Raw genomic sequence first — 61,150 nt, forward strand, 5'->3', positions numbered from 1 at the left:
CGCAGAATATATGAAGCCGTGGGGAAATTCATTCGGGTCGAATGATGTTTTAGGAGGGCCGATTGTGGGAAATGAACCAGATCTAAATGAACGATGAAACAAAGAGCAAGAGAGTAACGCGCAGTGGCAACGCTTATTAACGAAAAAACAAAAGAGGCAGTTGGAGTAGAATGGTGGAGTAGAGTGGTGTGCAGTCACGAGTTTTTCAATCGCCTATATACTTATGCAACTAGAGCTAAACAATTGTCATCAAACAATTAAATAATAATAAGCAAGAACAATTGTCATTAAAAAATATAAAGTGTACTATAAACAATTGTCATTGAACAATAAAGTAACACTATAAAATAAACTTACTACATAAGCACGAACTATTGTCATTAAACAATATAAAGTGTACTATAAACAATTGTCATTAAACGATAAAGTAACTCTATAAAGTAAACTTACTACATATATATACTTACGTAGTTATTAATTTATTAGTCGAATAAATGATCCGTCAATAACAACGACAAAGATCAACGCTGAAAACTTTAAATTGAAACACGAACAAATTTCGGTTAACGTCTTTATTTCAAGAATGTCAGCTTAAGACTGCTGTACAGAGATTTTATCGGCTCGAAGTGAGTCGCGAGAAACGGGAATGTCTATTCAGTGTATTTGTGGGTGTGGGGTTTGATTTTTCTATATGTGTACAAAAGAAATAAGCAAGAATGTGAATTGGTTTCATGTGTTTGTGCATGTGCAAGATTGTATGTACAATGCTTGTAAGCGTAATATGTGAAGCATATCATGCTACTTCCCTCCCCTTAAAAGGAAGCTTATGCTTGCAATGTGCTTGACAATTATAATCTTGGTAATGCAGTTGGGTTTGTATCTTGTGTTTCTATAATTGTTTTTGTTATTTTTAGTTTTAAATAGATACAAACTATACAAAACGTGAGGCTAATGAGTGATACGATAATAAAGCCTGTAATATTATTATTTGATATTAGTTTTACAATGTCCTTATGTTCTATTGGTTTTATTTTTATTAATTCGATGGGTGTGTACAATAGTGTTAGATTTAATTCGGGACTCAGCTGATTTTCGTTTAACGTTATTTTTCCTATTTTGATTTTACATTGTTTTATTGTTATTATTTTGTTGCCGTTAATTATTACATTTTTATTTATTTCTTGGCAATCTGGTTCTATAATAGTATTTTTTTTTTTTTTTTTTATTCCAAGTAAGGATATTGTTTGGCTCTACATATTTAATTATCTGGTTAACTGTTGTAGGAATGAAATTGCATATTGGTTGAGTGTTTCAAATAAATATTTAAATTCTGTCTATTTGTCTGGTGTAAAGTTATTCTGCCAAGTTCTCTTCGCATTTTATTGTATAAAAGGTCAATTTGAGGAATGTTAGTGTAGTTAGTTATTTTATTGTTGAAATAGTGAGTTAGGTTATCTATATCGGAAAGGTTTACGCGAAGACAATGATGTTCATTTTCTGAAGGGATTTGAATTGTTTTATCGGAAAATAAGAGGTATCCATGGTTAGTATCAATGTTATTTATTTGAAAACGTAAGGAGGAATATTATGATGAACCATGGGCCTGTGGAATGTAAAGTTTATTAATTTTTTTCTGTTTTTTAAATTGGGTCTTGTAGTAATGTGTTTCTCTATTTCTATTGGTGATTTTGTAATGGTCTTCGTCAGTTTGTTTGACGTTCCTTGTTAATTTAAAAGGGTTTTCTAATTTCCCTTTTTGCAACGGTCCCTTCCTATGGTATATCTAGTGTCGACGTTGTATTCTGTTCGGTCTTTGTTTATTTCGTTGATTTTAATTTCTTTGTTGTGTTGTGTATCTAAAATTGGTTGTCCAGCATAAATAAATATGTGGGCAGGAGTTTGTCCAGTAGTATCGTGTTTGGTTTTGTGGTTGTAAATGTAAAGGATCGTTTCTATTTTACTGAGGTTGGCTTCATTGTCATCGGAATTTTTTATAATACGGATTTTTTCATTTATCGTTTTGTGAAGCCTTTCTATATCTGCAACACCTGTTTTTGTAGTGTTAAGTTGTAATTCCACATTTTCGTTTGAGGGCTAAGCTAGAAAATGCGCCATCTCTGTCTGCCTTTAGGATTTTAGGTTTTCCCAACTGATTAAATATGCGCATTAGAGCATTTTTACATTCTAGCCAATCTTTTGTTTTTATCTGCTCGAGGGTGGCAAATTTAGAATAGATGTCGATACAGCTCAAAAAGTGATTTCCTTCAGAGGAGTAGATATCTATTACGAATTTATCGCGGCAATGTTCGGGTTTAGGGGTGACTTTCATTGGCATTTTTGTATTTCGGTGTTCTGTTTTTGCTAAGTTACAAACTTGACATTCGTTAATTATATTTTGAATGAGGAGTTGGCTATTTGGGAAGTAGTATGTTTCGCTGAAAAGTTTTACAGTTTTCTGTATTCCGGGGGGTAAGAGTTTTTCATGTGTGTTTAGAATTAGTTCTTTAAAATTTGCGTACGTGGGAATGTTTTTAGTAAGATGAGGCTTCGGAAAATTTTTGTATGTCTTGGATTCATTGTCTCCTTATATGCTCTTTGAATTACTTCAAAATCTGCATCGCTTGCGATGTAAAGAGCGCTGGTTTTTGAACAGAAATAATCGAGTAGATATCGTTTGGCTATTTCGGGGGTCATTTCTTTATAAGAAAGGTGTATAATTTGTTTTTTGAAGTAAGTTTCTATTTCTGTACTATTGGGACCTTTAGTTAAGATGATTTGCCTTTTATATTGATTAATAGCTTTTTCTGATAGTCCGATCAAATTGTTACTGTCCTCTTCGGCACTATGTTGTGTAGATTCACCAAAAAATGTTTGTTCTATCTTTATTCTAGAAAGTGCGTCTGCTACATAATTTTCTTTTCCTTTTATATATTTTATGTCGAAGTCATATTCTGAAAGTCTAATTTTCCATCTTGTTAATTTTGAATTAGGTTCTTTTAGTATGTATAGCCAGCACAAGGGTTGATGGTCGGAAGCTACTTCGAAATGTTGTCCTAAGAGATAGTGTCGGAAGGTTTTAGTGGCCCAAACTATTGCTAATAATTCTTTTTCTATGGCGCTATAATTAACTTCATGTTCATTTAATGTTCTGCTGATGTAGCTAACAGGGTGTCCGTCTTGTGATAGAACAGCTCCTAAAGCTACATTGCTGGCATCTGTTGTTAATGTAAATTTCCTCTCGAAATTCGGTATTTTTAGGATCGGGTCTTCAGAGATTAATAATTTTAACTTTTGGAATGCTTCTAAGTATTCTGAACTGTTTATATCTATTGTTGCTCCTTTCTTTAGGCACTTGGTCAGTGGTTTGGTAATGTCAGAAAAGTTAGGTATAAATTTCCTATAATACCCTGTGAGTCCTAGGAAGGCTTTAATTTCTTTAGTTTTTCTTGGTAATGGATACTTGACTATAGCTTTTATTTTATCCGGGTTTGGTTTAATCCCGTCTTTAGTGATAACATGTCCTAAAAAAGTTGTCTCTTGTTTTAAGAATTCACATTTGTTTAGTTGTACTTTTAAATTTGCCTGTGATAATTTTTCGAAAACAGCCTGTAAGTCTTGAAGATGTTCTTCTAATGATGTGGAGAAAACTATGATGTCGTCTAGGTATACTAGGCAACATTTATTTAAAAGCGGACGGAGTAAATTATTCATACATCGTTGAAATGTAGCGGCGGCATTTTTAAGCCCAAATGGCATTCGCGTGTACTCGTAGTGTCCATATTTTGTAGAGAAGGCAGTTTTGGCTATTGACTCTGAGTCCATTTCTATTTGATGGAAGCCCTTTGCAAGATCTATTGTTGTGAAATAATTTGACCTCCCTAGTTTTCCTAATATTTCATCTATGTTTGGTATGGGGTATCTGTCGTTTATTGTTATTTCGTTCAATTTCCTATAGTCTATTACGATACGAAGCTTCTGCTGTCCAGAAGCATCTAGCTTTTTAGGTACAACCCAAATGGGGCTACAGTACGGTGAATTACTTTCTCGGATAATACCCTGTTCTAGCATGTCTTGGATCTGTTTTTCTACATCTTTTTCATATGTCTGTTGGAAACTATAAACTTTAGAGTAGACGGGGATATTGTGTGTGGTGTTGATAGCATGTTTTTCTTGGTTTGTGAACGTGAGCGTGTCACCTTCGTGAAATTGAATGTCTTGGTATTTTATCAGTAGGTTAATTAATTTTTGTTTTTCTTCTACGTTAAGGTGTTCTAGTCGGAACAAGTTTTCCTGAAGTGTGGAGGTTTCTAAATAGGTGGGGTCTTGTGGAAATGAAGGGTCCATTTGGATATGATTCCGTTCTGTAATGTTATTACTGTCTTTTATCTTATATATTTTGTTAAATAGGGTAGCAGTTTTCTTTTTATAATCGATTATTGCTTTGGCTTCGGACAACAATTTGCGTCCAATCAGCATGTCATAATGATCCGAGAACGGGTGGATAAAGAAGTCTTGGGCAACAGGGAAGTAGTTATTAGGTGGTATATTCGTAAGTGTGTTAATAATTAATGGGCCATTACTAGTGAGGATTAGCTGATTGGTTTCTTGTATTGGCGTTTGAAAAATATTTCGCGTGAGCATATTTATCGTAGATCCTGTATCGATTAGACATTTCAATTCAGTATTATTATGTTTTATCATTATATATTGGTTTGATCCGGGGCTACTAACCGAAAATTTTCTGCTTGTTCAAGGTCAACTGGTTCGTTGTCATTTGTTGTTGGTATTTCCTCTTCTTTATTTAATTTTCACTTAGTTTAACGTTTATTATTGTAGTTCACTTAGTTGTAGTTACTTTTATTTAGTGTTGCGCACTTAGCTATTTCACATTGTTTTGAGTAACCTTTTGTGGATTTACTACTCAGTGAATTCAAAGGCGTCTTCTTAAAATTTGATATAATTCTAAGTTTTTCCAATTTCACTATCACTCTGTGGTTTCGGATATGTTTTTGGTTCTGAACTGACTGTACCGATTTACCGACGCGAGCTTTTGAAGTTGTAGTTGTAGTTGTAGTTCTTTAGCGGATGATACACAGAGAATTGAATATGTTTAATATCGCATCAATTAGTATCATCCTACCGACTGCGCCACTTACGTAGTTATTAATTTATTAGTCGAATAAATGATCCGTCAATAACAACGACAAAGATCAACGCTGAAAACTTTAAATTGAAACACGAACAAATTTCGGTTAACGTGTTTATTTCAAGAATGTCAGCTTAAGACTACTGTACAGAGATTTTATCGGCTCGAAGTGAGTCGCGAGAAACGGGAATGTCTATTCAGTGTATTTGTGGGTGTGGGGTTTGATTTTTCTATATGTGTACAAAAGAATGATATGTAAGCAAGAATGTGAATTGGTTTCATGTGTTTGTGCATGTGCAAGATTGTATGTACAATGCTTGTAAGCGTAATATGTGAAGCATATTATGCTACTATATATATATGTAACAATAGTTATCGATAGGAGATGATCGATAATCATCGCAAATTGTGGCGTCGTGAGCGCAAATAGATATAAGAAAATAGGACAAGCATAAAGAGAGTCGATGTAGAACAAAGCGAGTTGAGAGTGGTGTAGTTAAAAGATCTTAAAGATCTTAATAAGAAAACTGTTATAATATCAAAATATTACTAAGATAAACATTTGTGCTAAACAATAAATATCCTACATTTGGGGGCTCAACCGATAAAACAATAAAATGTTGACCCATTTGTAAAGTGCAGAATGTTGTAAAGTTGTAAAGTTGGAGATGTATGCGTATATGTATGTATATGGAGATGTATGCGTATATGTATTTATATGGAGATGTAATGCATGCCATGTATATGGGTAAATGGCGGGTAAATATTTAATTAATATTTTACTTGGAATGGCCAGAGGGTATGTGTTGTTTATTGTTGTATTTGAATGTATAGCATGTCGTCTTTATTTTTGGTCTTAAATAAGCTAACAGTGAATATGTATATGTATTACAATGTTGGGGTTCTAAGAAATAAAGAATCTGATGCAGCAGAAAGTATGTTAACAAGTATGTATATGGGATTGTATGCGCTGCGTTGTCTATGTGAAGGGAATGCGGTGTCAGCTTTTTGGCGGATGTCGGCGGCTGACTCGTCGTTGATGTTTATGTTGCGACTTTGTATCGCAACGCTTCCCGGTTCGATGTCTTCACTTGTGAAGGCGTGGTGGTTTAGAAGGAGGGGTGGTGTATTGTACCGATGGGTCGGTAACTCCTCCCCCCCAGTTTGGAGCGACGGCCATAGCGGAGGAATTGGTGGAGCGACGATTGGAAGAATGTGTTTGGACCCGGTATGGAAGATGTGGGTGTCTCTACGAAGTGTCCAGGTGAGTATTACGGCGACTAGGGATACGGTGAAGAGAATGTATAAGGTTGTCGAGTGTCGAAAGTTTCCTGCCGTGACGACCCGTAGCTTGTTGGATGTTGTGAGTGTATCCAGGTGAAGTCTTTCCAAGGTGAGTATGTTAACAGTGGCATTTTTTATTAATTTCCGTATTGGTGGTAGGAAGAAGTCGGGGTGCTCTTCTGTTGATACCGCGGTCGTATCGGTCGTGAGTCCCGTTTCCTTTATGTCGCAGTAGCTGGTCTTATTCTGGATAAGGTGTCCCAGGCAAGTATTATTTTTAAGATTATTGATAGAATCGATTTCACAGACGAATTGTTCTTCTATTACATAGTTGAAAACATACTATTATTTTTGTTATTATATATTAAGTACTTAGGTGCTATTACAAATTGTGTGGAATTTATTGGGAGTGGAATTAATCTTGCCATTTCGTAGTTAGGATTTAGAAAAATAGGAATTTTGACACTGAAAATTATTTTGTCTTGGTAATTGAGTGTGTTCATTTTTAACAGATTATAAATGTGTTGCTCGGATTTTATTGTGTAGTTTTGGGCTTCAAAAATTTGTTTGATTTTGTTTATCGTAGATCCTGTATCGATTAGACATTTCAATTCAGTATTATTATGTTTTATCATTATATATTGGTTTGATCCGGGGCTACTAACCGAAAATTTTCTGCTTGTTCAAGGTCAACTGGTTCGTTGTCATTTGTTGTTGGTATTTCCTCTTCTTTATTTAATTTTCACTTAGTTTAACGTTTATTATTGTAGTTCACTTAGTTGTAGTTACTTTTATTTAGTGTTGCGCACTTAGCTATTTCACATTGTTTTGAGTAACCTTTTGTGGATTTACTACTCAGTGAATTCAAAGGCGTCTTCTTAAAATTTGATATAATTCTAAGTTTTTCCAATTTCACTATCACTCTGTGGTTTCGGATATGTTTTTGGTTCTGAACTGACTGTACCGATTTACCGACGCGAGCTTTTGAAGTTGTAGTTGTAGTTGTAGTTCTTTAGCGGATGATACACAGAGAATTGAATATGTTTAATATCGCATCAATTAGTATCATCCTACCGACTGCGCCACTTACGTAGTTATTAATTTATTAGTCGAATAAATGATCCGTCAATAACAACGACAAAGATCAACGCTGAAAACTTTAAATTGAAACACGAACAAATTTCGGTTAACGTGTTTATTTCAAGAATGTCAGCTTAAGACTACTGTACAGAGATTTTATCGGCTCGAAGTGAGTCGCGAGAAACGGGAATGTCTATTCAGTGTATTTGTGGGTGTGGGGTTTGATTTTTCTATATGTGTACAAAAGAATGATATGTAAGCAAGAATGTGAATTGGTTTCATGTGTTTGTGCATGTGCAAGATTGTATGTACAATGCTTGTAAGCGTAATATGTGAAGCATATTATGCTACTATATATATATGTAACAATAGTTATCGATAGGAGATGATCGATAATCATCGCAAATTGTGGCGTCGTGAGCGCAAATAGATATAAGAAAATAGGACAAGCATAAAGAGAGTCGATGTAGAACAAAGCGAGTTGAGAGTGGTGTAGTTAAAAGATCTTAAAGATCTTAATAAGAAAACTGTTATAATATCAAAATATTACTAAGATAAACATTTGTGCTAAACAATAAATATCCTACATTTGGGGGCTCAACCGATAAAACAATAAAATGTTGACCCATTTGTAAAGTGCAGAATGTTGTAAAGTTGTAAAGTTGGAGATGTATGCGTATATGTATGTATATGGAGATGTATGCGTATATGTATTTATATGGAGATGTAATGCATGCCATGTATATGGGTAAATGGCGGGTAAATATTTAATTAATATTTTACTTGGAATGGCCAGAGGGTATGTGTTGTTTATTGTTGTATTTGAATGTATAGCATGTCGTCTTTATTTTTGGTCTTAAATAAGCTAACAGTGAATATGTATATGTATTACAATGTTGGGGTTCTAAGAAATAAAGAATCTGATGCAGCAGAAAGTATGTTAACAAGTATGTATATGGGATTGTATGCGCTGCGTTGTCTATGTGAAGGGAATGCGGTGTCAGCTTTTTGGCGGATGTCGGCGGCTGACTCGTCGTTGATGTTTATGTTGCGACTTTGTATCGCAACGCTTCCCGGTTCGATGTCTTCACTTGTGAAGGCGTGGTGGTTTAGAAGGAGGGGTGGTGTATTGTACCGATGGGTCGGTAACTCCTCCCCCCCAGTTTGGAGCGACGGCCATAGCGGAGGAATTGGTGGAGCGACGATTGGAAGAATGTGTTTGGACCCGGTATGGAAGATGTGGGTGTCTCTACGAAGTGTCCAGGTGAGTATTACGGCGACTAGGGATACGGTGAAGAGAATGTATAAGGTTGTCGAGTGTCGAAAGTTTCCTGCCGTGACGACCCGTAGCTTGTTGGATGTTGTGAGTGTATCCAGGTGAAGTCTTTCCAAGGTGAGTATGTTAACAGTGGCATTTTTTATTAATTTCCGTATTGGTGGTAGGAAGAAGTCGGGGTGCTCTTCTGTTGATACCGCGGTCGTATCGGTCGTGAGTCCCGTTTCCTTTATGTCGCAGTAGCTGGTCTTATTCTGGATAAGGTGTCCCAGGCAAGTATTATTTTTAAGATTATTGATAGAATCGATTTCACAGACGAATTGTTCTTCTATTACATAGTTGAAAACATACTATTATTTTTGTTATTATATATTAAGTACTTAGGTGCTATTACAAATTGTGTGGAATTTATTGGGAGTGGAATTAATCTTGCCATTTCGTAGTTAGGATTTAGAAAAATAGGAATTTTGACACTGAAAATTATTTTGTCTTGGTAATTGAGTGTGTTCATTTTTAACAGATTATAAATGTGTTGCTCGGATTTTATTGTGTAGTTTTGGGCTTCAAAAATTTGTTTGATTTTGTTTATCGTAGATCCTGTATCGATTAGACATTTCAATTCAGTATTATTATGTTTTATCATTATATATTGGTTTGATCCGGGGCTACTAACCGAAAATTTTCTGCTTGTTCAAGGTCAACTGGTTCGTTGTCATTTGTTGTTGGTATTTCCTCTTCTTTATTTAATTTTCACTTAGTTTAACGTTTATTATTGTAGTTCACTTAGTTGTAGTTACTTTTATTTAGTGTTGCGCACTTAGCTATTTCACATTGTTTTGAGTAACCTTTTGTGGATTTACTACTCAGTGAATTCAAAGGCGTCTTCTTAAAATTTGATATAATTCTAAGTTTTTCCAATTTCACTATCACTCTGTGGTTTCGGATATGTTTTTGGTTCTGAACTGACTGTACCGATTTACCGACGCGAGCTTTTGAAGTTGTAGTTGTAGTTGTAGTTCTTTAGCGGATGATACACAGAGAATTGAATATGTTTAATATCGCATCAATTAGTATCATCCTACCGACTGCGCCACTTACGTAGTTATTAATTTATTAGTCGAATAAATGATCCGTCAATAACAACGACAAAGATCAACGCTGAAAACTTTAAATTGAAACACGAACAAATTTCGGTTAACGTGTTTATTTCAAGAATGTCAGCTTAAGACTACTGTACAGAGATTTTATCGGCTCGAAGTGAGTCGCGAGAAACGGGAATGTCTATTCAGTGTATTTGTGGGTGTGGGGTTTGATTTTTCTATATGTGTACAAAAGAATGATATGTAAGCAAGAATGTGAATTGGTTTCATGTGTTTGTGCATGTGCAAGATTGTATGTACAATGCTTGTAAGCGTAATATGTGAAGCATATTATGCTACTATATATATATGTAACAATAGTTATCGATAGGAGATGATCGATAATCATCGCAAATTGTGGCGTCGTGAGCGCAAATAGATATAAGAAAATAGGACAAGCATAAAGAGAGTCGATGTAGAACAAAGCGAGTTGAGAGTGGTGTAGTTAAAAGATCTTAAAGATCTTAATAAGAAAACTGTTATAATATCAAAATATTACTAAGATAAACATTTGTGCTAAACAATAAATATCCTACATTTGGGGGCTCAACCGATAAAACAATAAAATGTTGACCCATTTGTAAAGTGCAGAATGTTGTAAAGTTGTAAAGTTGGAGATGTATGCGTATATGTATGTATATGGAGATGTATGCGTATATGTATTTATATGGAGATGTAATGCATGCCATGTATATGGGTAAATGGCGGGTAAATATTTAATTAATATTTTACTTGGAATGGCCAGAGGGTATGTGTTGTTTATTGTTGTATTTGAATGTATAGCATGTCGTCTTTATTTTTGGTCTTAAATAAGCTAACAGTGAATATGTATATGTATTACAATGTTGGGGTTCTAAGAAATAAAGAATCTGATGCAGCAGAAAGTATGTTAACAAGTATGTATATGGGATTGTATGCGCTGCGTTGTCTATGTGAAGGGAATGCGGTGTCAGCTTTTTGGCGGATGTCGGCGGCTGACTCGTCGTTGATGTTTATGTTGCGACTTTGTATCGCAACGCTTCCCGGTTCGATGTCTTCACTTGTGAAGGCGTGGTGGTTTAGAAGGAGGGGTGGTGTATTGTACCGATGGGTCGGTAACTCCTCCCCCCCCAGTTTGGAGCGACGGCCATAGCGGAGGAATTGGTGGAGCGACGATTGGAAGAATGTGTTTGGACCCGGTATGGAAGATGTGGGTGTCTCTACGAAGTGTCCAGGTGAGTATTACGGCGACTAGGGATACGGTGAAGAGAATGTATAAGGTTGTCGAGTGTCGAAAGTTTCCTGCCGTGACGACCCGTAGCTTGTTGGATGTTGTGAGTGTATCCAGGTGAAGTCTTTCCAAGGTGAGTATGTTAACAGTGGCATTTTTTATTAATTTCCGTATTGGTGGTAGGAAGAAGTCGGCGTGCTCTTCTGTTGATACCGCGGTCGTATCGGTCGTGAGTCCCGTTTCCTTTATGTCGCAGTAGCTGGTCTTATTCTGGATAAGGTGTCCCAGGCAAGTATTATTTTTAAGATTATTGATAGAATCGATTTCACAGACGAATTGTTCTTCTATTACATAGTTGAAAACATACTATTATTTTTGTTATTATATATTAAGTACTTAGGTGCTATTACAAATTGTGTGGAATTTATTGGGAGTGGAATTAATCTTGCCATTTCGTAGTTAGGATTTAGAAAAATAGGAATTTTGACACTGAAAATTATTTTGTCTTGGTAATTGAGTGTGTTCATTTTTAACAGATTATAAATGTGTTGCTCGGATTTTATTGTGTAGTTTTGGGCTTCAAAAATTTGTTTGATTTTGTTTATCGTAGATCCTGTATCGATTAGACATTTCAATTCAGTATTATTATGTTTTATCATTATATATTGGTTTGATCCGGGGCTACTAACCGAAAATTTTCTGCTTGTTCAAGGTCAACTGGTTCGTTGTCATTTGTTGTTGGTATTTCCTCTTCTTTATTTAATTTTCACTTAGTTTAACGTTTATTATTGTAGTTCACTTAGTTGTAGTTACTTTTATTTAGTGTTGCGCACTTAGCTATTTCACATTGTTTTGAGTAACCTTTTGTGGATTTACTACTCAGTGAATTCAAAGGCGTCTTCTTAAAATTTGATATAATTCTAAGTTTTTCCAATTTCACTATCACTCTGTGGTTTCGGATATGTTTTTGGTTCTGAACTGACTGTACCGATTTACCGACGCGAGCTTTTGAAGTTGTAGTTGTAGTTGTAGTTCTTTAGCGGATGATACACAGAGAATTGAATATGTTTAATATCGCATCAATTAGTATCATCCTACCGACTGCGCCACTTACGTAGTTATTAATTTATTAGTCGAATAAATGATCCGTCAATAACAACGACAAAGATCAACGCTGAAAACTTTAAATTGAAACACGAACAAATTTCGGTTAACGTGTTTATTTCAAGAATGTCAGCTTAAGACTACTGTACAGAGATTTTATCGGCTCGAAGTGAGTCGCGAGAAACGGGAATGTCTATTCAGTGTATTTGTGGGTGTGGGGTTTGATTTTTCTATATGTGTACAAAAGAATGATATGTAAGCAAGAATGTGAATTGGTTTCATGTGTTTGTGCATGTGCAAGATTGTATGTACAATGCTTGTAAGCGTAATATGTGAAGCATATTATGCTACTATATATATATGTAACAATAGTTATCGATAGGAGATGATCGATAATCATCGCAAATTGTGGCGTCGTGAGCGCAAATAGATATAAGAAAATAGGACAAGCATAAAGAGAGTCGATGTAGAACAAAGCGAGTTGAGAGTGGTGTAGTTAAAAGATCTTAAAGATCTTAATAAGAAAACTGTTATAATATCAAAATATTACTAAGATAAACATTTGTGCTAAACAATAAATATCCTACATTTGGGGGCTCAACCGATAAAACAATAAAATGTTGACCCATTTGTAAAGTGCAGAATGTTGTAAAGTTGTAAAGTTGGAGATGTATGCGTATATGTATGTATATGGAGATGTATGCGTATATGTATTTATATGGAGATGTAATGCATGCCATGTATATGGGTAAATGGCGGGTAAATATTTAATTAATATTTTACTTGGAATGGCCAGAGGGTATGTGTTGTTTATTGTTGTATTTGAATGTATAGCATGTCGTCTTTATTTTTGGTCTTAAATAAGCTAACAGTGAATATGTATATGTATTACAATGTTGGGGTTCTAAGAAATAAAGAATCTGATGCAGCAGAAAGTATGTTAACAAGTATGTATATGGGATTGTATGCGCTGCGTTGTCTATGTGAAGGGAATGCGGTGTCAGCTTTTTGGCGGATGTCGGCGGCTGACTCGTCGTTGATGTTTATGTTGCGACTTTGTATCGCAACGCTTCCCGGTTCGATGTCTTCACTTGTGAAGGCGTGGTGGTTTAGAAGGAGGGGTGGTGTATTGTACCGATGGGTCGGTAACTCCTCCCCCCCAGTTTGGAGCGACGGCCATAGCGGAGGAATTGGTGGAGCGACGATTGGAAGAATGTGTTTGGACCCGGTATGGAAGATGTGGGTGTCTCTACGAAGTGTCCAGGTGAGTATTACGGCGACTAGGGATACGGTGAAGAGAATGTATAAGGTTGTCGAGTGTCGAAAGTTTCCTGCCGTGACGACCCGTAGCTTGTTGGATGTTGTGAGTGTATCCAGGTGAAGTCTTTCCAAGGTGAGTATGTTAACAGTGGCATTTTTTATTAATTTCCGTATTGGTGGTAGGAAGAAGTCGGGGTGCTCTTCTGTTGATACCGCGGTCGTATCGGTCGTGAGTCCCGTTTCCTTTATGTCGCAGTAGCTGGTCTTATTCTGGATAAGGTGTCCCAGGCAAGTATTATTTTTAAGATTATTGATAGAATCGATTTCACAGACGAATTGTTCTTCTATTACATAGTTGAAAACATACTATTATTTTTGTTATTATATATTAAGTACTTAGGTGCTATTACAAATTGTGTGGAATTTATTGGGAGTGGAATTAATCTTGCCATTTCGTAGTTAGGATTTAGAAAAATAGGAATTTTGACACTGAAAATTATTTTGTCTTGGTAATTGAGTGTGTTCATTTTTAAAAGATTATAAATGTGTTGCTCGGATTTTATTGTGTAGTTTTGGGCTTCAAAAATTTGTTTGATTTTGTTTATTTCTGTCTTATCTAAAATAAGTTTTGGGATAACATTAATTTTGGCAAGCAGTGTAATTCCTATAATGACGCTTAGGTGACTAAGTAATAAGTCTATATTATAGTTATGCCTATTTATATATTGTAGTTTCTTTAGTTCTTCTTCGTAGTTATAATTTTTTTGTAGATTGTATTTTGAGTGTTTTCGAAGATGTTTTTAATCAAATCTTGTTCATTGTTAATGTGTCTTGTTAAGTTTTTGAACCGTAGTTGAATATCATCATTGAGCGTGTTCTGTATTTCGAAGTTATCTGAGATGGTGGTGACTTGGCTTTTTAGGTGGTTAATTTCTGTTTCTATATTCTTTGCATCATTGGCGTCCATGTTGCCAGTGACGACTTTGACTAAACTACCTTAATAAGAAGAGGTCTTATTGTGGCGTGAAAAGGGTGTTAGTGCGTCTATTTTACTTTGAGTTTGGGCAAGCTTAGCGTTTAGTATTGATATAGAGTCGGTGAGTGTTTCATCGTGTCTTAGGGTATCGATGGTGTGGTATAATTTTTCAATACAGTTGGTGTATTCGGACAGATCGATTATGTGGCTAATTTTCTTATAGTTTCCTATCACGCGTGTTTTCCCTAGCGGCACTCTTGCTAAGAGGTTGGTGCTATTGAAGTTGTGGATGAAGATAGATTGGTATGCCCCATGGCAAGATCTGGAATGCAGGTGGAAAGGCTTAAGTCATTTGGAGGTTTGAATGTTTTCCTAACTTTTGATTTGTGGATTTTTTGATTTTTTGTGGTTACTAAGGTTTTTCCTTTGTCTTTTGCTGTTCTGTGTAAGGAGAACCGTGGTGTTAGTTTATTTGTCCTGTTTTCTTTTCTGAAAATTGTGCTGTTAGGTTGTAGTGTTGTTGGTTCTACTCTGCTTGTGTTTAGCTTTTCTGTTCTTTGTTGGGCGTTTGTGGACAATTTTTCCTTTATTTCGGAGTAGAGTTTATCTTGGAACATATTTAGTTTATTTAAATAGTCATGCTCATTATTGGGTATTATTGTTTTGTCAAATAAATGGGTCCTACCATTAAAAAGTTCAAAAGGGGTGTGTTGGGTCATGCAGCCGCCAAAACTGTGCAGTAGACTAATCCCATACTTGTTAATATTTAAGCCAAATTAGTCAGTGGTAGCAGTTGCGATGCCCATAGTGCAAACCGCTGGTCTCGCACGCATTTATCTGTACGGCGCTCATCCCTTGTTTGTTGTTGTTAGCTACCTACGTTAAGCTTGGGCGCTGCATTTCGGCTGCCTGCCCGCCAGTTGCCAATTCTTCATGTTTCGGAAAAGACCAAACTTACGCATTCAATTATCGCTATCGTAAAAGAATAACAATTCGCAAAATAAAAACTGTCGTAATAAAAACAAACTTTCTTCGGTTTTTTATTATTCGCAACAGCTATTGAAAAAGCTCAATAGCTAAACATTGGTGACCCCGACGTGATAGTGTTAATTTACATGCATTAATTAATGCACTTATCCCGTTTATAAATAAATATAAATATATTAAATCGCAATCGGTTGGACAAGTGAGTGGAGATTTCGGTGATAGTGGCTGTGTTTAAGCGAGCTAGCATTGCATATATACATACATTGCTACATATATCGTTGCGTGCATTGACCCCGCTTGCATTTTCGGCATCTATTTTGTGCTCATCTTCCGCTGAACCGAATCAAAGGAGATTTGTTGGTATGCCCGCTGAAGGTGAAAAAAACAGGGTGAACAGGGTTTTAAAGCGCAAAGCCAATGCGCTGTTCATCAGGTTGCAGAGGCTACAAACGTCGCTGTCTAATGAGACGCTTAGCGGATACGACGAACCCACTCTTACGGTGAGGCTGGAACAGATTGATGATGCCTTCAATGTTCTGCATACAGAACTGGAGGAATTGGATTTCGACGAAATTGGCAGTGAATTGAGCGAGTCTTTTGATGAATTCATCGTTGAATTCAAGGCTAATGTGCGCGCGAAAATAGCCACACGCAATGTGCATTTCGCGCCGCATTCAACGCTTGCGGAAGGTGTTGTGCCCCACCAGTGTAGTGGTCCTCAAACGCAGCCGAGGCCGATGCCGTTGCCGCCTGTGCAGCTGCCAACGTTTGGCGGAGACTACGCAAACTGGGCGGCTTTTTACTCCGTGTTCACGAGCATAATCGACAGCCATCCGGACCTCTCCAACATTGAGAAATTTCAACATCTGCGGTCATGTTTGAGGGATTCAGCGCTGGAACCTATCCGATCATTGGAGATTTCAAACAGCAATTACGAAGCGGCTTTAGGGTTGCTTCAAAAAAGGTTTGATAACCGGCGTCTCGTTTTTCAGGCGCACATCACCGAGATTCTGGGTTTAAGGGTAGTACGGAATGGTTCAGTGGCATCGCTTCGGGAATTGTCGGACAAATTTAACGATCACATTCGTGCGTTGAAGGGTTTGGGCACCACTGAGCAAATCGCTGGCTGCATCATAGTTCAAGTGCTGTTGCAAAAGCTGGATGCGGCGAGCCAAGCTAAGTGGGAGGAGCGCTTGGAGGATCCGGTCTTTGCCAACCTTATTCCGTCGTGGGAATCGATGGCTGCATTCCTGGAACAGCGATGTAGGACTTTGGAGGCCGTGGATTGCGCCATGGCAACCTATGCGCCAGGCGTTCAGGTGGGCAGAAATCGCTCGACGCTAGTTGCTACCACCCAAAATTCTCTTGGTTGCATGCTTTGCCATAGTGCAGAGCATGCCATATATTATTGCCCGCAATTTAGAGACTTAGCGCCAGTAGATCGTCTGCGCGCGGCAAAGAGACTAGCACTTTGCCTAAATTGCCTAAAGGCAGGTCATCAGCTACGGCAATGCAGCTCAAGCCGCTGCCGCACCTGTAGAATCAGGCATCATATTTGCTCCATCCATTGCTCCATAATTGCCCAGGATCTCGGTAGTGACCCTGTGCTGCTAGCCACTGCAACCGTTCTAGTGCAGAATCGGTCGGGACTGTTCGTTCCCTGCAGGGCCTTGTTAGATTCTTGCTCTCAACGGCACTTGATCACCTCTCGGTTTGCAAATCAACTGCAACTTAAGAGGTCGAGGTCGTCCGGCTCCGTCATTGGAATCGGGGATTCCAATTTCGCGACTGATGGATTCTCGGTAGGAATTTCGATTCGGTCTGTCACTTCGGATTTCTCAACGAGCATAATAGCAGTTATCGCTCCCAATATCACGGATCGCCAACCAAGGATTAATGTGGACATTGGGGACTGGAAGATTCCAGAAAACCTGCAGCTCGCCGACCCGGAATTTCATAAAGCTCAGCGTCTTGACCTGTTAATAGGAGCTAGCCTGTTTTATGAGCTGCTGTGCGTAGGTCAGATAAAGTTTTTGCCAGGACTGCCCCTGCTTCAAAAAACTCGTCTGGGCTGGGTCGTGTCTGGAGGCTGCGCGCGCCCTTGCGGTAGCGGCTTAATAGCTTCACGCGTTCCTTCGTCAGCCAGCAAGGGAAACAGCATTGACGTTGATCTTGATTCACTTCTGCAGCGCTCCAAGTTGCGCACCCCAAAGCCTGGCGTAGCCATGGGCAACGTCGATCTTGTTAAGGACGAGAATCTACCCCCAATATTTAAGCCAAATTAGTCAGTGGTAGCAGTTGCGATGCCCATAGTGCAAACCTTGTTTGTTGTTGTTAGCTACCTACGTTAAGCTTGGGCGCTGCATTTCGGCTGCCTGCCCGCCATTTGACAATTCTTCGTGTTTCGGAAAAGACCAAACTTACGCATTCAATTATCGCTATCGTAAAAGAATAACAATTCGCAAAATAAAAACTGTCGTAATAAAAACAAACTTTCTTCGGTTTTTTATTATTCGCAACAGCTATTGAAAAAGCTCAATAGCTAAACATTGGTGACCCCGACGTGATAGTGTTAATTTACATGCATTAATTAATGCACTTATCCCGTTTATAAATAAATATAAATATATTAAATCGCAATCGGTTGGACAAGTGAGTGGAGATTTCGGTGATAGTGGCTATGTTTAAGCGAGCTAGCATTGCATATATACATACATTGCTACATATATCGTTGCGTGCATTGACCCCGCTTGCATTTTCGGCATCTATTTTGTGCTCATCTTCCCGCTGAACCGAATCAAAGGAGATTTGTTGGTATGCCCGCTGAAGCTGAAAAAAACAGGGTGAACAGGGTTTTAAAGCGCAAAGCCAATGCGCTGTTCATCAGGTTGCAGAGGCTACAAACGTCGCTGTCTAATGAGACGCTTAGCGGATACGACGAACCCACTCTTACGGTGAGGCTGGACCAGATTGATGATGCCTTCAATGTTCTGCATACAGAACTGGAGGAATTGGATTTCGACGAAATTGGCAGTGAATTGAGCGAGTCTTTTGATGAATTCATCGTTGAATTCAAGGCTAATGTGCGCGCGAAAATAGCCACACGCAATGTGCATTTCGCGCCGCATTCAACGCTTGCGGAAGGTGTTGTGCCCCACCAGTGTAGTGGTCCTCAAACGCAGCCGAGGCCCATGCCGTTGCCGCCTGTGCAGCTGCCAACGTTTGGCGGAGACTACGCAAACTGGGCGGCTCGACAGCCATCCGGACCTCTCCAACATTGAGAAATTTCAACATCTGCGGTCATGTTTGAGGGATTCAGCGCTGGAACCTATCCGATCATTGGAGATTTCAAACAGCAATTACGAAGCGGCTTTAGAGTTGCTTCAAAAAAGGTTTGATAACCGGCGTCTCGTTTTTCAGGCGCACATCACCGAGATTCTGGGTTTAAGGGTAGTACGGAATGGTTCAGTGGCATCGCTTCGGGAATTGTCGGACAAATTTAACGATCACATTCGTGCGTTGAAGGGTTTGGGCACCACTGAGCAAATCGCTGGCTGCATCATAGTTCAAGTGCTGTTGCAAAAGCTGGATGCGGCGAGCCAAGCTAAGTGGGATGAGCGCTTGGAGGATCCGGTCTTTGCCAACCTTATTCCGTCGTGGGAATCGATGGCTGCATTCCTGGAACAGCGATGTAGGACTTTGGAGGCCGTGGATTGCGCCATGGCAACCTATGCGCCAGGCGTTCAGGTGGGCAGAAATCGCTCGACGCTAGTTGCTACCACCCAAAATTCTCTTGGTTGCATGCTTTGCCATAGTGCAGAGCATGCCATATATTATTGCCCGCAATTTAGAGACTTAGCGCCAGTAGATCGTCTGCGCGAGGCAAAGAGACTAGCACTTTGCCTAAATTGCCTAAAGGCAGGTGATCAGCTACGGCAATGCAGCTCAAGCCGCTGCCGCACCTGTAGAATCAGGCATCATATTTGCTCCATCTAGATAGTCGGCCTTCCTCGCAGCCACGTGTTCCGGTGTCTTCAAGCTCCCACACTGAGCCTTCTGTCCCGCTTTCGACTTCTTCTGTTCTAATTGCCCAGGATCTCGGTAGTGATCCTGTGCTGCTAGCCACTGCAACCGTTCTAGTGCAGAATCGGTCGGGACTGTTCGTTCCCTGCAGGGCCTTGTTAGATTCTTGCTCTCAACGGCACTTGATCACCTCTCGGTTTGCAAATCAACTGCAACTTAAGAGGTCGAGGTCGTCCGGCTCCGTCATTGGAATCGGGGATTCCAATTTCGCGACTGATGGATTCTCGGTAGGAATTTCGATTCGGTCTGTCACTTCGGATTTCTCAACGAGCATAATAGCAGTTATCGCTCCCAATATCACGGATCGCCAACCAAGGATTAATGTGGACATTGGGGACTGGAAGATTCCAGAAAACCTGCAGCTCGCCGACCCGGAATTTCATAAAGCTCAGCGTCTTGACCTGTTAATAGGAGCTAGCCTGTTTTATGAGCTGCTGTGCGTAGGTCAGATAAAGTTTTTGCCAGGACTGCCCCTGCTTCAAAAAACTCGTCTGGGCTGGGTCGTGTCTGGAGGCTACGCGCGCCCTTGCGGTAGCGACTTAATAGCTTCACGCGTTCCTTCGTCAGCCAGCAAGGGAAACAGCATTGATGTTGATCTTGATTCACTTCTGCAGCGCTCCAAGTTGCGCACTCCAAAGCCTGGCGTAGCCATGGGCAACGTCGATCTTGTTAAGGACGAGAATCTACCCCCAATATTTAAGCCAAATTAGTCAGTGGTAGCAGTTGCGATGCCCATAGTGCAAACCTTGTTTGTTGTTGTTAGCTACCTACGTTAAGCTTGGGCGCTGCATTTCGGCTGCCTGCCCGCCATTTGACAATTCTTCGTGTTTCGGAAAAGACCAAACTTACGCATTCAATTATCGCTATCGTAAAAGAATAACAATTCGCAAAATAAAAACTGTCGTAATAAAAACAAACTTTCTTCGGTTTTTTATTATTCGCAACAGCTATTGAAAAAGCTCAATAGCTAAACAGGGTGTGTTTAGTGGTGGAGTGGATTGCGTTATTATAGGTTATTACAGTTTCTGACATTATTTCTTCGTGGTCTGTAGGTAGTTTGTGTTTTTTTGTGTGTCTAGTATTATTCTATAAATCTCTGTCAAAGAGGAGTGTAAACGTTCTACTGGAGAATTACATGAAGATTGCTGGAAGGATGTGACATGGAGAAGTATATTATATTGAGAGCAAAACTTGCGGAATATGTCGTTGCAGAATTCTACTCCTTGGTCGTGTATTAGTTTTTTTGGTAGTCCGAATTGACTGAAAAAGTTTTTGATTGCTTTGGTGCAATTGATACCGTTTCTATTTGGAATGGGGTAGACAGCTGCGAATTTTGAGTATTTGTCTATGATTTTCAGGTTAAAATTATTGTTAATGGTGTAGATGTCTATGTGTATTATATCGAGGGGTTTCGTTGGGGTTTCTGGAATTTCAAATACAATGTTTTGTGGTTGCCTGTCGTATTTGAGTTTTAGACAGGTTTCGCAATTCCTAATTAGTTCAGAGATTTTGCTTTTCATATTGGGGAAGTAGGTTTCTCGTTTGAGGTGAAGGAATGTTTCATCGATGCCTCTGTGATTGTTATTAGTGTGATATTCTTGAATGAATTTGTTTTGTTCGGGGTTTCCTACAATTTCGTGGAGAAGTGATTTGCATCTGATAATTTTAAAGTGTTTTTTGTGTGCAAAGTACGTTAAGAATGCTTTTTCGATTAATGCGGAATTATTATCGTCTGCCAAGAATGCGCAAATCCTGTTAGGTTTTAGGGTTCCTTTCAAGATTTTAGCAATATTATCGAAATCGAAAGAGGGCTGTGAATATTTTTTCCTAAGCTTTTGTTTGAATGGTGTTGTAGTTTGGCAAGACGTATTTGTATCTATTTCTAGTATGAGTTGCGTGTTAAATTCGTTAATAGGTTTTTCGGATGTGGGACAAGGCTTAACAGTCAGTGTTTCGCTGTGGTTTAAATTTGGGTCTGCTCTACTTAGGGCGTCTGCGATTAGATTTTGTGAACCTTTCTTGTGAATTATTTCGAAATTGTATTCCATGAGTTGGAGTCTCCAACGAATTATTTTCGAATTGGGTTCTTTGAAATTCATAAGCCATATTAGTGGCTTGTGATCTGTAACAATAGTAAATTTAACGCCATAAATATATGGTCTGAAGTATTTTACTGCCCATATTATTGCCAACATTTCTTTTTCTATGGTTGAATAGTTGACTTCGGTGTCAGAGAGGGTCCTGCTGGCAAAGCATACAGGTCTATCGTTCTGTAAGGAGCCTTGGGATAGTACGGCTCCTAACGCGAAGTTACTAGCATCCGTAGTAACAATGAATGGTTTTTTGAAGTCTGGGTGTATGAGTATCGGGTCATTGGAAAGAAGAGTTTTGCACTTTTCGAATGCGTCTACAAAATCTTTATCTGTAGTAACTTGTCTTTTTCCTTTCAGCTGTATAGTCATGGGTTTCGTTATTCGAGCGAAGTCTCTTATAAACTTCCTATAATACCCCAGTAAACCGAGAAAAGATTTGATAGCTTTCCTGTTGGTGGGGCAAGGAAATTCTTTGATCGCACTTATCTTGTTTTATTCCGTCTTGTGTGACTATGTGGCCTAGGAATTCTATCTCTTTCCTCAGGAATTCTGATTTCTAGGGTTGTAGTTTAAAGTTTGCCGGTCTAAGTTTTTCGAATACCATTTTTATGTCCACTAGGTGTTTTTGGAAGGAAGGCGAGAAAATTATAATATCGTCGAGATAGACTAAGCAAATGGTGCCGTTAAGGTCGCCGAGGACGCTGTCCATAACCCGTTGAAAGGTAGCCGGTGCGTTTTTTAAGCCGAAGGGCATCCGTATGAATTCGTAATGGCCCCCTTCGACTGTAAAAGCTGTTTTGGCGATATCTTTTGGATCCATCTCAATTTGATGGAAACCGCTAGTTAGGTCGAGCGTTGAGAAATATTTTGCTTTGCCTATGCTATCTAATATGTCGTTTATGTTTGGGATGGGGTATCTGTCCGAAATGGTTTTGTCGTTGAGTTTCCGGTAGTCTATTACAAGCCGCCATTTCCTGTTCCCTGTACCGTCTAGTTTTTTTGGGACCACCCATACCGGGGCGCTCCAAGGGGAGTGGCTAGATCTAATAATTTGTTGATTTAACATGGAATCAATTTGTTTTTTGACTTCTGTTTTATGGTCAAAAGGGTATCTGTAGGATTTTGCGTGGATAGGAGTGTTGTCTATGGTGGGGATGGAGTGTGTGATTTTGTTGGTGAAAGTTAATGGTGTTTCTGGGTTGTAGAATATGTCGCGAAATTGTTTACATAGGGTTATTAAGGCTGCTTTTTCTTCTGGATTGAGATGTTCTGTTGGGATTTGTAATGGGGCTTGGAGGTTATCGTTATTAAGGGGTGTAGCTGATATGTTAAAGAATTCGATATAATCGTTTTTGTTGTAGGGGGTGGTTTCTAGGGGGTATTCTAGGTATAGTAGTTTATCCGAGTTGGATTTGTTAGAGATTTCGACATTGGCAATATTATTGTTTGCTTTATATAGTCCTTCTGACAAGGTTAACTCATTATTCAGCTGTGTAGCGCAACAATAGAATTCGCCATGATTAGTCTTTACCGGTAGTGGTAAGATAACTTTACTGTAGGCGGGGATGTTAAAAATTTTTGAAGCCTGGTTAGTGTACAAGGATATTGGGAGTGTAGACCTTGAGGTTACTAGTTGTAAGTTTACTAGGTCTATTTTTGCTTCTAGGTGTGATAATAGGTCCATTCCTATGAAGCCGTTAAAATGAGAGTGAAATTTGAATTTAAGTAGGGTAATTTGACCTTCGGTTTTGAACTCGGGTGGCATTGGGAATATTGCTTTTTCCTCAATTTTGAAACTATTTAATGCTGTTGTAATTGAAGTGGATGTTGGTAGAGTTGTGCACTCTAGTTGGTTTGCAGATTCTGGGTCGATGAAGGAGTTATTGGATCCTGTATCGATAAGAAATGACAAGGGGAATTTTTGTTGTAGGTTTAGGGTTATGTATGGAAGGGATGTTGCATGTGTGGTGGGGTTTATGTATCCTGTCGGGTTCCTGAGGCGGGTGCCTGAAAATTTAGGTCGGTAGGGCAGTGTTGGGTGAGTTTTTCTTCTTCTATGTTGTGTAGCCCATAATTTGGTGTTTTATTGTCTTTAAACGGGTTACTATTTCTGTTGCCATTGTTTGATTGACGATATTGGGAGTTGGGGTTTGAATGAGTATGAGTGGTTTTGGGAGTAAGATGAATTACGGTTGTTGCGGTTGTTGTCGTCTCTGTGATTGTTGCTGTTATTGTTATTGTAATTGTTAGTTCGTCGTTCGGTATTGTTTGGTGTTGGGGGGTATGGGTAGTGGTAGCAGTGGTAGCAGTTGCGATGCCCATAGTGCAAACCTTGTTTGTTGTTGTTAGCTACCTACGTTAAGCTTGGGCGCTGCATTTCGGCTGCCTGCCCGCCATTTGACAATTCTTCGTGTTTCGGAAAAGACCAAACTTACGCATTCAATTATCGCTATCGTAAAAGAATAACAATTCGCAAATAAAAACTGTCGTAATAAAAACAAACTTTCTTCGGTTTTTTATTATTCGCAACAGCTATTGAAAAAGCTCAATAGCTAAACAGGGTGTGTTTAGTGGTGGAGTGGATTGCGTTATTATAGGTTATTACAGTTTCTGACATTATTTCTTCGTGGTCTGTAGGTAGTTTGTGTTTTTTTGTGTGTCTAGTATTATTCTATAAATCTCTGTCAAAGAGGAGTGTAAACATTCTACTGGAGAATTACATGAAGATTGCTGGAAGGATGTGACATGGAGAAGTATATTATATTGAGAGCAAAACTTGCGGAATATGTCGTTGCAGAATTCTACTCCTTGGTCGTGTATTAGTTTTTTTGGTAGTCCGAATTGACTGAAAAAGTTTTTGATTGCTTTGGTGCAATTGATACCGTTTCTATTTGGAATGGGGTAGACAGCTGCGAATTTTGAGTATTTGTCTATGATTTTCAGGTTAAAATTATTGTTAATGGTGTAGATGTCTATGTGTATTATATCGAGGGGTTTCGTTGGGGTTTCTGGAATTTCAAATACAATGTTTTGTGGTTGCCTGTCGTATTTGAGTTTTAGACAGGTTTCACAATTCCTAATTAGTTCAGAGATTTTGCTTTTCATATTGGGGAAGTAGGTTTCTCGTTTGAGGTGAAGGAATGTTTCATCGATGCCTCTGTGATTGTTATTAGTGTGATATTCTTGAATGAATTTGTTTTGTTCGGGGTTTCCTACAATTTCGTGGAGAAGTGATTTGCATCTGATAATTTTAAAGTGTTTTTTGTGTGCAAAGTACGTTAAGAATGCTTTTTCGATTAATGCGGAATTATTATCGTCTGCCAAGAATGCGCAAATCCTGTTAGGTTTTAGGGTTCCTTTCAAGATTTTAGCAATATTATCGAAATCGAAAGAGGGCTGTGAATATTTTTTCCTAAGCTTTTGTTTGAATGGTGTTGTAGTTTGGCAAGACGTATTTGTATCTATTTCTAGTATGAGTTGCGTGTTAAATTCGTTAATAGGTTTTTCGGATGTGGGACAAGGCTTAACAGTCAGTGTTTCGCTGTGGTTTAAATTTGGGTCTGCTCTACTTAGGGCGTCTGCGATTAGATTTTGTGAACCTTTCTTGTGAATTATTTCGAAATTGTATTCCATGAGTTGGAGTCTCCAACGAATTATTTTCGAATTGGGTTCTTTGAAATTCATAAGCCATATTAGTGGCTTGTGATCTGTAACAATAGTAAATTTAACGCCATAAATATATGGTCTGAAGTATTTTACTGCCCATATTATTGCCAACATTTCTTTTTCTATGGTTGAATAGTTGACTTCGGTGTCAGAGAGGGTCCTGCTGGCAAAGCATACAGGTCTATCGTTCTGTAAGGAGCCTTGGGATAGTACGGCTCCTAACGCGAAGTTACTAGCATCCGTAGTAACAATGAATGGTTTTTTGAAGTCTGGGTGTATGAGTATCGGGTCATTGGAAAGAAGAGTTTTGCACTTTTCGAATGCGTCTACAAAATCTTTATCTGTAGTAACTTGTCTTTTTCCTTTCAGCTGTATAGTCATGGGTTTCGTTATTCGAGCGAAGTCTCTTATAAACTTCCTATAATACCCCAGTAAACCGAGAAAAGATTTGATAGCTTTCCTGTTGGTGGGGCAAGGAAATTCTTTGATCGCACTTATCTTGTTTTATTCCGTCTTGTGTGACTATGTGGCCTAGGAATTCTATCTCTTTCCTCAGGAATTCTGATTTCTAGGGTTGTAGTTTAAAGTTTGCCGGTCTAAGTTTTTCGAATACCATTTTTATGTCCACTAGGTGTTTTTGGAAGGAAGGCGAGAAAATTATAATATCGTCGAGATAGACTAAGCAAATGGTGCCGTTAAGGTCGCCGAGGACGCTGTCCATAACCCGTTGAAAGGTAGCCGGTGCGTTTTTTAAGCCGAAGGGCATCCGTATGAATTCGTAATGGCCCCCTTCGACTGTAAAAGCTGTTTTGGCGATATCTTTTGGATCCATCTCAATTTGATGGAAACCGCTAGTTAGGTCGAGCGTTGAGAAATATTTTGCTTTGCCTATGCTATCTAATATGTCGTTTATGTTTGGGATGGGGTATCTGTCCGAAATGGTTTTGTCGTTGAGTTTCCGGTAGTCTATTACAAGCCGCCATTTCCTGTTCCCTGTACCGTCTAGTTTTTTTGGGACCACCCATACCGGGGCGCTCCAAGGGGAGTGGCTAGATCTAATAATTTGTTGATTTAACATGGAATCAATTTGTTTTTTGACTTCTGTTTTATGGTCAAAAGGGTATCTGTAGGATTTTGCGTGGATAGGAGTGTTGTCTATGGTGGGGATGGAGTGTGTGATTTTGTTGGTGAAAGTTAATGGTGTTTCTGGGTTGTAGAATATGTCGCGAAATTGTTTACATAGGGTTATTAAGGCTGCTTTTTCTTCTGGATTGAGATGTTCTGTTGGGATTTGTAATGGGGCTTGGAGGTTATCGTTATTAAGGGGTGTAGCTGATATGTTAAAGAATTCGATATAATCGTTTTTGTTGTAGGGGGTGGTTTCTAGGGGGTATTCTAGGTATAGTAGTTTATCCGAGTTGGATTTGTTAGAGATTTCGACATTGGCAATATTATTGTTTGCTTTATATAGTCCTTCTGACAAGGTTAACTCATTATTCAGCTGTGTAGCGCAACAATAGAATTCGCCATGATTAGTCTTTACCGGTAGTGGTAAGATAACTTTACTGTAGGCGGGGATGTTAAAAATTTTTGAAGCCTGGTTAGTGTACAAGGATATTGGGAGTGTAGACCTTGAGGTTACTAGTTGTAAGTTTACTAGGTCTATTTTTGCTTCTAGGTGTGATAATAGGTCCATTCCTATGAAGCCGTTAAAATGAGAGTGAAATTTGAATTTAAGTAGGGTAATTTGACCTTCGGTTTTGAACTCGGGTGGCATTGGGAATATTGCTTTTTCCTCAATTTTGAAACTATTTAATGCTGTTGTAATTGAAGTGGATGTTGGTAGAGTTGTGCACTCTAGTTGGTTTGCAGATTCTGGGTCGATGAAGGAGTTATTGGATCCTGTATCGATAAGAAATGACAAGGGGAATTTTTGTTGTAGGTTTAGGGTTATGTATGGAAGGGATGTTGCATGTGTGGTGGGGTTTATGTATCCTGTCGGGTTCCTGAGGCGGGTGCCTGAAAATTTAGGTCGGTAGGGCAGTGTTGGGTGAGTTTTTCTTCTTCTATGTTGTGTAGCCCATAATTTGGTGTTTTATTGTCTTTAAACGGGTTACTATTTCTGTTGCCATTGTTTGATTGACGATATTGGGAGTTGGGGTTTGAATAATGGTATGAGTGGTTTTGGGAGTAAGATGAATTACGGTTGTTGCGGTCGTTGTCGTCTCTGTGATTGTTGCTGTTATTGTTATTGTAATTGTTAGTTCGTCGTTCGGTATTGTTTGGTGTTGGGGGGTATGGGTTTCTGTTCTGGTAACGAGCTCTTTCTCTTTGACATAGCTCGTAAGCTGTTTCGATAGTCTTGGGGTCTTTCAATCTGATGACTGTTTTAAGTGGTTCTCTGATTCTTGAAATGAAGGCATTTAGACAGACTTCGTCATATAGTGTTTTCTTGGCTTCGATGATTGTGGCCGACTGTCCACTATTGGAAGTAGTGGATATAAGTTGGCTCCTAATCCTCGATAAGCCGAAGAACAATTGCCCTAGGGTTAGGTTGTCCGGGAGAGATTGGAGCTCGCCTAGGAGGGTAGCTTCGCTTTTCTTGCTAGAATATAAACGTAGTAGGTTGCTTTTGATATCGTCCCATATAAGTTTGGTGTTAGCTAGGTTTAGGGCTTCATCTGCTCTTCCAACTATTTTGTTCCTAATTGCCCTAAGTGTTAGAAGCCCGTACGGTGTTTGGTCGGTACCCCTAATGAGCATGATTATTTCTTCAACGCTAGTTATATATTTGTCGAGTTGGCTTGGAGTACCATCGAAAGTCGGGAGTTCTTTAACGAAGGCCAAAATATCGGTGGCACTAAGTGCCGTAGCAATACTGCTAAAGCCACTGACGGTAGGTGTTAAGGGGGCGGAATTACCTACGGAGGCGTTGCCTGAATCCATATTTATAGGTTGAAGGGGCGGTGAGAGGGTATTTTCTCTAATTACGGGGAGGGTGTTTGTTTTAGTAACTGAACGTGTGACTCTTTTTGGAAGTGTGTGTGATCCTAATACGGAACGAGTTGTTTGTTTTATAGTTTGTGTTAATTTCTTTGACATTTAAGAGAGAAAGGGAGTATACAATTTATAATGTACTTAGTGGTTCTTAATTATTTGTTTATTGTTGAATGGTGTGTGTTTTTTTTTTTGGTCGTTAATTTCTGGTATTAGTGTATATATGTAATATATGAATAATTCATTTGTGTTGAAAGAGTGAGAATATGGGTGCATGTTTCAAAGATTTTTCTTTTTATTAAGGTGTGCAGTTTATATGTGATTTTGTGGTTCTGTACCCAGACTTAGAAAACATACACTTCACCGTTCATATAAATTCGTATTTGGAATTTTGTATGTGTGTATGTATTTGTTTTGGTGGTTTGCATATATATATGTGCACATGAGAGTACTGATGTGGTACTTGGCCTTACTAAGCTTCGGCGGTGATTATCAGCGATTGATTTCACACACGTACATTACACGTCACTCTTACACATTTGTATATATGGTTTTGTTATTTATATTTTCGTTGTATATATAAGTATTTTGTGGTGTAGTACCGGGCCCTTAATATTTCGGCAGTGGTTTATCAGCGATTGATGCCACGCAGGTACACTACATCTTCTTTTTCCTTATTGCATTTGAAATATTTGTGTGTGTGAATTGTTTTAATTGTTTTGCATATATATGTACACATGTGTGAGGGTGATGGGGTTGCTGGTCCTGGAAATTTCCTAGTTTGCTGAAAATAGAACACTCGGAGAAAAGCGAACACTTGACTTTGTAAATGCGCGGGAGTTACCGACCCATCGGTACAATACACCACCCCTCCTTCTAAACCCCACGCCTTCACAAGTGAAGACATCGAACCGGGAAGCATTGCGATACAAAGTCGCAACATAAACATCAACGACGAGTCAGCCGCCGACATCCGCCAAAAAGCTGACACCGCATTCCCTTCACACAGACAACGCAGCGCATACAATCCCATATACATACTTGTTAACATACTTTCTGCTGCATCAGATTCTTTATTTCTAAGAACTCCAACATTGTAATACACATATACATATTCACTGTTAGCTTATTTAAGACCAAAAATAAAGACGACCAGCAGTCGAGTTTTAGCAGCAAACACTTGTAGACGTATCCAATATTGAATCCGATCGAATTCCCTGACAGCCGTAGCTACTTCCAAGACCGGCTCCTCTCTTCTCTGCATCTGAACATCCCACGAAGCTCTCCGAAGATCACTGTAGCTACCTCCTGGTCCAGCTCCTCTCTTTCCTGCATTTAAATACCCCGCGAAGCTCCCCGGAGGTAACTGGCGCTGCCGGAAACTGGAATGGAAAATATTCTATTAAACCTTCTATTAGTCCTACTGTAAGTAGTTGTAGAAAAAGAGTGAGAATGAAGTGCAGTAATGTCTAAAAGTGAATACAACAAAAGTCCTACTACAATACATAAACCGCCTTAAATAACATACAAAACACCCATATATAATTTCAAAAAAAAATAATAATATTGCATATATATGCAAAACAATTAAAACAATTCACACACACAAATATTTCAATGCAATAGGGAAAAAAAGAAGATGTAGTGTACCTACGTGGCATCAATCGCTGATAAACCACTGCCGAAACATTAAAGGCCCGGTACTACACCACAAAATACTTATATATACATCGAAAATATACACATCAAAACCATATATACAAATGTGTAAGAGTGACGTGTAATGTACTTGTGTGAAATCAATCGCTGATAATCACCGCCGAAGCCTAGTAAGGCCAAGTACCACATCAGTACTCTCATGTTTTTTTTTTTTTTTTTTTTTTTTTTTTAATTCGTTTATTGAATCCTTATGTTAAACTATAGACAATAAAAACATTAAAAAAAACATTTAGGAGGGCAAATCCCGGACTCCCCGCGGTATGGCCGTGAAGCATTTGCTTCGCGAGGACGTTCAGGATATGCTCACTCGTAGACCCTCCTGGCTCTCTCGGCTCTTCTGAGCTCGGTGGTTATCGCTGCGGCGAAGCTGTTGACCGCTTGCCATTCCGCCTCCCCCTGCAGCATGAATGGGACTAGGTTGTCCGCATTCAGTCTGCCGCCAAGTACGGAGAAGAGAAACGTGCTCAGCTGTTTCGCTCCGACCACCACCGCACCATGGACAGTCATCCGCATCCTCGTGTCCAAAGCGCTTCAGGTAGCTGCGAAAGCAGCCGTGCCCGCTGATCAGCTGCGTTAGATGGAACGAGAATTGCCATGCTTCCGCTCTAGCCACGGCTTGAGGTTGGGTATCAGCTGCTGCGTCCAGCGTCCCTTAGGCTCGTTGGTCCACCTGTGCTGCCATGTCTCCAGGGTTTCTGCGTTGCTTCAGCTCTTCTTCGACCGGTGGGTTTGGTTGAAGACCACTTCGTTTTCCTGGCTAACAGGTCCAGAGGCGGTATCCCTGCGATCACCAATGCCGCCGCGTTGGACACTGTTCTGAAGGCGCAGCAGACACGTAGGGCCGAGAGTCTGTGGGTAGCATTTAGGCCCTGGGCGTAGCTTTCGGTACCAAGCGCTTTTGCCCACACCGGGGCGGCATATAGCATGGTCGCTCGGGTGACGCTCGTCAGGAGCCTTCTGCTCGCCTGTTTTGGGCCTCGGGTGTTCAAGCCATTATGTTTGATAGCGGCCCGAATAAACTCCTGCTGCTCCAGGTACTTGATTGCCCGAGAGGAGGACACCTTGGTACAGCCTACTCTACAGTGGCCGTCTCCACCGCTTTCCTTGAGCTAATCAGGACAGCCTCAGTCTTCTCCGGCGCCAGCTCTAGCCCCATTGAACAGAGCCAATGTTCAATGGCCCTGATGTTTTGGTTACAGCTTTCTTCGGCCTTGCCGGGATACTTGTCGACAACGAGCAAGGCCACGTCGTCCGCAAAGCCTACGATCTCGCTCCTCCCGACCAGCGGTAGGCGAAGTATCCCGTCGTACATGATGTTCCACAGAAGCGGGCCGAGGACCGAGCCTTGGGGACTCCACCGGTGACCTGGTGCCTGAAGACGCCTTCCGACGACTCGCACAGTAGGACCCGATCAAAAAATAGCTGCGGATGATCCTGACTAGGTAGGCTGGGACGCTGAAGCCATTAGTGCTTCTAGATCCGGTCCCATCTCGCTGTGTTGAAGGCGTTCCTGATGTCTAGAGTGACCATGAGGCAGTACTCTTGCTGCCACCCTTCCATCTGGTGCCGTCGATTGCTTGGGCCGCTACTTCGACCACTCTGTGACAGCGTCGACGGTGGACGCGCTTTCCTGGATCCAAACTGGGACCGTGAGAGATCACCCGCGTCGGCGATAGCCCTCTCAAGCCGAATACACACCAGTTTCTCCAGGAGCTTGCCAGTTCCATCGATGAGGCATATTGGCCGGAACGATGAAGGCTCCTCGGGTGGTTTCCCTGGTTTGGGAGGAGAAGCAGCTTTTGGATTTTCCAGCAACTCGGGAAAACTCCTTCCTCCAGGCATTTGGTGAATGCCTTCGCAAACGAGTCTGGCTGGAGTTGGAGAGCAAGCCGAAGCGCCCTGTTCGGAATGCCGTCGGGTCCGGGGCCTTGCCGTCCTTCAGCAGTTTTGCCAGCTCCAGGATCTCGTCACTGCTGACCGTGGCGTCGGAATCGACGTGGTCCCCTGTGGCTGGGTCGGTGGGCGTAACCCATCCATCACAGGGAACAGGTGTTCCGCTACACTGCGGAGCATCGCTAGGTCCAGTAGCTTAGGAGTCCTGGTGTACGCCTTCTTGACCACCACCTTGTAGGCACTTCCCCATGGGTCGCTGTCGGCAGAGTCGCATAGGTCGAGGAAGCATTTGCGCTTGCTCTCCCTTATGGCTAACTTAAGCGTTTTTCTGCGGGCTCTGTATTCGGATTGGCGTCGGCAAAGGACTCCGCACCTCTCGCGCGTTGGTAGCGACGTCTGGCGGAGAGGCACTCACGACGAGCCGTCTCTATCTCCTGGTTCCACCAGTAGACAGGGGCTCTTTGTCGGCTGTGCGGCCTGCTCGATTGCATGCTGGCGTCGCACGCGGCCTTCAGCCGTCTCATCAGCTCCACTGCCGTCAGCTCGGCTCCTTGTCTGCTCGCCATGGGTAGGAACTGCTCTCGAAACACCTGCGTGTCCAGAGAGTCCGTCTTGTATTTAATCCTGGCCTGGGCTGGTGTCTGGGCTTGGGACGAGGGTGGGCTTCCCAGGTCGCAGATGATGGCCAGATGGTCGCTGCCAGTGTAGTCCTCGCTGAGTCTCCACCTCGCTAGCCTGTACGACGAGCCGCTAGTGAAGGTGAGGTCCACCACAGAGCCCAGTCCGGCGCGCCTGAACGTGTGCCGGTTTCCATGGTTAAGAAGAGCCAGGTCCAACGTCGCGAAAGCCTCCAGCACCATCCTGCCTCTCGCATTGGTGGTTGAGCTGCCCCAGCTCTCTGACCATGCGTTGAAGTCGCCCGCTATTAGGACCTGGGTGCGGCCTCTAGCATCCGCTGCCAGTCTGTCCAGTGCCCGGCTGAATGCGATTAGGGTCAGGCTGGGGCTAGGTATACGCTGTACACCCACCATCTGCCTACCCTGGCCCTAACAAATCCGATGTCCGAAAGAACATCGGTTATTTGCTGGGTTTCTCTGCTGCACCTCCAGATCGCTGCTTTCTTGGTGCGGTCGAAGGCCCAGTCTGGGCTAGCCGGCGTTCGGTAGGGCTCGCTAAGTAGAGCGAGCTCCACTCTGCGTTCACGCACCGTCTGCACTAGCAGGTCTTGGGCTGCCGTGCAGTGATTCAGGTTTAGCTGAATCAGCCGCATCATTGCAGTGCCTTTGGTGCTCCTTTACCCGCCAATGGGCACTTCCGGGTGCCCATTTGGTGGTTGGTCGCTTGGCTACCTCTGTCTGCGCACAAGAAGCACTTAGCTTCGTTAGGGCACTCGGCGGCTTTGTGTCCCGCGGTCCCGCATCTGAAGCAGCACTGGCTTCTGTCCACGGTGCTTCTGCAGTGGGCCGCTATGTGGCCTTCTTCCAGGCATCTGAAGCATCTTTGGCGTGGCTCCAGCTCCTTGATCAAGCATTGGGACCATCCTACCCTCAGCTTGCCACGTTTGATCAGCGGGTCCGTCAGATTGGCTGGGACTGCTATCACCGCAGTCTTCCCTCCGTACTGCGATTGCCGAAGGCTCTTGATAGCCACGACTGCTGCAGGGACCTCTGCCTGGGCCTCCAAGGCACTCTTCAACTCGTCTTCCGTGGTGAGCTCGTCGAGGTCGCGAATCACAAATACCTTGGTTTGTGTTAACGCGCGAAGGCTGGCGCGGTCACCTAGCACCGCTCCCATGTCCATCTTGAGCTTCTGCGTCAGGTCTTGGGCTGAGGCACGTAGTTCGAGGAGCAGTTCGCCTTTGGCCGTCCTCTTCACCCTTGCTACGTTTTCCCCGATGGCCCTGAGCCTAGCGTCCTGCCCTCTTGTGACCAGGGACAGCACTTCGCTGTAAGGTAAGCCAGCTGTGGGGGTGATAACCAGCGCATCTGGTCTCTCCCTCGGCGGTCTCTTCTTGCGCGGTCCGGGCGGTTGCTGCAAGTTTGGTTGCGACTTCTTTCCCGCTACAGTGGCTTGGGGCGGAGCCCTTGGTGGGCGCTTGGGTCCCGCAGCCTTCTGGTGGTCGGGTCGCTGGGCTCTCTTCGCAGACAGCGCCGTGCGATCCTTTGGCTTAGGGCTGCCCTTAGCGTTGCACGGTTCTTCGAGGCCGGATGGGAGCTTAGGGGTGGTCTGTTGGCTAGCATCTGCTTTTGCCGTACGTCCGGCCTTCGTTTTCTCCGCCTCCGGCAGCCTAGTGCGCAGCTTTAATTGGAGCTCCTTCAATCTGGCGAATGAGTTCTTCATTGCCAGATTAATGCTCCTCACCCCGTTGAGGTTGACCTTCGTCAGAAGGTCGTCCAGGATTTCTCCCATCTCCTCGATTTCTAGCTGGGAGATGGGAGAAATCCTGGACGACCTTCTGACGAAGGTCAACCTCAACGGGGTGAGGAGCATTAATCTGGCAATGAAGAACTCATTCGCCAGATTGTGTCCCTTCTTGTGTGTGTGTGTGTGTATGTGTGCATGTGCATGTGCGTGTGCATGCCTTAAATTTCCTTTCGCCATCGCATTAATTCATAAATTTCAGCATGCCGTTATTGACGCTTCTAAAAATAGTCCACAAAAATGGAGAACTGGAGGTTGGGTCTCGGCTGTCGGCTGTTGGTTGTCGGTTCTGTGGGTCTCGGGGTCTTGGAAGGTCTAAGGACTGAGGCTGACGTTGCCTTGACCGGACAAAGAGAAACTGGCACCAACACACAGAACCACACACTTTGCACATGCCAGATACCAGGATACTCACACATATGTGCATACCAGGGGGCGAAAAAAAGGGGGCCCACGATCCCACGAAATTCCACTTCGATTTTGCGACTTTACATTGAACTTCACCCAGCGCCGTTTTCGTTTCCGTTTCAGTAGCAGTAACAGTTGCAGTTGCAGCTTTTCGACTTATGCAATCCACCTGCAGAACGATGCGGAAGTGGGTGAGACTCGACTTCAATCGACTCGACTCTACTCGAATCAACTCAACTCACGTAGCGACTTGTGGATACATATGTATCTTGTAAATAGGTCGCTGCAGCAGAGCACGGACTCATCGACAACGGCGGCATCTAGAAAAGAGGCGACAATGACGTCACAGCCGCATCAGGCTGTGGCGCTGACCTATATACACGCCATCAAGTGCAACAGGGACGAAGACAAACAGAGAGTGAAAGAGGGAGACAGAGAGAGAGAGGGTAAACGTATGCATAAATTTCCCACCGACATTTGCATATAGTAGATAAACAAGAAAGTTGCTTCCATGTACTACACTATACATGGGTAGAGAGATTGTTTAAATGGCAGAAAGTCGGCTAAGAACAGAGCCCAGCTCTCCTGGGCCTAAATTGTTTGTTGACATTTCGTTTGAACCGGTCTTTTCCACCTTGCACTCTCTTTTTTTGCGGCCTGCAACAGCTGCTGACGTCACACCGAACAATATGCCAATTTGCGGTTAAAATAAGGGTACATAAGCTGTGTATCATTACGAAATTATAGACCACGTTAATCGAATGCCAACGCCTACGGTGTTAACTATTTATACGTCAGTTAAGGGGGTATTGTGCCACTTTAAAGCATATATTACAGAGTTACTACAGTAACTGGTAGTCGTAAAGTCAAAAAATGAAATAAAGCCCTTCTCTGCGCTTCTCAATCCCCGCACTTAATTGGGTGCGGAAATAGGCGTTGAACTGGTTGTTGTTTTAAAGATTATTGAATGATAAAATAAGAAAATAAAGTAGGACCCTCCTCTGAGCTTCTCAATCGCCGCACTTAAGAGTCAGAATTTCCTATATTTACTATTTAGTGTAGATCCTATTTAAAGGAAATGTATTTATGTAAACGCCATTAGTAATGCCATGAAGACTATAATGAAAAAATGAAAGTTGAAAATAGGCCTTGAACTTGTTGTTATTTTAATGATTATTGAATGATAAACCAAGAAAATAAAGTAGGGCCCTCCTCTGCGATTCTCAATCGCCGCACTTAATTGTCTGAATTTCCAATATTTACTATGAAGTGTAGATCCTATTTAAAAGAAATGTTTTTGTCTAAACGCCATTAGAAATGCCATGAAGGCTATTTCGTCCGCTGCGGTTCTAGATACCCCCACTTAAGTGGTGTAAATGCCTTAAATTACAAATAGGTGTTGATCTGATTCCCGGACACAGAAATTACTTTATTTTATCGTGAACAAATATGCCATGAAAGAGAATTTATAATGCCATTATTTTGTTGACCACATGTGTGACCATAAATATGAATAAGCGGCCGCTGTGCCAAGATGGAGTTGCAACCGGAAAAGATTTATGCCGACAAACAATTTGTTCGGGCAGGCGCTCGCCATTATTTCAGTTGAGTGGAGGGGTTAACTGATGTGGGTGGTGGATAACGATGGAGATGAGGACAAGGCTTTCGGGCTTTGGGTTTTTGGGGGTGGGCCAGTGCACTTACACGCTTAATTAAATGCCACGGCACGACGCCAGAAAGCAGGCAACGGCAACCTGCCATGCAACTCCAAAAACTTGCCAGCAGCAACAATTGCAGCTGCAACAGCAGCAACAATTGCACATTGTCAGCAACATCAGCGATAAGGGCGGAAAATGTTGGGCATTCTGCCAGCAAATGGGTGGTTCGGTGGTTGTAAGTGGTTCGATGATGATGATGGTGTTTCCGTGGTTGGGACCACTCGCTGGTTCGTTTTTATATGCGATTGTAATACAATTTCAATTACAAGTGTAAACATAAGTATATTGCCGGCGTGGGCGTGTTGTGTTCCCAGTACGCGCACACAACTATACATGAGTATATCTATATAAACTTCGAGTGCAATGAATTTAATTTGAACAAGGCCTAAGCCAAAAGGAAACGACGGTATACGAGTATCTTCTGGGTATCCACCCACCCACTCTTTCTCGTGTCCACAAAATGGGTTGCCAACGAAATTGCGAATTGCAATTTGAAATCGAGAAAGTGAGTCTGAAAATCCCCGTCTGCCGCCGGCCATGCAATATGCATGGCCATTGAATATTCAATGGCATAGCATCTGGAAATTGATTCGAGCCGATAAGTAATTAAAGACCAGGCCACTGGAGAGCTTAAAGATCGAAGGCATTGAATAATGGAGTCGCGGCTTTCAGTTAAAAAGAAAGTCAAATGTAAATTAAATGGCTGTAGGCTAGGCAATGGCAAAGTAATTAATTACTCTTGGCCTTATTTTAGGTAATCAAAAATGTGGAGGGCCTTCCTCCGCGCTTCTCAAACTCCACACTTAAGGGACGCACATTGCATTAGGTTAATTGGTGTTTAATTAAATGGGGACTTTTTCTACGCGCCTCTAATGCCGCACTAAAGGTGATATATTCGTCATTTTTCTAAAGCCGATAATAGAGGTACCTTTAATCCCTTCAAATGTAAATGTTTTGAATATTACTTGTAAATAATAATAGATACGTCTTGCGCACCTCGCTTTTAATCCTATGCTTTAATTATGCCTATTTTTTTCTTGATTCGCAGGTCTTTGCCCAAATTGAGCAGTCAAGACGAAGAAGGGGGGGCTGGTCATGGCTTTGGTGGCGGACCGCAACACTTTGAACCCATTCCTCACGATCATGATTTCTGCGAAAGAGTCGTTATAAATGTGAGTAAGCCAAGCGAATACTGGATACTCATAACCTAACCCACTTCTATTGCTACTCTGCTCCAGGTAAGCGGATTAAGGTTTGAGACACAACTACGTACGTTAAATCAATTCCCGGACACGCTGCTTGGGGATCCAGCTCGGAGATTACGGTACTTTGACCCGCTTAGAAATGAATATTTTTTTGACCGTAGTCGACCGAGCTTCGATGCGATTTTATACTATTATCAGAGTGGTAAGCATTGGAAGTGGTGCCTTCAAATAGTACCCCCTGCCCGAAAATCTAATGTAACTTTTGTGCAACCCATGGCTAATGTTTCTCTATTTCTCTCTCTATAAATCCTCGTCGTCGCCGAACAACAAACAATGAATACTTGACTTTATTCATACACCGCCACCAACTCACTACCCCACAAACAAATACACACCCATCACGTTCATCCACAGGTGGCCGACTACGGAGACCGGTCAATGTCCCTTTAGACGTATTTAGTGAAGAAATAAAATTTTATGAATTAGGTGATCAAGCAATTAATAAATTCAGGTAAGCCCACGTGTTGCCCACTAGAAATTCCACCATTCCCCTACCAATAAAAGCAAAAAAACAAAATCCCAACCAAAAATAAACTAACAAAATATGAACAAAAAACTAAAGCAAATCAAATATAAACAGGACAACAATTTGGTTCGGTTTATTTCTATATTGGTAGCAAGGCAAATTTTTTATCGAATCAGTGTAATGAGGCATGCAACACGGCAAACAGACCGACACACGCACATTAAACGTAGACAATAGAATAGAATTAGACTTGGCTTAAATACAAACATACCAATATATACCTACATACAAATTGCCTTGGCTGGAAGTGCGGTTTAAAGGGAAAGCCTTTGTACAACACAAATTTGTCAATACAATAATTTGTCAATAAATCGAAGTATTCTAATCGAATATCTTTGGCTTAGGAGTCATCAAATAGTATAATTATATGACCATACATGCAATAGTAAAATTATGTATAATTTAATAAGTAGCTTGTTGGCCGCTTTCCCTGAGAACTTAAGCATCTCCACCGATGGCGAGCTGGAAGCAAATTGTATAAAGCAAAAAGACCCAGATCTAGATGGACTGGACTCTGGACCGAGCTCGATTGCGAAAGTGAATGTTAATCCCTTGACCACCAGCCTAAAATTTTGTTGATACGGCACGGGGGGCAGTGTGGCCGGACCCGTGAAGCGGAAATGGAAAACGGAATGTCAAGCGAGGATAGGACGATCAAGGATCCAGCAGGAAGAAGCCTACTTAATCTATTTCAATTCTTTGCTTATTGCCAATGCCATAAATGAGTCAACGCTTTTATTACGGCTTTATTTCTTAATTTTTACTCAAGCTTAGCTTTCGATTTAAGCATTTTGCCTGCTTCCGATTAGAGTTGCGAACCAATAAACAAATTCTGTGCCTAAAAGATAACAAAAATACTCAACGAACGCCACACTCAAACACACAACCTAACCTCACTCTCACATCATAACTAATACGGTTAAGTGGCTCGTTTGGTACTAACAATAAACCGTATATATATTTTCTACTTGCAGAGAGGATGAAGGCTTTATTAAAGAGGAAGAAAGACCATTACCGGATAATGAGAAGCAGAGAAAAGTCTGGCTGCTCTTCGAGTATCCAGAAAGTTCGCAAGCCGCCAGAGTTGTAGCCATAATTAGTGTATTTGTTATATTGCTATCAATTGTTATATTTTGTCTAGAAACATTACCCGAATTTAAGCATTACAAGGTGCGTACGAATCAAGCCAAACCTCAGGACCTCCAAGGGATACAAATCCATATCTTTCTCTCCTTCTTTTTCTTGTGTTTCTGTGTGGCATACTTTCAGGTGTTCAATACAACAACAAATGGCACAAAAATCGAGGAAGACGAGGTGCCTGACATCACAGATCCTTTCTTCCTTATAGAAACGTTATGTATTATTTGGTTTACATTTGAACTAACTGTCAGGTAGGCAGCTCTCTTCCATGAAAAGTCTATTTATGCATACACCTAGTTATAAGCTAAGCGAACGAAAGAGAAATATTAGTTTGAACTTGAACTCGAATACAATATCTCTCTATCCATCCTCCTTGAAAAAAGCTATGTTTCCAATTGAGTACAAACATTGATTGATTTTCCGTTATCTCCTGTTTTGTCTATAATTTGTTTATATTTTACATACAAATATTATACTTATATTTCTCTGTCTGTTGCTTTGCTTTTGTTTGACACTCATGGTTTAATTCAACTGTTTCAATCTGAAATCTTCTTTATCTCTTACAAATCTCCCTCTCTCTTTCTCTCTCTTGCTCTCGGTTTCTCTATCGCGCTGTCTGTGTGAATCTTTAAACCAAACCAATCGCTGGTCGTTGTATCGATTTTGTGTGTGTTCAGGTTCCTCGCATGTCCGAACAAATTAAATTTCTGCAGGGATGTCATGAATGTTATCGACATAATCGCCATCATTCCGTACTTTATAACACTAGCGACTGTCGTTGCCGAAGAGGAGGATACGTTAAATCTTCCAAAAGCGCCAGTCAGTCCACAGGTATGAGATTTCTGTTTGCCCAATGCCAACTACACCAAAAATATCGATATTAATCACCCACACACGACCACACACACTCACATGCGTATACAGTTGAACCGATTAAAGTAATAAATGTTGCCATCATCATTTATGAGTTGCCTGACATGATAAGGAAGGGGTTGCCTGCCCGCCCCGAAACCCAAAAAAATAGAAACACACCCACAAACACAACTTTCAGTCAAACCTTTTCATTTGTTGCAATGCTCAATTCATTACCAACCAACCAACTTATCCCACACTACCAGATTATCGATAAAAATGTTCATTGTTGTATATTACCGATACTAACACAATCCAACATCCGTTTACTCACCTCTAAATACAAACATACGATCGATCTATGTAAATGAACATCCATCATATATATATATAAACGATAGACACCAGTACATACCAACACACATATATATATGCATACCACCTATTATATATATATATATATATATTTCGATAAAATTTTTAGGACAAGTCATCGAATCAGGCTATGTCCTTGGCAATATTACGAGTGATACGATTAGTTCGAGTATTTCGAATATTTAAGTTATCTAGGCATTCGAAGGGTTTACAAATATTAGGACGAACTCTGAAAGCCTCAATGCGGGAATTAGGTTTACTTATATTTTTCTTATTTATAGGTAAGTTCCATACAGTCAACAAAAAAAAAAAAAACAACATACCACATTTACTTATCGATTTACGAGTTTTATTCAAACAACATCAAAAACAAAAGAGAAATACTGCAAAACGACTGCGACCATCCAGACAGACTTACCCTCGCTACCCTGCCCCTCAAAAGATCTTTTTCCAACTACTTCTCTCTCCTGATACACATACTTACAGTAACTAGATTTAAAAACTACATATACAGCGGAATCGTCCAACGATCGCGAATTAAAACAACCACAAAAGATACATATATATAACTATCTATGCTTACGTCTGCCTCAAGCCAGCACATTTATGTTACCGCTCATCATGAACCTTCAACCCTAAAGCCAAAAATGCGAAAAATATTTCATTGCGCCACAGACAACAACAGCCAAACAAGCCACAAATATACAAAACAACAGATACAGAAAAGTGTTATGCTTTTTATGAACTTATCATTTTCAATTTGATTTGCCTCACGAAACTCGGCGAAAGCCAAAAATGCCAGACCTAAGACTAAGTTATACCGAAAATACGATAGCCCCCAGTACTTGCTTATATCAAGTATCCATATCTAGATATAGTGTATCTGCAGACACGCCTCGCCCCGCCGCCCAAACAACTATACGAAACACCCACATGAATACCCGAAACGATAGAAATTAGACGTAAAACATCAAGCTAATCTAAAGTAAACTAAAGTAACGTAAACTAGTCATACTACCTATATAGTTACAACCATACACACACATACCAAGAACTCTCACACACACGCTAAATAAATAAATAAAATAGAGGGACGCCCTTAGAACGTGTATCCGTATTACCTAGGTGTATAACTTGTATAACTCACCCATTACGTATATCTTACTTATCTAGTGTCGGCTAATCCTAGCGCTAAGTAGGTACGAACTATCAACCAATGGAGCAGCGATACGTTAGCGACCCGATCCACCGGATCTTATATCCCGATCTTACGATCTATCCGCAGATCTGCTAGCAAAGCTCCCTAAGTATCGTTCACTTTGGATACGTTCGTTGAGTTCTCTTCATTTGCGTTTTGTATTACGAATATCAATTTGAATTTGAGTTTGGTTTTTGCTAGCTTTTTGGATAAACAGCAGCAAAGTCTCTCAATGTACTCGAATTTTAGTCTATTACTCCTGATATACTTTGACAAAGTGCGAACGGCAGACCAGGGAGGCGAAATTGATCGAGTCTTTTTAGCATCGAATCGTTTCGGGATTCTCCATAGTGCCGCGTTCAAGTCGTTGGCAATTTTAAGGACCTCAAGCATTTTGTGCGCAGATCTAACTTACTTTCTCAAGTCTTTTTTCTTCTTTATGTGATTTTGGAGCCAAACTTTCTATCTTACTTGATTCATACCTAAAATCCTTTCCTTGTCTTCTGATTTCCCTCATTGTATGTGCCCAAACTGCGTTGAAAATGCCTTAAAATTGGCAAACTTCTTGGCATTGAAATTGTCCAACCAAACGAAATAAATAGCAACTAGAAATGGTGATCGATATATGTTACAACCTTATACATACAGAAAAGATCAAGCGAAATTAAAAACCATCTGTATGAATTGAATTTTATATATTTTGTATTGTTGTTCATGTTCTATCGCATTCAAGTTGTTCGTAAACCGTATTCAGTAACCGTAATCGTAAACGTTATCCGTATTCAATAATCCGTAAACCGTTTTCAGTAATCCGTAAACCGTACTCATCATTAACGTTGTCGTTTCGATGTCCATGTCCACAGATTGTGCCGTGGTTTGAATTTTGCTTTTAGTTCTATAGTTTTTAGCTTCTAGTTCCTAATTTCTAGTTGGTAATTCCTAGCTTATAGTTTGTTGTTGTATCTGTTGACCGATTAACGTATTAACTAATCATAAGTATACCATATGTATAATCTATAGTGTACCATACTTAAACCGACATGAACATGAACACATCTATATCAATATATCGTTAAATAAATATTCTCAACTATCTGCATATCTTAATAAATATATATTCTGTATATATCAGTTACGTTGAGTTCTGTGTCAGTCACGTTTCGTTACGTTATGTTATGTTACGTTATGTTATGATAGATACGTTTTCTTTGGCTTTCCAAATTTCAGACTCCCCAGTGCAGATGTTGATCACTAAATACGATATTTAACTGATATATACGTGTATAGCATACCGATAGACATTCGATGGTTGCTTTCCACTTGTTTCCGTTTCCGATACCGTATCATTTGTCTTGCCGTAGTGTAGCCTTATCATATTTAGCTATACGCATATACATATACATCGATATATTGATATATATGTATGGAATTCCATTGATGACTACTTACCTACTACTGCTACTTATGAACCGTAACGTATGTATATTCTATTGTACAGAGTACTTAGCTAGTTTCATGATTAACTCTAATCAAACCAAAAACCAACGAAGTAATAATATTCTATATAAATAAATAACCTTCTGTATAGCTAGTTTCCACCGATCAAGTAGTCGTACTAACCTAACTAATACACACACTCTCACACACACACTCTCTCTCTCTCTCTGACTCTCTCTCTCTCTCTCTTTCTTTCTCTCACACACCCACACTTGTGAAAGCGCAGAGATGTAGGCAACGATTCCTGATCTCTGCACTTCGTGTACTTCGGTTTTAGCCGAGGAACATTCCAATTTTTGGTTATCGCCTTTGTAATATTTTGCTAACTTTCGTGTGACACCCACACAAGCAAACACACCCACATAGACACTTCTAACTACTAATACATACATGTCTAAAACATTTTTAATTACATACTTATATATATAGTTTTCTTTGTCGTGCACCGAACCCCAAGAGAAAGTGAAGAACCCCAAACATTTACTAACTCATACTCACAGTCTTATGTATATCTTGTAGTTGTTTTAACGAACTAATAAAAAGGGGACCAATCCACCTTGAAATCTGACGGGATTCAGATAAACATACGTATCAGCCCCTGCGACCCGAAAAGATCCAACCCCGACCATCCCCCAACCGATTCCCAAGCAGAAAATACCATTTAATTGCACTGTTATTAACGATTGATCTCTATATTTAAACGATCCGCATTCGGATCGCAATTCAGGCGTGGTCCTGTTCTCGTCGGCGGTTTATTTCGCGGAGGCTGGCAGCGACAGCTCCTTTTTCAAGTCGATACCGGACGGCTTCTGGTGGGCTGTGGTGACCATGACGACGGTGGGATATGGTGATATGAGGTACAGCCCAAGTTTCAGCTCCACACTGGTGTGGTCCCGGCACTAGCAACTCTCGATCCCGCCTTCTATATCTACACTTATCTCTCTCTATCTCTCTGTCTTTCTTAATCTCTGTCTGTCTCTCTTCTTTGTCTGAGTGTTTGTAACTGAGTGTTGTACAGTCTCTCCCATATCTCAACTATATGTCTGTCTAACGCTTTATGTGTGTCATTGATGTTTGTTGCTTTCGTCACTTTTAATGCTAATGTAAATAAGTCGGGCAAAACGGTGGTTCCATTCCCACACGTTCCGCGCTCAGGCTGTGCCCAGTGTACAGATGTGTCCGTCCAAAATACGGTCTGTGTAAAAAAGAACGATGTGAATATAAATATGCCATAAATGTGATGTTGTGGTTCCTTTTGTGGTAATCGCTCGCTTTTATGGACCTTAACCCCGTACTCCTTACCACCAACCCCCCATTGTGTTTTTTGTCTCATTTTTATTTTTATTTCCTTATGTGTTTCTTCTGTGGCATGCTCAATTCTAGGTTTTGCGTCGCCGTCCATTTCCCATTCCCTTTTACGTTTTCATCTGTTTTGCGTTATGTTTGTCCTAAGTATGTACCTACATCCCACACTCCGCATCCCACTAGCCCCGTATAAATAAAATAAAGGAATGGAGTCTAATTTCGTTTTCAAGACATTCGATCTATGGTCCACTATCGCCGTTTGTTCGACCCCCAAAAGTATCACCATATTTCTGGGCCCATAGAAGTAGTGCGAACAACGGGAGGCTCACCAGAAACCGATATCCTACATTGATCCTCCTCTCTGTCCCCCAACCCTTAAGTGTTTTTGAAAAGCGAGCCCCCGAGGTAAGGCCCTCATTTTCTGCTTGGGAATACCGCCGGATTGTGGTCAAGTCGATCGAGAAAACTCACGTGAATATATCAAAACTTTTTTAAGTTAAACCGAAATCTAAAATCTTAACACTGAAACATAAGCAAATGCCGCCGTACCAGGGCTGCGAAATGTATTTTGGAACACGAATACCCAACCATCACATACGTACACCACCTTGACGAGCTTCCGACGCATCCAGACATAAAAGACTTACTTTCAAAAAACACTCTTTGGTTAAATGTTAATTTTGAAAACAAAAAAAAAAAAAAGAAAATCAAAATCAATAAATAAAACCAACAAAAAATCATAAAAGATTATATTACCAATGCAAAGCAATGTTTCTCCCATCAATTTTTTTAGGCGTCGTACTCTTCTCATCGGCGGTTTATTTTGCGGAAGCTGGAAGCGAAAATTCCTTCTTCAAGTCCATACCCGATGCATTTTGGTGGGCGGTCGTTACCATGACCACCGTTGGATATGGTGACATGACGTATGCAAATCTATACAATTCTAACTTTTATGATTACGTTTACGATAACTCCAGTTTTGATTTTACGTTTCGTTTCCGTTATCGTTTCGTTCCCGCCTTGGGAGCGCCTTCTTTCTGGGCGCTCCATTCCTTCTCCGTTCCACCTCTGTATTCTATTCTAATTTTAATTTTTAACTGTTTCGTTACTTGCGTTGTTATGTGTGATTATTGAAAGCCCGCCCAAAAAAAAACGCTAAACCCACTAAAGCTATTTACCGAAATGTATCCAAAACTAACTGTACTTCTTGTTAACCCTTTGAGTTCCGTATCTCCCGATTAATAATATGCAAAACCAAACTTAAACGTTGTTGTCTCTTACTTTTACTCGCTGAGCTGTTTGTTTGTATTCGTATTTGTCTATAACGACTTCTATTCGTATTTGTATTTGTCTTTGTATTTATCTTTGTCTCAACTCTTGTTTTACATTCATTTCCGTTTTGTATCGTTTAACGTTTTTCAATTGGCATCAGTCTTTTTTTCTCGCTCGCACTAGCTCACCCTTCATCTCGCTCTCTAGCGTGTTCTGTTGCCATTACATCCTGATTCAACCATCAGTCTTTTAGCAGTTCTTGTTTTGTTTGTTTTTGCGCCAATCTTAAGTATATCGCTTTTAATTTCCTTATCGCAAATTACCTATGTAACGTTGTGTCGTTGTTTAGTTCACAAAATACCGAAAAAATACCGGAAAAACATCGAAATATACCGAAACAAGTCATCATAAGTTCAACTCGATTTTATTCTCATACCGGTCACTGTAACTTCATAGTACAGTGCCGTCCATAATCGCTATCATCTCACACTAAAACAACAACTATACGCACACACACACACAAGCAAACACTGGGTGATGGAACCACACTGACAAAGCGATAACGATAACTTCATTTGCTGGCCAAACAGTTTATCGAGCTTAACCCCCTAATACCATTACAACGAACACAATAAAGCTGGAGGAAAAAATAAAAGATAAAGGAGAAGAGGACGAGCATGCTGCATGTGCCCGATAAACACACTTACCCACTTACACAACACACACACCCACACCTAGGCTCCCTCATCCCCACACACACAGACACAAAAGTTTAGCTACAGCCGCCAAATGAGCAACAAAGCCCAGCCGCCTGCCAAATCCAATTGCCTATGATACCAAGATACCAGGAACCCCACCGAAAAAAATCCCCCTCCTCATTTTTCCACTTTCCAACTTTCACAGGAGGAAAAAGTTTTCGCCACACCTACACACATGCACCAGGCCCCCCTCCCCCACTCTTAATCCCACGCACACACACTCTAACACCTGAGCCAGTTGCTAGCACTTATGCAATAATTATGTCTGTATATTAGCACACGAACAAGCCGCCTCAGAAACTGCAAACAGAAAAGAAGAGAAAAAAACTGTACTGAAAATACCATATATACCCAAATATACATATAAACGCTTAACACACCCGTTGTTCTAAGTGTTGTGCCTTCTTCTTTCGACTTTCGTACTCTTTGCGCCACTTTGATTTGATTTGAACGTTCTCTGCTAGACTAATGCCTATTCAAGCCCTCCTCTCTCTAAATATTTACTTATATAAGCGTATACCTATTGATATCTATACCTGTATCTGTATCTATATAATGCGTAAATGCCGTATAATTTTGCCAATGCATACCGTATATACGATAAAACAAAAGAACCCAACGCAAAAGAAATTCTAAGAAAAAACGAGAGTTTTACTTTACATTTCTTATATATTTGTATTTTCATTTTATTTATATCGTTCGTTCGTTAACATCGCTCGCTTCCATCCAAACAAACAAATACCAAAAATCAATTTAAAAAAACAACCAACCAACTCCAAAATTCTCAATTCAAATAAAATATGTATCAATTGATAATCAAAACCAAAAAACAAATATCCCCAACAACCAACAACAACAAATAATTGCACCAATTTCTTACCATAAAAATCTTATAACAATAATCAAAATAATCAAAATGCAACCCTAAAACGCCGGGAAAATTTGTATGTGCAAATGATTGCCAATCAAAAATTGCATTGTAATTGTATCGTTTATCGTTGGACACACGATCACGACTATCGATTGAAATCGAATTCGAAATTGAAAAAAATGAATTGAAAAATTTTGAACTATGTGAAACAACCGATTGATTGAATGATTGATTTATTGAATGATTGAACGATTGATTGATTGATGGTACAGACCCGTCGGCGTTTGGGGCAAGATTGTGGGATCACTTTGTGCCATTGCTGGCGTGCTGACCATCGCACTGCCGGTGCCGGTCATCGTCAGCAATTTCAACTACTTCTATCACCGCGAAACGGATCAGGAGGAGATGCAGAGCCAGAACTTTAATCACGTTACTAGTTGTCCATATTTGCCAGGTACATTAGGTAAGTTCAACACTGTGTGTGCACACCCCACTCCGAACCGAAGCCAAGCCCCCGTCTCACAATCTCTATCGCTCTGTGCCACCTGTGATATACATATGTGTTGTGGCCTTGGCTCGAACCCCAACCATCCACCCCACCTTGTACTCGATTCGCATTTACCCAAACAAACCCACCGTCCCATCCCACAAAATTTAAAAAAAATATGAAAAACTCGCAACAAGCCACCAAAATACGAACCCCCACTACCGACAGAACCACCAAAACCCAACCACAAATTCAAGTAGAAGAACAAAAAGTAGAACCCGTCGAATAAAAATAGAAACATTTACGAAGAAAGAAACGATTGTGGATGCCGATGCTGAAGCCGAAGCCAGTGCCGTGTGCCCCAAAAAGTAACCACCGAGAAAGTCAAATCCGAATCCGAAACCCACCATCCATCCTACCGATTGGCACCACCAAGCGGATGGATTCAAGCGGATGGGCACCGGCACTGCTTTCGAGCCAGACACGCTGTCACACAGAGAAAAATATCACCACAAATCGGTCATCGATTTCCACACAGTCACATTTGATCCGAGGCATATCATTGATTATTGAATCTTTATGAAATGGGGATTTCAATGCCCAATCTGTTTTTTCATATACTTAAGTTTAATCAAATCACACAGAAAACAATAACTCCATCAATATTATAATAAAAGAGGTACGATTATTAAATTTGCTATATCCAAAGATCTTATGACTTATCCTGTCCATAGCACCTGTTATAATGACTACAAGCGTTGAATGTTAAAGTTGTAAGTTGTTAACCTTTAGATTGAGCTGGATGCATTATAAATGAGGACGTTTCACTCCCTCATCAATAAACATCCAGAATTTTATCTTTTCACAATGATATGCCACAGATGATTGATATAGCTTAAGGTATTTGCATGATTGAAAAGTCGAGATGACAATATGAAACAGATGTTATGTTTTTTCTCTGTGCACTGCCGAGCACCACCACCCTCCGAGGCACACCTAATTGGCTGGTGGGCTGGTGGGTGGCGTGCTGCAGCGCCGGTGGGTGGCAACCCTGTCGGTGGGGCAGCGGTATACCGCAGTATTGACAGCGGTGCCACAACAACGTGCACGTACTGTGTGTGTTTTGTGTGTAAGCGAGTACTACAGCAAAAAACATTACTGTAACCGATGCATTACAACTGTATGTGTGATCTCCTCTTTCTCTTCTCTCTCTCTTCTTTTTGTTTCTCTCTTTATTCCGTCAATTGTATGGCAATTTGAATATCGAAACGCGACTCCACACAATAATTCCCCAATTAATACCCGATAACCGAAAACCAACCAATTCAAATCGAACTCGAACCCATCCATCCAATAAAAAATCCGCTCCTGCATCCTGGCATTGTGTGAATCCCTCAAATCAAACTCACGTACACACATCATATCTACACACCACGCATAAAACACTCTTGTCTGCCAACGCGTGATATACACTGCGACAAAACACCTAAACAAATGCATACAACCACCAAGTAGGTCAACACATGAAGAAATCATATTGTCTGAGTCCTCATCGGATATGATGGATTTGGACGATGGTATCGAGTCCACGCCGGGATTGACAGAACGCATCCTGGACGCAGTGCGGTGGCTCCATTTTTGGGAGCCCAGCAGCAGCAGCACAACCGGTAGCATCCTCACTGTCGATGTCGATCGACAAACAGCTGCAGCACCCACTGCAGCAGCTGACGCAGACGCAACTGTACAACAGCAGCAACAGCAGCAGCAGCAAAACGGCTTCAAGCAGCAGCAGCAACAGACGCAGCAGCAGCTGCAGCAGCAACAGTCCACAATAAACGCAAGTGCAGCAGCGACGACGAGCGGCAGCAGCAGTAGCGGCCTCACCATGAGGCACAATAATGCCTGGCGTTAGTATCGAGACCGACGTTTGACTACTGGGTAAGTGTTGGAAAACGCCACTCGCTTGCTGCACAGACGCGACCCCCCTACCCTCACTAACCACACCACCACCAACCCGAACAACATCCATCTTTGTCACACTACTATCTATATCTTGCTACGGCACACTCACTTCTCTGACCCAACCCAACACCACCAACTACCAACATCATCGGAACCCGTGCACCCTGACTCGTAGAGCGTACTAGGTTTAAGTGTTGCAAATGCGAAAAGCAATATGCAAAATTCCAAAACGGATCGTTCGCACTGGCAGCCACAGATGCGCCACAGCGGAAACACTTTCTTTTGCTTCAAAGTGAGTGGAAAGAATTGCACGTTGACACAATGTCAAAGCAATATTGTTATGAACTTCTAACAATTTAATAATAGAAATATTTAATTTCATTTGCATATTTAGTCAATCTACTGCGTTTTTAAAGAATCCATTAAAAGGTCCGAATTAATTATCGCGAACAATCTATATATTAACTCCAATTTATTTTTAAACCCATAAACTATTTTCTCTGTGCAGTGCGAACATCCGATCAAATAAATTGAACTGAATTGAATTACGATTTGATTAGAACATAACTTTTTCTCTCTTTTCTCTTCACGTGGGCGCTCCTCTACCTACGCGATACACATGTTTGCTATGTTTACGTATAAACTAATCCTAAACCTAAACCTTTGCCTACGTATCGATCCCATGTATGTATTACCATATGTTTGATCTATATGTATATATGTATGACGAATGAATCAGTGCAAAAGACGTTGCGTGGTATAAATTTGGCCTTGACAGGAGTTACGTTGGATGCAGAAACGACTACAAAAGCTGTTTATATTTAATTTAAGTAGAACAAAACAAAAACAAATTTAATATATTGCTAATTAAATTAAATCTAAATTAAAACTAAATTAATTTAATTAATTATACATTTAATGATAACAACACTTAAACAAAAAAAAAACAATCCAAACCAGAGATAACAAAGGCAAGAATGAACGGTAAGAGAGTACGAATAAATCCAAGTAGTAAGGCATAAACCAAAAGTCCAAGAACTAATAAACATTGACAAATAACACTACAGACAGAAGGGACATTAAAGCGACAGCATAAACATCGAAGAAGTGATCGCAGAATTTAATCAAATTTGCAACAACCGAAGCTGAATAACACCGCGATCAAGCTGCAAGAGCAATGGAAACTGTAAATAATGCAATAAAATCACAAGCTCACAAGCCATTATTTTAGCAAGTATAAAACAGTGGAAAGGCTTTGGAACTCCCAACCAAAGGGTGAAAATGAAGCCAAGCACAGTGAAGCAAGTCCATATTGAGGGATGTCCCTTTGAAAAGCTGAAAGAAAGAGACAGCAAAGCAGATTTACGATCTACACAACACTCAGTCACGAAACAGACACACACACGCATTACTAAAAAGTATAGAAAAACTGCCGTTATATTTAACTGAAAAGTAACAAAGAAGAACCATAAAACAAAACCAACATGTATAATCATCAAGCGAAACGCGAGGCAATATCTGCTTTTTAAATGTGACAGAAAATACTATCGTGTAACTTAGACAGCTAGCCATCTGTAACTGAACTACTGAATAACTGAACTAACCAACTAAGCATATACACACACATACCTATATGTGATAGATGTATTACGTGTGTAACCTTATCAATATCGTTCGTAAACTAATCAAGACCTTTGATTTTTGACTAAAGCTTAAGAGAAATCAGAACCCTCCACCTACTATATATGCCCACCCAGCCACTTCTAACCTCTCTCCACTGAACACATATTAACTAACTGAACCATATCAGCTAAAACTTCTGCTTCGATCCCACGAATTAAAACGAAATAAAAGTACAAATATTCAACTGAATGCAAACGCGAAACAACTAACGTATCGTAAACTATTACGATTGTTTAAAGGATTTCGAAGAAAGGCGAAACGACTGCAATTTAACTACAAGACCGAACGAACATTAATGGAAACATCCAATGGATTGCTCGTATTTCCCAGTCACAGATCCGCTCAATCACAATAAATAATATACAAACCAAGAGATATACTGGCGACAAGAAATACAACAAAACCGAAAACGCTCTTATGATTTTTGTAATGAATGCAAACTATATACGACAAGAAGAAAACCAAAATAATTAACAAATGGTAAAAGTTTAACTAAGTTACGGGGCTCTCCAGCGATGATTTCTTTGACTGAATTGCGGGGGTTGGTCATTTAACCCCATTCCACACAAGAAACCCCTTTCACAGCAAACAAAATACAAGAAATTGTTGACTGAACCATGCGAATTCACTTTTGCATTAAATGTATTATAACAGAGACACTATAGTATGAAGATATATATTTATGTGTGTGAATGTAACTGCATAGATGAATATATGATATCATATATATGGATTCCTATATATAGGAGACCTGTACATAAGAAGGGTTGCTCTTGTCGATGTAAATTGATAGCAACGATGCCAACAAGATACCGATCATATTTGAGTGTAATTTTTAAAAGCTTCGAAAACCGTCCACACAACACACAAACGTACTCACACACACACACCAGACACATATAGATATGGATATGGATGGGGCGATACCAATGTTAGGGGCGAAGAGCTAGGGGTGTTCCAGAGTCCCAAGCAACCAAAAGATCGGAGGAGCAGAGCAGAGCAAGTGCCTTAAGGAACATTGTAAGCTGGCCGATTCGACCCCTTTGTCGACTCAGCCCTAGATTGGGAAAATAGCTCCTTTTTTTTGCACCCTCCCCTGCAACCCTGGCAATTCAGTAGAACCAGCTGAAAAGCGAACAATAATGCAACGTTTCAAGGTGCCACAGTGGAGGACAGATATAAAAGGCGAACAATACGTGGACACGTGTAAATAGTCGCTACCAGAATCCATTGAAATAGGGTATCCCACTGTGGCTGCTAACTGCTGTAAATACTCTCCAAATACAAATACATTTGCAAATGCGATTTTGTACAAAAAAGGAAACAAAACCCAAAAACAATCCTAACGATAACCCAAAAAAAACTAACGATATTAAGTAATAAATAAATAAAATGAATGAAAGAGTATAAAACATTTAAATGTCAGCTATTGTACTGTACGTAGTTTCTCTATATCTGTAAGAAGCAAAGATTTAAGAGATGAATAAGCATTAGAGAGATAACGATAAAGATAAAGGTCAGTCGAAGATGATGAAACTAGCAAAACACCAAGACGAACGAGGATTGAGGAGAGGGAAATGAAGGTAACGAAAAGAAACCGCTACTTAAGATTAGATATTATGTTTTAGATCGATCGGTCGGAGGAAATGATTTAGCTTCATAATACAAGAATACCAGATAGCGGATACGGATAAAGGTTAACGCTAAATTACAACAATGAAATATGAAATGAAAATGAATCAGATAGCGATACAAAGAGCCGAGTGTAAAGTAAGGTTGTTTTTTTCCTAGCCTTAATTAGACAATGAATAAATTTAGCAACATAAGTGTAAATGAGTCTAAGAATTACCGATGTATAGCTGAATTTAGAACTTATTATAATTTTATTATTACAATTATATGTTCATATTTGTCCTACATCTTAAGACTTTGATTTAATCAAAATAAGCCACTATAATTAAACGACAGCAAAAAAAGAAAAACACAAAACAAAACCAAAATAAATGGAGAACAGAAATTGAAAATCGTGTTAATATTTACCTATGAAAGCTTAACAAAAAACATAAATTATAAAATGAAACAAAAAAAAAACAGAAAAAAATTTGGAATAAATGTGTTCAGCAAAAGAAATGTTATTATATGTTTTAAATAAATTACAATTAATTCGAAATGAACAAAAAATTTAATGTAATTAATGAGCTAAGTACAGAGTAAAATTCTAAACAATTTCAAATTGTACATAAACAGCATATACATATACAGATACATTTAGCATGTAGCATATATCTAGACATATGCATATGCTGCATCCGAATTACAAGCTAGCTAACCGCAGACTAAGCGCAGACTAAAATACGAAAACCCCTAAACCTGAACATACCAAAGACACTCACTCGAGCATGAGACACTCGATAAGCAAGATGAACAGTGAGGAGATTAGGAAAACGGAACCTATGCTGATCAATCCGATCCGAACCCACAATAAAGAAGCGATATCGAAGCAAATAAATTGTGAAAGTGTTTTCGAACCGTTTTTTATTTCGCACAGTCACCTGTGCCACCCCCTCCACCACCCTAAGTTTCCCCTTGTAAATAGTATTCGAATTATCCGTCTCATTCCATTCCGATTCGCTCCGTTCCGTTCCATACTTGTATGTACCTATATATTTTCTGGTATTTGTATTTTGGCCTTAGATCGTAGTTAGTCGAGTCGAAATGGAAACGGAATCGAAACCGGAAACCGGAAAACGGAAACCGTATCCTTTCGATTTAGGATCTAGTCTGAAGCAAAACGCTAGTTCTGTATTCTTAGTTTGTATTGTAATTGTATTAGCTGGCGCTCAAAACCCAAATGTAATGAAAAGTTCTAATTGTAAATACATATTTGATTTCGTTTCGTAACGTACGAGTATCTGTGTGAGCTCAACCTAATTTTCGTCTTTGGCATATCAATCACTCCCAGCTGCAGTTCAGTTATCCGATCCGTAATCAGTAATCAGAATCAGTAATGAGTCAATCAGTCGATCAATGCTAACCGATTAGATACACCCACATACATATATACTACATACTACCACATACACACTCTCACGTACATGATTAGGAGCTGAAAGCGCATTTCTTTCGGTTTTCTTATTATTTCATATGCTTGAACTATGCTCTACTCAACTCAACTCTAGTCTAGCCTACTTTAATCCAAAAGGAAATGCATTAAACGAAATCGAGAACATAGGGCGATATATTAGTGAATAGAATCCCAGGAAAACAAGAACAAGAAGATGATTAAGATGATGATGAAGAAGCAAACATATCGTTGTAAAGCAAGAACTAAGTTATGAAAACCACGAATAACTCAAAGAAAAAGTCTAACTTATGATGCATAATTATTTTCGAATATAACACTAACACGCCACAACAAACATTCGACTTCTCCAGTTCAATTTAAACCAAAAACAATCTTTTCAAGTTTTCCATTAAATTTAATTGCAAGCCTAATGAAAAAATCTTAACACGCATACGTAAACAAAAAGGAATATTTATATAAAATAATGAAAACATTTTGATTGTACGGACTATAACGAAACAATACACATTTACCATATGCTATGTATCAAAACATAAACCAACAAATGGAAACAAAAAATAAATAAAATCTTTCAAAATCTACTCAATGCTTCAAGAACAAACAAAAAGAAAGCAAATTTTATTAAGGACAAAGACTGCAAATAGAGATTTAAAAAAAACGTACACTTAAAAAGCAAAAGCAAAAACCAAAACATTGATAAATTAATTAATTGATTTTTTAATTCTAATTTGGCCTTGATTCAACCTACCAGGAAATAAGTTTAGGTTTAGTTAGAAGTTCAAGACACTAACCACACACCACCATACAATACCATACAATACCAACCAAACCGGACCGGACAGAACTGAATCGTATCGAATCGAATCGTATAGAACTTTCAATTGAAAACTCCACCCGAACCGCAGACATTTACGAGTAGTATCAGAAATAGCATAATTTCGGAATAATAATAGTAACAATAATGCAGAACCAATGAACAAGACCCAGTCACAAGCCAGTACATGAAAGCAGATGATAATGATAACATACATACGTACATATAATACAAAACTCGATTCGAACACGAAGAACAGTCGCAATAATCCCCATTGACAAAAATCTAGTATTACGCCCGATAAGATATTACAAAGCTAAAACGAAACCGAAACTCACACACAGAAATTAAACCGAAAGAAACAAAGAACGCATAATGAAAACAAAAGAAACGAAACCAAACAAAAATGGAAATGTTGTTAAGATTAAAATGAAATGTTTTATAATCGTTATTCAATAAAAATAAAAAATAAATAAATTTTTAAGAAATCATTAACCGATAAACAAGAAAGCAATGGCGCAATTCGAATTCATTCGAACAATTCTAGCTGTAATCTACCACCATCTCTACCAATCTGCCATCTATCGATATACCGATACCTAGGCAATAATCCAATCGACTGGTCCCGAAAGCCCCATTTGATCCATTTTAGACTAGCTGGTAGTATTTGCTTTGTGATCTTACTTCTAACTTATTATTTTGTTGGGTAGGCCTATTCGCAAGGGATGGCATTAGATCTAGTTAGTCACTACGTTATTCTTATTCTTATACAGTTATCGTAATTATAAGCCTTGTCTCTAGTAACCTAGATCTAAGTCCAGACCCTTCCCTCCGAAAAGGGGGGCTTGGCACCTCCCCTTTTCTTTCGGACACACAGACAGACCACCCCACACACACACTCGAGTCATATACCATTATATCTACAGTAAATATACTATATATACATACATATATACATATATATATGTATGCCATGCCATGCCAGTAGCACATACCATTGCATACATTTCCCTAGCGTAGTTTAGCTCTTTTGCCCACCTACCCCCACACTCCCCAAAAGAAATGCATACACATACTATCGCCGTGAGCACTTATAATCGCAGATATAGCGATCATCGAGTGATAAAGTAACGAGAGTACACTTAAAAAGAATACCCTTACAACTTACTGAAAATCTTGGAAAGTTGAAGTCCAAACAGGTTAAATCCGGCCCCGGCAGTCAAAGCGATGCTAATCAATCCAGCGAACGGTGAGTTTAAAAACCCTCGAGACCCCTCTCCAAACCCCCGGTTATCCTATATCTATGTCTCCGTTTCGTTAACAATGCCCTTTGATATGAATATATATTTATACTATATAAATTTCTCTCGCTCCCCAAGAAAAAAACTCAGTCTCAGTCGGTTTTCCCATAAATTGTATCTCTCTCTCTCTATATATATATATTTCTGTATTATGTTTTGACTTTGACTAATCGTATTCGTTTTTATTTCAACTTTTTTTCTGCGTATGAATCTTCATTTTGATTTTGCCTATGCCCTCGGATCTGCGCTATATGTCATCTCGATTACGTATAAGCATTGACCATATTATTGATATAATCGTATATGGAATATTTTGTAAAACTTTTGCTTACGTTCTCCCCCTGCGCCGAATGTAAAACTGTAAGAATCGCTTCAGCGCTCAGCCGCCTGCACCTGCTCAGCCGACGCTCCTGCGCTATCCTGCTATACGTAACCGTTATCGTTGCCGTTACCGTTATCGCTATATCATTAACGCTATCGCAACCAGAATGCCAGCAGCAGCAGTAGCAGCAACTGCAGCAGCAGCATCTGTAGCATCTGCAGCATCTGCAGCAACAACATCAGCGTCTTGAAAACAACGAACAACTAGGAAGATCTAACAGCCCTGTCAAAAATGCTGAGGCTGTGCGCTCCTGCTTCTGCTCCTAAGTCCCGTTTCCCTGTGCTTCCGATTCCGGTGCATGTGCAATCAGTTGCTGTATCCAATCGAAATCGAATAACAATCGAAATCGATATTGAGATCGCGACAGTACCAGAATCAGATCGCGTCAAGCGCAATCTGCCAGCAAATTCAAATCCAAGCAAAGCAAATCAAAGCAAACAAAAAGCAAAAGAAAGCAATCCAAATCAAAGCAAACAAAAAACAAATTGCAAAACTTTTGCAAGAAATATACACAAAGGCGCACGCTTAGCACATTTGCATAAAAATACAACTTACTTGCTACCTAAATCTCCACAACCAACATACCCAAAATACAACCAACACACTCTAAACACACAGACACTATCACAAGGAATGCATACACCAACTAAAGAGTTAAATCGAAACTTTTTTGGCTTTTCTACTCACTTTGAACACGTTTTTTCTCTCGCTTTGATTTTGATTTCGTTCCTTGACTCGAGTACTCGAATGAGCATTTTATCAGCAACTACTCTTTGCCTAATTACGATCGCTTAACTATACCTAATCTCTTTGTTACGAACACATCAAAAAGAACACGTCCCAATTAAAAAAGAAGACACACACATCCACTGCTGCACGGCAATTTGACTGTTTGGTCGGGAGAATTGCCGAGCAGATTTGTCCACCCACCCATCAGCCATTCGCCATGATCATCCTAAAAGAGAAATCAAAAATTTTGAGCACACACACGCAGTCATGAACACACACAGACTATCGAAAGAAAACTTATTGAATCATGCACCCAAAAGTACAGTCAGTTCAAAACATACAGTCAGACAGTCTATACAGACGATCCAAACCAGAGGAGATGAGCAAGCTCCGTACGGCGACGATGAAGAAGAATTGGACGAGATGAACCAGACGAAGAAGAAGCGAAAAAAGAAGAAGAACTCGAAGGCCAGTCGCTCCAGCTATGTGTCTCCCTCCCACCTCCGCGCCCCACCGCTGTGTCAGTGTGTGTGTGTGCCGAAGCAGTCGGCGGATGGCTCCTTTTGCTATCCCTCACCGTTAACCGATGCCGATCCCTGAACGAGGATCGGCGAGGATCGGTTCGATTTGCTTTGGTTTTTCCCACACATCTCTATCTATGTATATTCATTTTATGTCAAGTTTAACAGCGACGACGCCAAACGCCGGCACATTTTGTTTATTCCATTTGGCAATAAGTACGCTTCGGTTTTTCGTTAGCCAAATAAACCCGCAATCCACCCATCAATCCATATGTATAAGTACGAATAGTATGCCACCATAATTTCGTCTTCTTGATTTTGAAAATTAATTTACGGTTTCGACTTTGGTTTTGATTTGAGTTCATAGTTACCCACCACCCAGTTGGTTGTTGTAACCGATTTTGGTTACCGCCAACGAATTGCTTTCGATGTTTGCATACAAATACCTATACGAATACCATTAACCAGAACAATAACAATAACAATACCAACCCTATACCTATATATACCAATACCTAGTTGAGCTTATAGTTTTGACTTTTGCTTTCCCCTGAGTTGAGTTATCGCTTCTCCACCTACCTCCCCACCCACGGATACTTACTCGAACGTCTCCAGCCAACCATTTATAAACCCAACCTCGTATCGCTTCGTTTATGTAACCCATATGTATCTGTTGTGACACGTTTTTATTTTTGCGTTTTTTACAAGTTTTTAACACTTTAGTTGGGCCCGGAGCCACGAGCTCCGGACCCCAAATCTAACCCACTATCTAGAATAGTATATCGAATATATCAAAACTTATAACTCATTTCTACTTGTTTGTTTTTTTACCACCTGATTTACATACTGCGTTCTTCTTCTACGTTCTTCTTCATACCAAATACCAAATCAAAAACCAACAAAACACACCAAATTCAATTGACTTTGAAACGAATTTGCATATTTAAACACGGATCGGATCGAACCGAATCGAAACGAATCGATTTAAATATACAAACAATTCGAACTCGAACACACCCAACGACAATGACCATTGACAAACATGAATCGAATCCACAAATATTGCCATTAAAACAAACGAATGCATTCAACAAAAATGCATCCAGGCCCGTCGGCTTCTGGGGCAAAATTGTCGGCTCTTTGTGCGTGATCGCTGGTGTGCTGACAATCGCACTGCCGGTACCGTTATCGTCAGTAATTTCAATTACTTCTATCACCGCGAAACGGATCAGGAGGAGATGCAGAGCCAAAATTTCAACCACGTTACAAGTTGTTCATATTTACCTGGTGCACTAGGTACATACTACTACTACTAGCGGTTAAGAAAATCCCAAAAAAAAAAGAAAAAATTATCCCCTATCCCTGATTCCCGCCCACTCTGTGCAACCGATATAATATCCCCTTGCTAATCGTTGTATCTGATCCACGACTCCGGATATAGGTCAACATTTGAAGAAATCCTCACTCTCCGAATCGTCGTCGGACATAATGGATTTGGATGATGGCATTGATGCAACCACGCCAGGTCTGACTGATCACACAGGCCGCCACATGGTGCCGTTTCTCAGGACACAGCAGTCATTCGAGAAGCAGCAGCTCCAGCTTCAGCTGCAGCTGCAGCAGCAGTCGCAGTCGCCGCATGGCCAGCAGATGACGCAGCAGCAGCAGCTGGGCCAGAACGGCCTAAGGAGCACAAATAGTTTACAGTTAAGGCACAATAACGCGATGGCCGTCAGTATTGAGACCGACGTCTGACTACTAGGTGAGTATTGGTTTGCGTGAGTATAATCAGTGCCCCAACGTTGGGCGCCAAGTACTATAGTCACTTTTAGCTCGGTCCCATGTTGGGCGCCAATAACTTTTGACATTTGAAAATTTTCATAAATTAGTACAACCTTTGCTAAAATATACATACATTGAAATAGAAACCAAAATATAGTCGTTTATACCAGTTAATTCTGTCAATTAATGGATTATTTTTGTCTTGTTTTTATAACTTTTATTATGATAATGCAACTTCTTTCGAATTGTAGCACTAAATCAAAAGTAATAAATATATCAAAGTAACACACGCTTGTCCTTCTATTATATCTGTAATGCAAATATATGTATATAACTAGGCAACATTGCATTTTTCGGTCACACTCTTTATCGTTCTCCTTTGACTCTATTTCGCAGTCAACAAATGGAAAATGGACGAAATTTGCGCAGTGAAATGCTACGTTGGATGCCAGAAACGTCATCAAAAGCAGTCTAATTTAGAATTTTATTAATAAATACAATTAAATATAATTATAATAATTAGTAAGCAACGTAGTTGTAAATTAAACAGCAAATGTACACACACACAACCACACACAGACACAGTGCCAGTTCACTCAGCTTGAATTAGAGTATTTGTAGACACCAAAAGGTCAAATATGGACTGGCCTTCAATAGGGATTTCCTTGTTTCTCCTTTCATTTTCCTTCTGGTAATCTACACACCGAAAACACTACACCACACGTCCACAACACTCAAAGAAAAACTCTACTTGATACCTATGTTCAAATTTAGCAATTAACAACTAACAATCGTTAACAACAACAAAACAAAACATATAAAACAAAAACGAGAAAAAAAAAAACAACAAAACCAAAATCTAATTATCTTAGTAGACTAATCTAA

General features: G+C 40.2%; 1 protein-coding gene across 1 annotated transcript; it reads left to right on the forward strand.

The window, feature by feature from the left end:
- The first annotated feature begins 37,467 nt into the window (after nucleotides 1–37,467).
- LOC116802684 (potassium voltage-gated channel protein Shaker-like) lies at nucleotides 37,468–60,258 on the forward strand. The gene is made up of 10 exons (XM_032727049.1): nucleotides 37,468–37,632; nucleotides 37,699–37,867; nucleotides 38,080–38,176; nucleotides 39,226–39,421; nucleotides 39,521–39,642; nucleotides 40,069–40,222; nucleotides 40,728–40,899; nucleotides 45,412–45,541; nucleotides 47,792–47,982; nucleotides 59,925–60,258. Exons 1-10 carry the CDS (start codon nucleotides 37,483–37,485, stop codon nucleotides 60,236–60,238), a joined length of 1,695 nt encoding a protein of 564 aa, XP_032582940.1. The 5' UTR covers nucleotides 37,468–37,482; the 3' UTR covers nucleotides 60,239–60,258.
- The last annotated feature ends 892 nt before the right edge of the window (nucleotides 60,259–61,150 follow it).

This window comes from Drosophila sechellia, unplaced genomic scaffold, assembly GCF_004382195.2.
Source record: "Drosophila sechellia strain sech25 unplaced genomic scaffold, ASM438219v1 U_206, whole genome shotgun sequence".
Lineage (NCBI taxonomy): Eukaryota > Metazoa > Arthropoda > Insecta > Diptera > Drosophilidae > Drosophila > Drosophila sechellia.

Coding starts and splice junctions, on each gene's coding strand:
- LOC116802684 (XM_032727049.1), top strand. CDS start 37,483: ATGCCTATTTTTTTCTTGATTCGCAGGTCTTTGCCCAAATTGAGCAGT. Junction 37,633..37,698: donor GCGAAAGAGTCGTTATAAAT/GTGAGTAAGCCA, acceptor ACTCTGCTCCAG/GTAAGCGGATTAAGGTTTGA. Junction 40,223..40,727: donor AAGCGCCAGTCAGTCCACAG/GTATGAGATTTC, acceptor TAAAATTTTTAG/GACAAGTCATCGAATCAGGC.